The sequence below is a fragment of the Sarcophilus harrisii genome, chromosome 4, assembly GCF_902635505.1.
Source record: "Sarcophilus harrisii chromosome 4, mSarHar1.11, whole genome shotgun sequence".
NCBI lineage: Eukaryota > Metazoa > Chordata > Mammalia > Dasyuromorphia > Dasyuridae > Sarcophilus > Sarcophilus harrisii.
The window spans coordinates 281,419,054-281,484,255 of NC_045429.1; the positions used below are offsets into that span (position 1 = coordinate 281,419,054).

The following is a 65,202-nucleotide window of genomic DNA, read 5'->3' on the forward strand; positions in this document are numbered from 1 at the left end:
GAGACAGTGAGGCAGGCGGCAGGCCTAGGACTCAGGGAAGTCCAGAGAGCCGAGTTCGAATACAGCTTCGGACACTCAGGAGCGTGTGGCTGTGGGCAAGTCACAACCTCTGTTTCCTCATCTGTAAGATGAGGATAACAACAGCCTCTGCCTCCCAGGGATGCTGTGAGCATCCAATGAGATAATTGTACACGCACTTAGCAAAGTGCCATTATTATTGCCGAACTTCCCTGCCTCTCAAATTTTCCCCCTATGGAATTATCGTGCCTATCTCCCAAGGTCATGGTGAGGATAAAATGAGATAATATTTGTAAAACGCCTTGCAAACCTTAGAAGCACTAATTAGATGCTGGCTATCATTATTAGTGTTTTCATTGGCTGAAGGGACTGAGCAGTCACAGAGCCCTGAAGCTGGGCTGGCCTGTCAGTGGAGTGTTATCAAGTTAAATCTTAAAACCACCACAGATCTGATTTAGATTAGATGTCTCCTAGCCTTAGTTCCTAGGATGACTGAATGTATTCAGGGGTTCCAAGCACCGTGACCAAGGTTAAAACAAAACTAGATGTCGGGTGTAATTCCGAGTCCATGTGACCCGGCCACAAATTGGTCAAAGAAATGTAAATTCTGCAGGGGTTGTAAATGATAGGTCCGGCGCTCTTGCTTTTTGCTTTTCTAGGAGGGTGCCTAGCGTGGAATGTGAGGAACTCCCCCACCATAGAATTTGGAAGTCCCCGAGTTTACACTTCATGCGTCTTCTTGCATTATTGTTCTCCATTAGGCCTGACAGATCTAAGGTTAATGCCCTGGCTGGAGCTGACAGGCACTAAATTGGGGCCATGCATGGGCTTGAGACACAAAACCAATCATGCTGCCCATAGGGTGGTTATTTCCTCTGACTATAGAAGTCGGAAAATTCCTGCCATTCCTGAGCATGTAACAGAGACCTAGACTCGAGGACCTTCTTTTGTTCTTGATGGGAGGGGGCTGTAGCCCCTCTGCAAGTCGAAACCTTCCAGAAGCACTGAAACTTCATCTCAGAGACACTGTTAATGGAAAGGGGGGCAGGGCCATGAGGGGGCATTGCAAATGGACTCTTTGAGCTCCCCCTTCCCCAAATGGCTGGCTACAAATTCAACCAATGTACATAAAAAGAAACTGGGGCAAAATGGAAAAGGGAAGTTCTGGGGGAAATCCTTAAGGATACTTTTTTTGATTCATTTCAAATAAATTAATTCTCCTCATTCTGATCAATGAACAAGGGTTCTAATGCATACTCTTATCACTTTTTAACTTTGTGACATTGGGCAGATTGTGCAACTCCTCTGGACTTCATTTTTTTCACTGAGGGACTAGGAAGGACTGGGCAACCTCTAAGGTCTGATTTCAACCCTCAAACTCTAAATAAATTTTGAATCTAATCTATTATGTAGATAATAGATTTAGAATGTAATCTATAATAGAGAATAGATCTATCTAGATACAATATCTAATCAGTGAAAATATAATAATGATAGCTAGCATTTAATTTGTGCTTTTAAAGTTTGCAAGACATTTTACAAATAGTATCTCCTTTTATTCTCACTATAAACTTGGGAGGTAGGCATGATAATTTCATAACTGAGGAACGTGAGAGGCAGAGAGAGGTCTCATGCTCCAGCCACTGAGCAACTTAGCTACTTCAGAACCTAAAATATTTTTAGAGAAATATGAATCTAACCTATTATTAGAAATATTGAGAGCCTGATATAGGTTAGTGAATTATAATAGCTTTGGCCAAAAGACTACCTGTTAAATCCTCTGAAGACCCTTCCAGGAGTCATGAATAAGAGCTAAGTAGTTGGGTAAAAAGGTGATCAAACTAGTTTATTTCTAAAAAGTTTGGGTCATTTGAGTGATTGGGGAAAAAAGAATTATATTAAATACTGATTATCTGCTAAGCATTGGGGTTACAAATAGAAAACCTATGTTTTTCTGTTCTTGAGGAGTTCATTTTCTCAAAAAGGCAGACAACATAAGCAGGAAGTTTCAGATGTAAGGGACAGATCTTTCCATATTATATTAGGGAACAGGGGCAAAGCAGATGATAATGATTCTTCTCCAACATTATTTCCACTTTATCTCACAATCATGTCAGTATAGGGAAATCCTAGTAGAGTTTGAAGAAGTTTTGATCCTCCCTGAAGTGAGGAAGAAATCTTTTGGACAAAATTCAAGGAAACCACATGTATGAATTTACATAGGATCTCAGCTTTAAAGCTAAAAGAGACATAGCAATCTTCTCATTTTACAACTGAGGAAGATAGAGAGTAAAGTGACTTGATGAGGGCCTGCAAGTGGAAGAGCTGGAGTTTGAATATAGGCTCTTTTGAGTTCAGACCCAGTGTTGTTCTCCCCTCCTCTCTCTAGAATGCAAAGCAGATAAAATTGGCAAAATGATTATTTCAAAAGATGATGGACTTAAAATGCAGAATGAAACATATATATTTGGGCATGGTCAATCAGGGAATCTATTATGCTTGACTTTATATGTATGTGTATCTGTATATACATATATGTATATATGTATATGTACACACATATATACATATTTTATTTAAAGAGGTTTTTATTGACTTTTCTTTTGTCTTTTTTTTAATAGGAAGAGAAAAATAACTTTTTTTCATTTAAAAAACAAAATTTTAGAAAGGAAATAATTATTTCACAGAATCAAATTTGAAAGGACCTCAGTGGTTTTCTAATCCAACTCATACCAGAAAAAGAATCCTTGCTACAGCATATCCAAAAAATCATCACCCTATCACCAGGGCTTTATTCAGCATGGTACTTGACATATAATACTTAATAAATGTTTTTTCATTTAAAAAAAAGTCTCACCTAGCTTTACAAAATAATTTTCTTTACAAACCATTGCTTTAACAAAAGAAACAAAAATTTCTTTTAAATAGGTTGACATTACCCTTGAGCCCACTCCACCTTTAGTAATGTGATTCAATTTGTTTAAAAATTATTTATACCCATCCTCTTGAGAACACACCCATTGCACAAAAGAAGGAGCCCCATTTATTGTAATTCCATAGGACCCAAGATGGGAATAGCTAGGCATTGTGACAAGTTTGCCATTTTTGGCCAAAGTCACACAAAGAGGGAGGAAGCGGAACTTCTTCATCCTTAACCTCGAGGCTTCTGGGGGGCCCGGTCTATGGGAGAGTGTCTGATTTTTCTTGATCCTGGCGGAACCCTAGAGTCTGTGCTGTGCCTGCCCAGTTAGACAAGGGGCCCTTGCCAAACCGCCAGGGTAGCCTTCCATTACCTGCTGTCATTCTGAGGACCTTCCAAATTGAGCTTCGCTTGTTCCTGGACAAGGACAATTAACAGTGCTGACCAGAAAGGAGATTCTTTTGTGCTGAAAGGTGATATTTGCTTATGTCTGTATAGGTATATTCTAGGATCCACAAAGGTTTAATTGTCCCTCTAACCCGTTTTTAAAATATACCCACAGCAGGGCTGCCAACTTTCCCCAAAGCTGAAAAGCAACTGGATGTAGTTTTGTGGAAACTGTTTTAAGAGTGCAGCCTGCTCTCTGTCCCTGGGCACAAAGCACGATTGTTTGGGTGACTAAGGATGAAACTCTTAGGAGGACTTTTAAAAATCGGCTTCTGTGGGTTTGGGCTCATGCTGCGTTTGACCCCATATTGCTCTGGGAGTGCTGCCTCCCTCTCTCCCCTCCATCCCTGCGGCCACTTCAGCAGGAGTGGAGGGTGAACGGCTGCTGCCCTCTGCTGCTGCCAGCCACTCATTTCCCCGAGAAATCACATCATCGCAGGAGGGTGACAGAGCCAGGAGGGAACGAGCCCCAGAACTCATCTAGCCCGACCAAGTGCACCCAAGCCCTCACTCCTCAGTGAAACATTAAAAGTTTTTTTGTTTGTTTTGCTTTTGTGCATTTGAAGTAAAGGGTAATTACATTGAATTCCCAATCCCTATATTCATCCCCACCTGCATTTTGGATTTCCTTCACAAGCTAATTGTACAATATTTCAGAGTCTGATTCTTTTTGTACAGCAAAATAACGGTTTGGTCATGTATACTTATTGTGTATCTAATTTATATTTTAATATATTTAACATCTACTGGTCATCCTGCCATCTAGGGGAGGGGGTGGGGGGGGGGTAAGAGGTGAAAAATTGGAACAAGAGGTTTGGCAATTGTTAATGCTGTAAAGTTACCCATGCATATATCCTGTAAATAAAAGGCTATTAAATTTTAAAAAAAATGAAATAAAGGGTAAAAAGAGAGGCAGAGATAGGAAATTTTTGAAGGAAATAGAATCACGAGGAACTGGCACAAAACACAATTTGCTCTTCTTTTCTCATTTGGGGGAGATAATATATATAAATATATATAGCATATATTGCATGGAATAATAAATATCCACCCAAATACACGTGCCTTTTTTGGAGACCGTGGCAGTTAAGGGACTGTCGTGTCCAGGATCACACAGCTAGTAAGGGATGAGGCTAGATCGGCCTCTTGGCTCTAGAGCCAGTGCTCTGTCCCTGGCCTCCCTCCCTGGCTGGAAGGTAGGGTCCTGTGACAATGATGGGAGCACTGCACTCTAGCCGCAGCCAGTATGAGAGACGAGGGGCGGGGAGGGTAACAGGCCGACTCAGGCAGCTCAGGACGGGCAGTAATGTCCACAGGCGAGGGCCCAGCCGCGGACGGGCTGTTTAGGGATTTAAAAACTAAAGACAATCGTTTCCACCTTCTCCTGGAGGATAAAACAGAAAGCCACTGAAGTCAAATGGTTAGCGCTGTGAGGAAGGGAAATGGCTGCGGCCACGGGAGAGTGGGGTGGCTTGGACTGGGGGAGAGCACCATCGAGAGGCCAAGGCAGTGATCTAATCAAGGGCCAGGAAGGTCTGAGCTCACCTGGCTCAGTTATAATGATGAGGAAATCAATACCAGGAGAAGAAACGGCTTCACCAAAGTCACAAATAAAACAAATGATTGGAGAGACAGATTAAAACTTAATCACTTGGCCTAGGCTTACTTGACTGCTGCTCTCCCGCCATTCCAGGCCGTATATTATGGCGGCTTCCTAGCAAACACAGGCCCACATTCTATGTAGCCAGCATCTTCTTCAGGCTTCCTTTGGTTGTCTCAGGTGACATCTCTTTCCCCCTCCTCATCTTCCTCAGTCAGATGGAATTCTCCCAGCCCTTCTCCCCAGCCTCTGCCGCCTGCAATTCCACCTGAGCCGGAAAATCCTGGTATAGAGACTCCACCAACCTCAGGGAGGTGCCTCGGGGCACTTGGATGACTTACCTAGTCCTGTGACTAGATATGGTTGGTCATAGATCATGGATTCCATGTCGGGGGCAGCTAGCACATGTCTGAGGTAAGACTTGAACTCAAGTCTTTCTGATTTTCTTCAAGGCCAGCTGTCTATCCACTGTGCCTTAATGCCTCTTGGTTTTTCCTTGAATTAAATAGAGATAAACTGCTGCTGATGCTCACTATCCTTAGGCTCAAATCCAAAGAACAATTTTCCAGTCCCCAACACAACTTTTGTTGTTGTCATCTGTTCAGTCTTGTCTGACTCTGTGACCCCGTGGGGTTTTCTTGGCAAAGATACTGGAGAATTTCTTTCCCTGGTGTCTCCTCCTTAACTGACTTGCCCAAATCCACACAGTAAGTGTCTGAGGCTGCATTTGAATGTAGGTCTTCTTTACTTTCTGCCCAGAATTCTGTCCACTAAGCCACCCTGCTGTCCCTCACCAATAAATACTGCTACGGGAGTGAAATTGCGGAAGAGTCAGTGGCAATCAGGAGGCCTTTATTTTAGTTCCAATCATGCTACTAGCTAGTAGGCAAGTCACTTAAATTTCAATAAGACTCAGTTTCCTTTCTTTTAAATGATGGGAATCTGGGAAGCAAATTAATACAGGGAAGGTAACAGAGTACTGGACTTCGAATCAAGACCTGAATTTCAATCATCTCTCAGTCACTAACTAGCTGTGTAACTTTGGGCAAGTACTTTAACTCCTCTCAGTCTCAGTTTTTTCATCTGTAAAATAGGGTTCTCCTTAAAAATCAAATGAGATAATATATGTTAAGTACTTTGCAAACATTAAAGTGTTTAATATAATATAATATTATTATATTACATATAATATAATAAGTAAAGTATTATATATATACTATCTATTGTTATTATTGTTACCATTATTGCTTGCTATTTGCTAAGACAACTGGGGTTAAGTGACTTGCCCAGGGGCACACAGCTAGGAAGTATTAAGTGTCTAAGATCAGATTTGAACTCGGGTCCTTCAGGACTTCAGGACTGGTGCGCTATACACTGCACCACCTAACTGCCCCCTATTGTTATTATTATTAACAACCACATACTGTGGACCACCCTCTACTAGTTGCTTTGAGGAATACAAAGGAGAGGAAGCCGTCTTTCATCTTGGAAAGACCAACATAAGAGAGATGACATCTACAAAAATGACCATAAGAGAAAATATTTACTAAGCACTTAGTAGGCAATAAAAGAAATATAAACTACTATGGTAATTCAGAGGAGGAAGCTATTATTTTTATTTTTATTTTTTTTTTAGATTTTTTTTTTATTTAATAGCCTTTTATTTACAGGATATATACATGGGTAACTTTACAGCATTAACAATTGCCAAACCTCTTGTTCCAATTTTTCACCTCTTACCCCCCCACCCCCTCCCCTAAATGGCAGGATGACCAGTAGATGTTAAATATGGAAGCTATTATTTTAAAGACTGGAGGAGATGGAATTTGAGCTTGATCTTTTGGTAGAAATTGAACAAGTGGAGGTAGGAAGGGATTGGGAGGGAAAACAATTCAGGCAGAGGAGGATTTCCTCTGTGTTGGATTATGAAAGAGCTGACAGATGACTCTCACTTGGTCCTTTTTTCTAGATCTCAGTGGCAGGAGTAGGGAAGAGAGCATTTTTCTTCAAGAATCAACTAGTAATGACCACTTTTTGGTAGAAATCAGAAACAAATAGTGAATGAAAGGTGAGATATGTGCATCCTCCCAGCTGACATTACGTCCTAGATTTTAAATTCCCTACCTTACTAAGAGGTGGGTAGGTGATGTAGTGGATAGAGTTCTGGGTCTGTAGTCAGGAATGCCTGCCTCAGGTACCTACTAGTTGTGTGACCCTGGGCAAGTCGCATAAGTACTCTGTGTCTCAGTTTCTCCTATGTTGCACCTTCGTACACAGTTCTAAACACCAAATTAGTTAAAATAGATAAATAGGCAGCACTTTGAAAACCTTACAATACCATATAAATGCTAGCTACTTGTAGAATAAAGGGATTTCTTGAGTAGTTTAGCACTTGGATAAAGAAGAGGATGATGCATGAACTACTTCCTCCTCCCCCACTTCCCACAGTTGGAGGAGATCTTTAAATTCATATAATCTGGGAACATAAAAAAGGATTAAGGTCTCCCACCGCATCTAGCACCATCTCCAGTCATCCTGATCTATATCTGGCCACTGGACTCAAATGACTCCAAAAGAGAAAACAAGGTAGGTGACCTTGCCCAACCCTCCCTCACTTAAGTCCAATTCACTTGCAGTCATGGCATCACCTCCCTGATGTCATGGTCCTGTTTAAGAACAAAAGACAACAACAACAACAATATGGGAGCAAAAATTCTATACTTTGGGACATCTGGGTGGCAAGTAGATAGAGAGAGCACGGACCTGCAGTCAGGTGGACCTGAGTCAAGTTTCGACACTTGAAACTTACTGGCTGTGCTAGTCACTTAACCCTGATTGCCTCACAAAACAAACAAATTATACTTTGCTCCCTAAAATGGAAAGTTATCTTTTCAACAACACCAAATGTGCTTTCTAGGGGTAGTCCAAATCATAGGGTGGTCCCTAAGTCTGAAAGAGATTTGTCTAGGACCTATAGGAAAGAAGGCTTTCTCGAGATTATTAAGGTATTGTCCCATTTACAACTCTAAATTAAATTCCTTTCTGAGGGAAACTGTGAATACATTACATATTTTTTCCTATCTGATCACAGGTTCCATCGAATTCTTTGAATCCTTTACATTTTCTGTGTGGGTGAGATAAAAAGCTATCCTCTATTCCTTACACATTCGTCACCTTAAGTGCTTCAGCAGAAAATGGAACCACTTTACACACATTTGTGAAAACCTATGCATGAGCTAAACATGAGCTACATTCAGAATTTCTCAGAGTGAGATATTGGGTAAGGAGGTAGGGAGAAAAGATTCACTCAGTGAATTTGATGTCCATCCTTGGCAGTATTTTAGAGTGTATTCTGAGTCACATGATTTGTGAACATTTGGAAAGAGAACGATCATCATTGTGAGCCAAAGTGCATTCACTGAGAATGAGTCATGCCAGACTCACCCAATTTCCTTCTTAGATAGTCTTTAGTAGCTTGGGCTATTAGATCATAGATATGTCTGATGAGATTTCATCAAGAAATGTGATAGTCTCTTACAGTATCCTAGTGAATACAATAGAGAGATGTACACTGGATGGCAGTGGATCAATAACTGGTCGAACAACCAGATCCAAAATCATGATTCTTTCAGCAAACTGAATCCCCTAGATATTTATTAACTATAGTCAGCCTCGTAGCAATGGATTGGAGTCAGAGGTCCTGGGTTTGAATCTCTCCTCTGACATTTAATTCCTATATCTATATGACCTCATATGAATCACTTAACCTCTTTATGACTCAGTTTTTTCATCTGAAAAATTGGGGAGTTGAATAATATGACCCATAAGGTACTTTCTAAGTCTAAATCTATAACCTTTTAAGTACCTTCTGTGAGCAGAGCACTGTCCTAGGTCCTGAGGAAACTATAAAATGCCTGTCCTAGAGTTTATAACCTGGCAGGGAATATATACTTTGATAATAATAACGCAAAACAATAATGAGTGCATTATGGAAAAGGAAAAAAAATGCTATGTAAAGTCTTGGGGGAAAAAGTTGTCAACAACTAGGAATACTGGGGAAGGATTCATGGAGAAGATGGAATGGGGGTTGGCCTTTAAGAACAGGCTGGAGAAACTTTTTTTTCATATTGATGGGAGTTCTCTAGAAGCTATATGTGGCATTTTCAAGTTTATAGATTATATGATGTTAAAAATGAATGACAAGAATCATAGAACCTCACAGTTGAGGTTTCAGAGGCAAAATCCTTCTGGCCACCTCCAAATCATGACACTTGCACCTGTACTCAATCTTGCACCTATACTCAGTAATCAATAATCGGAATGTACTAAGTACCTCTTATGTGCCAGGCAACATGCCTTTAAACTTTAAGGATACAAAAAATAGAACTTGCTCTTAAGAAACTTACAATCTAAATAAAAAGAAGAAAATTAAGAAACTTACAGTCTAATAGGGGAAAGTCTAAAAAAAGTGTAAAGGAAAAGTGTAAAATTGGGGGGAAGGGAATGGGAGATGGTAAAGAAATCAGGAAAGTTCCCGAGTAATGCAGTCAGGACTCCTAATAGGGGCTCTCTCCCTCCTCCCAACAGAACTGACTCTTGGACCAGGACCTCTGAAAGAGGAGCATTCACTTTTTCTTTTGCAGAATCAGGTGACTCAATTACATTACAGCCAGTTCCAAAACATGTGGCTACTTTGTATAGTGGCAAAAACTGAGTGGATGCCCATCAGTTGGGGAATTGCTGAGTAAGTAAGGGTATATGAATGTTATGGAATATATTGCTCTATAAGAAACGACCAGCAGAATGATTTCAGAGAGGTCTGGAGGGACTTACATGAACTTATGCTAAGTGAAGTCTGCAGAACCAGGAAATAACTGTACATGGCAACAGCAAGATTATATGATGATCAATTCTGATGGACGTGACTCCTTTCAACAATGAGATGATTCAGACCAGTTCCAATGGTCTTGTGAGGAAGAGAGCCATCTGCACCCTGAGAGAGAATTGTGGGAACTGAGTGTGGATCACAACATAGCATTTCACTCTTTTTGTTGTTTTTTGCTTGCATTTTGTTTTTCTTTTATTCCCTTTTTGATCTGATTTTTCTTGTGCAGCATGATAATTGTGGAAATATGTATAGAAGAATTGCAAGTGTTTAACATACATTGGATTATTTGTCTCTAGGGGAGGGTTAGGGGGAAGATAGGGAAAAATTTTGAAACACAAAGTTTTGCAAGAATGAATGCTGAAAATTATCTATGCATATGTTTTGAAAATAAAAAGTTTTAGTTAAAAAAATGTAGCTGTCTGCTTATCTTCAGCCTTTGTCCCTCTCTCCACTCTGGTTTCATATACACATACATATAGATACACACACATATATACATATTGTGTACATACAAAAATACATACATACATTATATACATACATATATACATATACACATGTGGGCACATCTTTTCCCTATTAAAATTAAATGATTTGCTTCTATGTATATATTCAGCACATCTCCATATCAGGCCACCTGCCTTTGACATCTTGGCTCCTGAGACTTCCTAGGGTGCCTTGTGTCAGTTCTAGATCTGTATCTCCTAGCCTGTCTTCAGCCCAGGACCTTCTATGGTCCTAGGATCAGACCATCTCAAATAATCAGTTCCTGACTTCTATCCAGGCTCCACAAAGCTGCATTTTTGCTTGCTTCTGCCAGCCAGGAAATGGAACACCTGGACATAACAGAACACATTACCATCTTCCACAAGTTTGGGCCTTGACAGAATATCTTGATAAAAGGCCTTGAGTAATCTAATTATGTGTCTACCTCACCAGACTTCCCTCCAGCTTGGACTCATTCATTCCTCAATGGTTTCCATACTTCTAACCCCTCACCTTCTTCCTTCATCAGTGATTCCTGAATCCCAATTATTAGTGTACAAACTCCATTTCTCATCTCCTACTCCCAATCCCTTATTCCCATTTCCTAGCAAACTTATTCCCTTGTATTGTGCTCTCTTATAAAATCTGTTGGATTGAAATGGGGAGAGATCTGAGGCAGTAGACCTCTTAGAAGGCTAGTTTAATAATCCAGGAGAGAGATGATGAGGTATTATTCTGAGCTGTGTCCTGCCTTCTAGAGCCCCCAAGTTGGGATGACAAAATGTACTGTTTCTTTCTAGAGCCCCCACACCAGAGTGATTAAGAAATAGCTTCCTAGTGGAAGAGTGATGATGCAGGATTCCTAAGGATGGTGGAAAAATGGAGTCCGTTTATTTCAAGGGCTTTCCCCTTTTTATAATGTAACAAAAACAACAATCCTCACGTGGGAACACATAAACAACTTGCTATTGTACATAGTTTGCCACCTGGTATCATCACTCTGCTTCAATCACAACATAGATTGTCACTGCCCCCTGACTTCTCAGGAAGGCTGAGAGCCCTTAGGGGAGATGGAGAGCTGAACCAGACATTGTCAGCAGGTTCCCTCTGGGCTGAGGGGTCTTATATCTCACCCAGAGTTTCCCCACTGTCTGTGACTCTCTACAATCCTGGGGTTAGTGGCTGTATGAATAAAGAGACATATAAACGTACAAGAAATGTTGAGAAGGTTGAAACTACAAGAGTTGGCAATTAATTGGATGTGTGGGGCGATAGGTAGTTCAAGATAATAGTTAGTGATGCCTTCAATAATAACAGGTAAGTTGGGAATGGGAGAACTCTGGGGTCGAGGGGAAGAAAATTATTTTGGAAGTGTTGAATTTGAGATACTTACATGATATCCAGTTTAAAATGTATAATAAAGAGAGGACTATAATTTAAGAGATCCAAACCTGGATATAGTATTGAGAATCATCTGAAGAGATGATTCTTGAACCATGAGTGCCTAAGAAAATCACTAAGTGAGGTAGCTAAGAGGAGATAAAGGCCCATCTTAGCCTTGGAGTGATTCATTACTAATGGGAATCACATGGATGAAGATTAGCAAAGGAGACTGAGTAGGAACAGTCATATAACAGGGAAACCAACCATTCTGGAGAGCAATATGGAACTATGTCCAAAGGGTTATCAAACTGTGCATACCCTTTGATCCAGCAGTGTCTCTACTGGGTCTGTATCCTAAAGAGATAGTAAAAAAGGGGGAAAGAGCCACATGTGCAAAAATGTTTGTAGCAGCTCTTTTTGTAGTGGCAAGGAACTGGAATTGAGTGGATGCCCCTCAGATGGGGAATGCTGAATAAGTTATGGTATATTAAAGTAGTGGAATATTTATTATTCTGTAAGAAATGACCAGCAGGATGATTTCAGAAATGCCTGGAAAGACTTACATGAACTGATGATGGGTGAAGTGAGCAGAACCAAAAGAACATTGTACACAGTAACAACAAGATTATCTGATGATCAACTGTGATGGATCTTTTCAACGAGGTGATTTAAGTCAATTTCAATTAACTTGTGATGGAAAGTGCTAGCCAAATCCAGAGAGAGAAAACTATGGAGACTGAGTGTGCATTAAGGAATGGTATTTTCATTTTTTTGTTGTTCTTGCTATTTATTTGCTTGTTTTTTCCTTTGTTTTTTTTTCTCCTTTTGATTTGATTTTTCTTGTGCAGCATGATGAATATGGAAATATTTATTAGAAAAACTCAGATTGCTTGCTGTTTTGGGGAGGAAAGAGGGAGTAGAAGAGGGAGAAAATTTGGAACACAAGGTTTTGCAAAGGTGAATGTTGAAAACTAACTTTGCATGTATTTGGAAATTTTAAAAAAGAAGTGTCATGAAAAGCTAAAAAAAAAGAAAGAGAGATTATTATCTATGTGAAGAACATGATCAGCATAGTCAGCATCTGCAGAGAGGTCAAGAAGGATGAGGACTGACAAAGGGCTATTAGGATCGGTATTTGAAAGATCACGGACAACTTTAGAGAGAGAGGTTCCAATAGAATGATGAGGTGAGAAGCAAAATTGCAGATGGTTAAGGAAAGGGGGGAAAGTAGAAATATCTAGTGGCTTCCTTAAAGAGCTAAGTCAAGGGAAGCAGTGATATTAGCAGGATGGTAGAGTCCTGGTGAGTAAAGTGTTGTTATTGTTGTTTTAATGGTTTGGAAAACAATGAGGGTCGAGGCAGCAAAGAAGGAGATTGAGAAAGACTGGTTAGACAAGCCGGAAGAGAATTAGAAGAGAGCAGTGTTATGAAAACTCAAGGAGAAAAAGGAATCTGGAAAAAAGAGGATTGTCAACATTGCAAATATGTCAAGAAAAATGAGAACTGAAAGAAGATCATTGGATTTAGCAATTAGGTAATTGAGAACCTTAGAACAGCTTCAGTTAATGGTGGGTACAGAAGTAAGATGATACAAAATTGAGAGGAAAGGAAAGAAAGGGAGGGGAGAAAGAAAAAAAAAAGAAATTTACAAGATAACTATTTTACATTTAAAAGGAATAGCAGTTATACATAATAGATTTTCAGTTTAATATCCAATCATATTTTATTTATACTGTTATAAAAATTTTTGTTTTATTCCATAATTTAAAAATAAAATTAAGTGGAATTTTTCTTTAAAAGTACAGACAAGTGTAGATGATATTTCTATCAGTTTGGCTGTAAAAGAGAGAAGAAGATGGTCATTTGAAGAGATGGCAGGGTCAAAAAAAGATTTCTTAAATATGGAAGAGGTAGGAAGTCTAATATAAGGGATGTCTGAATTAAAAATAGCATTTATTGAGCATTTATTATGTGCCAAACACTGCATTAAGTAAATACAAAAGCAAGCATTCCCTTTCCTCAGCAAACTTGCATTCTTTTAGGAGGAAACAAGACACATAAGGGCACCCCATTTATGTCTAGAAAGAAAAATGTTAATTTGGAAAGTTACAAGATAATAAATGGAATAATACACAATAGATTAACACATTCTTTCCAGAAGCAATGACAGAGTTGGTTTGATTATGATTCAAAAGTTAAGTTGGAAGATGTAAAGGGATGCAAGGGTACTCAAAGTGCAAAGCAAAAGGAAGCCTGGCTAGGCCAGTGGGTAACAGAGGAAATCACTAATTAGGAAAGTGGAGCCAAAAGGTAAATTTTTCCCAACATGAAAGGATTAAATACTTTCTGAGCGTGGCTTCTGGTACTTGTGGGTAAGACTTCTGGGAAGGAGTCAGTGAATAGGGAAAATTGAAGATAATGGGAGGGGATAATTCAAGAAACATTGACACAAATAGAGAAGCTGGCTTTGGCAAGGAGAAGTTCTTTTTCTTTATTTGAGACTGGAACAAGGTAAGAAAGAATAAAGGATAATATTGAGGATATTTGAGGTACAGAATTAGGGAACAAGGGGCCAAAATTTCCAGAGAAGAGAATAACCCTGACTTGAAGCCTGTTACATTTGCATATGACTCTCTCCTCATTGAGAGGGCAACTACATGGTATTGAAGAGAGAAAATTTTAAACAGATTAATATAGAAAGTCAATTAAGCTTTGGGATAAGAATTCACTATTTGACAAAAATTGGAAATTAGTATGGCAGAAACTAGGCATTGACCCACACTTAACATTGTACACCAAGACAAGGTAAAAATGGGTCCGTGATCTAGGTATAAAGAATGAGATTATAAATAAATTAGAAGAACATAGGATAGTTTATCTCTCAGACCTGTGGAAGAGGAAGGAATTTGTGACCAAAGAAGAACTAGAAATCATTATTGATCACAAAATAGAAAATTTTGATTATATCAAATTAAAAAGGTTTTATACAAACAAAACTAATGCAGACAAGAATAGAATGGAAGCAATAAGCTGGGAAAACATTTTTATAGTTAAAGGTTCTGATAAAGGCCTCATTTCCAAAATATATAGAGAATTGACTCTAATTTATAAGAAATCAAGCCATTCTCCAATCGATAAATGGTCAAAGGATATGAACAGACAATTTTCAGGTGAAGAAATTGAAACTATTTTTAGCCATATGAAAAGGTGCTCCAAATCATTATTCATCAGAGAAATGTGAATTAAGACAACTACCACTACACACCTCTCAGATTGGCCAATGACAAATGTTGGAGGGGATGTGGGAAAACTGGGACACTGATACATTGTTGGTGGAACTGTGAATGGATCCAATCATTCTGGAGAGCAATTTGGAACTATGCTCAAAAAGTTAGTGTTACTACTAGGCTTATACCCCAAGAGATCTTAATAAAGGGAAAGGGACCTGTATTTACAAAAATATTTGTGGCAGCCCTGTTTGTAGTGGCTAGAAACTGGAAATTGAATGGATGCCCGTCAATTGGAGAATAGCTGAGTAAATTGTGGTATATGAATATTATGGAATATTATTGTTTGTTAGAATCCTTACAAAGTGATAAGTCAGTTGCCTAATTTAGCACGGTACTTAGCAAATTCTCTAGCTCACTAATGTATTTAAGTATTCATTGGAGTTCACACTTTTGGGAGATTCACAAGTCAGAAACCCACAATCCCACTCTCTCAGAGGAGGAGTCAACCTTTTACACCCAGCATACAAAGAGCTTCAGTGAATCAGTCAGAGTCAGTTCAGAAGAAGCCCACTCTCGGAGGGGGAACCAGATTCATTCATCCCATCTCACACCACCATGGTGGCAGGCTCTCCTCCTTTGCTTCTCCACTGAAAGATAGGCCTCTAAGAAAGCTACTTGGGCCCAGGGAAAGAGACAAGACTTGGAAGGAGAAAATAAACGTTTGGATTTTATCAGCTGGCTGCATTTGAGGTGATTATTACTCTGAATTGAAACTAAGGCTGCCTCCAGAAAACCTCCCCAAGAAATCTGATCCCAGAGAACCATCATTTATATTATAAAAAAAGAAGAAAACACTACAATTGTTTGGTAAGAAATGACCAGCAGGATGATCTCAGAAAGGCCTGGAGAGACTTACATGAACTGATGATGAGTGAAATGAGCAGGACCAGGAGATCATTATATACTTCAACAACAATACTATATGATGATCAAATCTGATGGACGTGGCCATCCTCAGCAATGAGATCAACCAAATCAGTTCCAATTGTTAAGTAAGGAAGAGAACCAGCTACACCCAGCGAAAGAACAATGGGAAATGAGTGTGAACCACAACATAGCTTTTCCACTCTATCTGTTATTGTCTGCTTGAATTTTTATTTTCCTTCTCAGGTTATTTTTACATTCTTTCTAAATCCATTTTTTCTTGTGCAGCAAGATATTTAGCATATATTCAACTGCCTGCTATCTAGAGGAGGAGGTGGGGAGAAGGAGGGGAAAAGTTGAAACAGAAGGTTTCGCAAAGGTCAGTGATGAAAAATTGCCCATGCATATGTTTTATAAATAAAAAGATATAAAATTTAAAAAAACTAAAAAGAAGAAAAAGAAAAAATAAAGAGTGGGGCTCCCATTAAGTAGAGTTATGTCCTTGAATTTGCTCTGATTATATATATATCTTATGTGTGCTTTGTATTTGTGTCTATATGTATGCATACACACATATATATAATAGCTGTAGTAGTTTTTTCCCTGATAGATATTAAAATTTTAAACTTAAAAAAAAGGAAGTCAATTAAGCTTGAAGAATTACCTGCTCAAATGAGATTATTGTTTTTCAAGTAATTTCAAACTTTTTGTGACCTCATTTTGGATTTTCTTGGCAAAGGTATTGAAGTAGTTTGCCATTTCCTTCTCTAGCTCATTTTACAGATGAGGAACTGAGGCAAACGATATTAAGTGACTTGCTCAGGGTCATACAGCATAGTATCTGAGACCAGATTCTCAGGAAGATGAGTTTTTCTGATTCCAAGTCCAATGCTCTATCCACTACACTACCTAGGCACCCTCCCCATTGAGATTAGACATTAAAAATTTGTGGTAAACTAAGTCACTATCAAGTTGTGACTTCCTCAGTTTTCAGCAGCATTCCAATTGTCTCTGTGAAGAACTTTGGAAGGTGCTGTGTTTTATGAGCAAAGCAGAATTGCAGTAGCTCAAAAGAAACACGGGGTACACGAATATAGAAACATCTCTACCCAAATGTTCATATGGAATATTTGTACCCAACCTGTGGCAGAGCATTCCAAGCTTGTATTGGTCTGATCAGCCACAGTCAAATACACTGTAACTTGTCTCTAACGTAGTGACATCATTTTGGTCTCCTTTGAAAATTAAGGACAACAACTAGCCAGAAAGAACAGAAATGGGTAATTCAGACTGGGATTTGGAAAGAGATGAATGATAAGACAAGGGGACAATGAATTTGATAGTTAAAGACAGTATTAAGTTAAACTAACTAAATATTATTTTTAAAAATTTGGAGGGGGCAATAAGGGTCATACAGATAGTAAGGGGTCTGAGGTCAGATTTGAACTCAGATCTTTTTTGACTCCAAAACCAGTGCTCTATTCAATGTACCATCTGGCCACCATAATATCATCAATATTTCAAAGGAAGATAAGGAAGGTCAGAGCTGGGTGATGGACTAGGAAAGCATTGCTGGAGTGGGATGGTTAAAACTTACAATAAGCAGAAAGAATAGTTTTAGGAGATGAGAGCACAGTGATAGATGGAAGCAAAGATTTTGGTCAGATAAAATATTATCAGAATTCTCAATTATAAAGGTGGAAATTTGTAGATGATGATGCAGGGTATGATTTTCCTATGGCTAAGGCAAAATGAAAGTTCAGTGCATGAAAGTTGGGAAAGCTTATGAACTAGAAAGTCAGGGTGTTGGAGCATCAACATATAATATTGGAATCCCCATATACAAGGGTTTGGGTGGGAATAGAAAGGGAGACTGTGAGCCAGGTATTTAACTCATTGAGAAAGGAAGGGAAATGACCTTGGGAGTCAATAGATACCTGGCTTTGAGATCTCTGGGAGGTGATATATCTGGGAAGAGTGAACCTGGAAGAAGAGGATGCTGAATGGAGGAAGTAGAGGATGTAGAAGAAATAGCAGAAGGGTCTGGAAGTTGCAGGTTGCCTACTTCTCCTCTTCATCTAATGTGAATGTTAGGGATAATTGAGAGATGGGGAGGAAAGAAGACATATCATAATAAGGAGAAGGTGACCAGGGATTTGATATCTTCTTGGGAGGGAGGTAGCATGCTATGACTGCAAGATATGGAACAAGGAGTATGAGAGGAAAAGGTCTAAAATGAAAAAAAGAATTCAGTTCCCAACAGCTTACTTGAAGGGAAGAGCACAGTAAGAAAAGGTCACAGATGGATGGAGATAAGAGAGCAAGAAGTCAAAGTAGAAAAGAGATTTTGCCTAGATAAACAGGGCCCAAAGGAAGTATACTAAATATACTCAGTAACTTTAATCCTAGTGACTTTTACACAGTTCTGGCTCATAGTAAGTGCTTAATAAATGTTTGTTGACTTCACCTGAAATCATAGCATAAAAGATTACCATACTCTTTCCAGTATGAAGAGGAGCTGTGTCCAAGACTCCAGTCTGGATGCCTATTTTCCCACCTGAAGACTAGAAGTGGGAAGGGAAGAGTGGCCTGAGTTGGTCCAGGGTGGAAAGGAAGTGTGATAGTGAGAAGTCTTGATGATTTTTGAGAAATTGATTTACTTGCCCTTTGTCATCAGAAAGGGCAAGATTTAATGTGTGGTTTATGTTTGAGTTGGCACTAGTGATGGACATAGGTCATTTGAATTATTATTTAGTCATTTCAGTCGACAGACTCTTTGTAGTTTCATTTGGGGTTTTCTTGGCAAAGATAGTCGAGTGGTTGGCCTTTTTCTCCAGCTCACTCAATAGATGAGAAAACTAAAGTAAACAAGGTAAAGTGACTTGCCCAGGGTCACAACAGTTATAGTTTAAGACCAGATTTGAACTCAGTAAGATGAAACTTCCTGACTGATGTTCTATTCACTGAAGCACCAGATACTCACTCAATTTTCAACAGGACTTTTCAGAGGAGGAATCCCAAGAGAGACAGTTAAGAGAAGCAAGTGGGAGTTTTTGAATAGAAGACCGGAAATCTCATTTAGAGAGAGAAGAAACCCCCAAACATGTCACTTAATTTCTAGCACCTGTAATCCTCAAGACTTCGAAAAGCAGATTCTCCCCTGAGATTGGAAAGCTGATTAGTCATTCCTTCTCTTCTTCATTGAGATCTTAACTCATTCCCAAAAAACTTTTTAACTCTTGTGTATTCTTTGTTCTGTTCTAATCTGTATCAGTTTTCCTATTTCTCTTTAATGCTTATTTTAATAAAGATATTTACTAGTTATTTGTAACTATTTTTTTGTGTAACCAAAGGTATAGTACTGAGAATAAGGAGAATTCTTAGTAATACTTCTTTAGCAATTACTAAGTGTTACGAGACTAATATTAAAGAGAAGATAGCTAAAAGGAATTAAAAGAAACATTAATCAATGGGATGGGGGTAGGGGGTGGAGGGAAAGAATGGATATTTTGTCTAAATGTTTGTTTTATATTTTTAAGGAAAATGAGAGAGAATAATTATTTTGATGGAAGCACATAACTTTAGATCTAGAAGGAACTCTAAAAATCATCCAAGGTCACATTTCCCCTCTTGTTACTGTTCTTATTTGCTTCGGTTTCTTCATCTGTAAAATGTGTTGGACAAGGAAATGGCAAAAGACTCCAGCATCTTTGTCAAAAAACAAAAAACAAAAACAAACAAACAAAAAAAAACCTTTCAAAATCAGACCATGAAGAGTCATAAACAACTGAACAACAATCTGGGGCATGATTTGAACCCAAATCCTCCTGACTTCATTCCAGCTCTATTACACTGCCTCTCAAGATCAAATATTTGCCAAAAAGCAAAAGAAAATTATTTTGATGTGTGTGACTCTTTGCTTTAAGAGAGCCGGTCCTAGACTTTAATGAAGTCAATCTCAGTTTATATGACTCCTGATGGTTCTATTTAAATGTCCTATCTTGTATTTACAAGTTCCTGTCAGTTTAGTTAGCAATTTGTCTTCTGGAACTCACCAGAATGTTTAACTTAGTCACTTATTTTTTCTACTCCAAATTCTAACATTCTAGTGTATTTTTTTCCTCTTGTTCAGAAAATGTAAATATTTATTTATAGTATTAACTTTTATTCTTGCCATGGTTCTGGGTTTCATGGTGACCTTTTTAGAGCAGTTGGCAGTTTGCAAAGCATTGCCCTCCCAGTGACTGAGAAGTAGATAGCACCAGGACTCTGTGTTCTTCTGTTTTTGTTTATTAACATTGCCTCAGGTGGTTCCCAGGAGGCAGCACTAGAGTCAAGAAGTCCACCTCTGCCTTTTTTAAAAATTTAAACCAGGTGACCTTATAGAAATCATTCAAATTTGGGGGGGGGCTACATTTCTTCCTTTGTAAAATGATGATTTGGGGTTATATGATCTCCAACTTCTCTATCATCTCTATCATTTTACAATTCTGTGACTATCTCTGAATAGCTTGCCTTATAGACATTTGACTATGGTCATAATACTCTTTTGGTAGCTAAGTAGTATAGTGAATAGAGTGCCAGATCTGGAGTTAGGAAGATCTGAGTTTAAATCCAGTCTCAAATATTTACTTGCTATGTGACTCTGGGCAAGTCACTTAACCCTGTTTGTCTCAGTTTCCTCATCTGTAAAATGAGCTGAAGGAAATGGCAAAACACTCCAGTGTCTTTGCTAAGAAAGTCCTCAAACACAAATGAAAAACTAGTCAATAACAACAAATATCACCCTTTGAACCTCATTTTCCTCATCACTAAGATGGAGTCTTATAAGAGAATGTTCACCATCTAACTAACTAAAGGGCAAGGCTTTCTCTGCAGCACTTCTGGTCCCCTACTCTTTGGGTTTTGGGGACATTGCTCTCTATTAATTCTCTTTCTACCTGACTGACAAGAAGAATGACACATTCCCCTTCAGTTTCCTCTGCTGGATCATTAAGTGTGCCCCAAGACTCTATCCTGGTCCCTTTTCTCTCTCCTCAATCTTCCACTTGACCTCATGAGTTAAATTATTCCAGATGTGTATCTCTAGGGATGGCAGCTTCTATTGCCTCCCAAGCACCAGTTGTTAAATTTTCAGTGTGAGCATTTACACTTCAGAAACCACCAAATTTTACAAATCAGCACTTGATTTATTATCTTGTTGCTTGTCTAGACTTAAGAGTATGAAGGAACCAGTGTCAATAATGCAGATTAAATGAGGGTGTTGTGAATTTTCAGAGAGATGGTTGATAAAAATTGCATGCTGCTATTTGTATCCAACCATCCTTTCATTTTAAGAATTAACATTAACATTGTCAAATGTTTATTAGGCATTTCTAACAGGATGTTCATAGACATCTCAAATTCAATCTCAAAAATGTCTATAGAGATCTGTCCCACACATATAGCATGGGGCCATCATTGTTTGACTCAAAGGAAGGCAGAATAGATATCTGTAGTTTTTTTATTCCTTACCTTTTTCCAAGAGAGAAATTTAATTCCTAACATGAAAGGAAGCAAGAAGTTGAAGTAAATTTTGGCCAATCTACTCTTTTCAGAGAACTAGGAGCACTAGGGCTCCTGTAAATAATATTAGTCTAGGGGTTGTAGTTTTTAGGTTTTTTCCCTTTATTTAATATTTTATTTTCCCCTAGTTACATGTGAAATATTTTTTAACATTTGTTTTTAAAACTTTGAGGTCCAGATTTTCTCTCTTCCTCTCTCCCCATTCCCTGCCCCCAGTGAGAAGGCATATGTGAAGTTATGTAAAACAAATCATAAAAGTCCTGTTGCAAAAGAAAGCATAGGTTTATTCTCCCAGAAAAATCCTCAAGAAAAATAAAGTTTTCAAAAAAGTATGCTTCAATCTGCATTTAAACATAATCAGTTCTTTTTCTGGGCATGTATAGCATTTTTTTTATCATAAGTTCTTCAAGAGTAGTCTTGGATCATTGTATGGCTGAGAATAGCAAAGTGATTCACAGCTGATCATCTTATAACATTGCTATTACTTTGTACACAGTACATTTCATTTTGCATGAGCTCATAGAGGACTTTCCAAGTTTTTCTAGGAGCATTCTGCTCATCATTTCTTATAGGACAACAGTATTCTATTATAAACACATAGCACAATGTATTTAACCATTCCCCAATTGATTGACATCCATTCAATTTCCAATTCTTTGCCCTGAAAAAAAAAAAGTCACTGTAAATATTTTTGTACACATAGGTCTTTTTCCTTAAAAAAAAAACAAACAAAAAAACAAACCCTCTTTTGGGATACATGCTTAGTAGTGGTATGGTTAGGTTAAAGGATATGCATGATTTTATAGCCCTTTGGGCATAGTTCCAAATTGCTAGTTCAAAATTCCATCAAAAATGCATTAATGTCTCATTTTCCCTACGTTTCTTTCAAACTTTATCATTTTTCTTTTCTGGTCCATTAGCCAATCTAATAGATACGAAGTAGTACCTCAGAATTGCTTTAATTTGTATTTCTCTAATCAATAATAAGCTAGAGTATTTTTAATATGGCTATAAATAGCTCAATTAATTCATATCTCTTGATCATTTATCAATTGGAGAATGACTCTTAATTTTTTATAAATTTGACTCAGTTTGATTATATGTTTGAGAAATGAGACCTTCATTAGGAAAACTTGCTTCAAAATTCTTCTCACAATTAATCTTGTTAATTGTATTTCCGTTTATTCTTTAGTCTCTCCTGTCCCTCTATCCCTCCTCAAAAGTGTTTTGCTTCTGACCACTCTCTCCCCCATGTGTTCTCCCTTGAACACCTTTCCCCTTTGCATATATCCTCTTCCCCTCCTACTTTCCTGTAGGGTAAGATAAATTTCTATACCCACATTGAGTATGTATGTTATGCTTTTGAGCCAATTCTGATGAGAATAGGGTTCACTCACTCCCCCTCCTTTCCCTCTTCCCTTTCACTATAAAAGCTTTTTTCATGCATCTTTTATGGCAAATAATTCATGCCATTCCACCTCTCCCTTTCTCTTTCTCCCAATCTATTCCATTCACACACATTAAATTTTATTTTTTAGCTATTGCCTCTTCATATTCAACTCACATCTGTGATCTCTGTCCATAAATAATCCTTCTAACTGCCCAAAATGAGAAAGTTTTTATGAGTTACTAAGTATCATCCTCCTATGTAGGAATGTAAACAGATAAACCTTATTAAGTTTCTTGTGATAATCCTTTCTTGATTACTTCCTTATGTGTGGTGGGTTTTTCCTTGGAGGCAGCCTTAGTCTCAGTTGAAATAAATAATTGCTCCTTTATAGCAGCCAGCTGGTAAAAATGCAAACGTTTATTTCTCCTTCAAAATTAGCCCGGTTAGTTGAGGCCTCTCTGTCTGGCTCTTGCAGCTTTGTCCTTGGCTTCTGCCTCTGCTTTCTTCAGCCTCCAGCCAGCTCCGACTAGTGGCTTCTCAATCTCCAGTCTGTCCCACCAGAAGAAGTAAGTTCAAGCTTCAAAAGGTCCCTATATTTATGTGATCTCCCAAAGGTTAACTCCACCTTCTAGAGGGAGAGGGATTCTGGGTTATCACCCAGAGTGCTCTCTGGTCCTAAGAATTTCAAGGGAGGTGTGAATTCAGACTAAGCCAGCCCTGAGTTCTCTTGTGAACGCCATTGAGTACTTAGATACTTGAGCTCTCTAAAGGTGTGAACACAAGCATTGTTCAATCAGTTCCACTTAGTACCTACTTTCAAGTTCTGGCCCAAAATAACTCTAAGATTAAATTAACTCCAATGTCTTTAACACTTTGTAAAGAAATGCCTTGACACTTTAGTAAAGATTCCAACACTTATGCTTCTCTTGAGTCCTGTAATTGAAAATCAAATTTTCTATTTAGCGCTGGTCTTTTCATTATGAGTGCTTGAAATTCCTCTATTTCATTTAACATCCATCTTTTCCCCTGAAGGATTATACTCAGTTTTGATGAGTAGATGATTCTTAGCTATAACCCTAGTTCCATTGCTCTGTGGAATAACATACTCCAAGCCCTCCAATCCTTTGATGTAAAGCTGCTAAATTCAAGCTAAATTTCTAATCACTGTTTATTTAATGGGGAAGGGAGGACCTCAAGCTTCTTTCCCTTCCAAACACATACCAATCTGACAGTGAACACATGTGTGTGCAATTATCCAAACCAAATCAATAGCAAAACAGAAATCAGAGAAGGTATATATAAGAGAACACATACCAGATAATACAGATTGAAGGATCTCTCCCACTAGGAATGAGATTACTACGTTCCACCAAGATCTCATCCAAGAGGAAATTTTTCTGAGTCTCTAGTGGAGCAAAGCTGGGGATAGGGAGGGGAGATTTTCCAGCTCCTCTCATTTCATCATCTTCCCACAGATTTTTTTCTTAAGCAACCTGAGGCTGGATGGCATATGGTCTATCTTTTCTCAAAGCCAGAGGCCCCCAGAGAGACTGCAGAGACTCAAAGACAAACTCGAAGAGCCTGGCCTTCTCTTCCACTTCTACTCTTATCCTCCACCAACTCTTTACCCCATGGTTGCCATGCAGGCATGGGACGTTGATCTTCACCAGCAAGGACTGAGATTCATTCCAGTGGGTTTGGGGATTACAGATCCAAAACAGAACTCACTACTTTTACACAAAACTCTTCTACATTTCCAAATTTGGAATTCCAGTGCCAGCTTTGGATTTTGATTATTTGATATCCACTTTGATACATCCAGAAAGAAGTTTGGAGATTCCAGTCTGGAGAGTAGAAGACATTGCTTGCCTTCTCAAGGAGAGGAGGACCTGAGCAATTTGTAACTCAAAATTTGGAGGGGGAAAAGGGGAGGCTTGTTAATTTTACATGAAAATGGAAAATATTTAACTAACTAAATAAAATATTTTAAAAATAATTATTTAAAAAAAACTTTATTGGGAAAGATAAACTATTTACAGGATAAATAGGATATAATTAACAGAGGAAAGGCAGTGCAATTAAAAAGGGTCAAGTAGGTGGATTTTAATTAGGACTTAAAGGAAAGTAGAGAGGTCAGTAGTAAGAACAAAGGAACTAGAATGCCTGGGGCCCAGAGATGGAGTGTCTTTAGGGAACAGCTAGGTGGCGCGTATAAAAGAGTAAGTGTGGGAGTAAAGTGTAAAGAGACGAGGAAGGTAGGAGGAGCTACCTAACGAAGGGCTTTACATGCCGAACGGAGAATTCTGGATTTTGTCTGATGGGGAGCCCCGGGAGTTTTCTGAGTGTGGTGTGGGGAGGGCTTTAGGGAGACCACTGGTGACCGAGCATTGGAGAGATGGGGTGAGAAGTGATTTGAGGCGGCCAGGCCCAGCGTTGGGGCTTCGGGTAACGAAGGCCGCACCAGAGGAGGAAAGGCGGGGAGTGCAGGAGGCGTTGTTCCCATGAAACGCACAGGCCTTGGCCACAGCTTGGATAGGAGGTTGTTCCCTAGGTTGGGCACCTGAAGGCCTGGGAGGATGGAATTACCCCCACAGTGATATGGAAGGGGTTTAGATGGAAAGATGATAAACATATTGAGTTTTGGATCTGTCTGTCTGTCTCAGCATCTCTGTCTGTCTGTCTGTCCTTCCTGCAACGGCTTCCTGGCCGCCCAATGGAACAGTCTGTCGCCTCCCATCTTCTCCCGCTCCAATGGAATAGTCTGCGCCCCCCCATTTTCTCCCAGTGGAACAGTCTGTCTCCTCCCATCTTCTCCCGCCCAATGGAACAGTCTGTCTCCTCCCATCTTCTCCCAGTGGAACAGTCTGTGTCCTCCCATCTTCTCCCGGTGGAACAGTCTGTCTCCTCCCATCTTCTCCCGCCCAATGGAACAGTCTGTCGCCTCCCATCTTCTCCCGCCCCCAGTGGAACAGTCTGCGCCCCCCCCTCTTCTCCCAGTGGAACAGTCTGTCTCCTCCCATCTTCTCCCGCCCAATGGAACAGTCTGTCTCCTCCCATCTTCTCCCAGTGGAACAGTCTGTGTCCTCCCATCTTCTCCCAGTGGAACAGTCTGTCTCCTCCCATCTTCTCCCGCCCAATGGAACAGTCTGTCTCCTCCCATCTTCTCCCGCTCCAATGGAACAGTCTGCGCCCCCCCCATCTTCTCCCAGTGGAACAGTCTGTCTCCTCCCATCTTCTCCCGCTCCAATGGAACAGTCTGTCTCCTCCCATCTTCTCCCGCCCAATGGAACAGTCTGTCTCCTCCCATCTTCTCCCGGTGGAACAGTCTGTCTCCTCCCATCTTCTCCCGCCCAATGGAACAGTCTGTCTCCTCCCATCTTCTCCCGCCCAATGGAACAGTCTGTCTCCTCCCATCTTCTCCCGGTGGAACAGTCTGTCTCCTCCCATCTTCTCCCGCCCAATGGAACAGTCTGTCGCCTCCCATCTTCTCCCGCCCCCAGTGGAACAGTCTGCGCCCCCCCATCTTCTCCCAGTGGAACAGTCTGTCTCCTCCCATCTTCTCCCGCCCAATGGAACAGTCTGTCTCCTCCCATCTTCTCCCGCCCCAGTGGAACAGTCCCGTCGCGCCCGGCTGGTCGGGTCCTCTCGGCCACGTGATCACCAGCCCGTTGCCCCGAGCGACGAGCGGCGGTTTGTTTTCAAACTCCGGACTCTCCCATTTGGCCCCGGGGCCCGGAGCAGGGGCGTGGGCCTGGCAGCCCCGCCTCCCCGCCCGCCGCCGGCCGGCTTTCCCACCCCCGCCCCCCCTCTGACGGCGGGCCGGGGGAGCGGTGGTGCGGTCCGACCTCCCGCCTGGCGCGCGAGGCTGCTTGGGCCGCAGAAGCAGCTTCAGCGAGCAGCAGGGCAGGTTGTCCAAGTGGGGAGAGAGGTGAGGGCTGGCGGTCCAGGGGACGGGAGGAGTCAGAAGTCACGAGAGTAAATATTTCCTAAAGAAGGAAACCGAGGCCCAGAGAGGGCGAACGACGTGTTCAGAATCACACAGTGAGCCAGAGAGGACACCTGCAGCCACGTAGGGTAGTGGAGGGAGGGCAGTATCCTCAAGACTCTTCCGTAAGCAGCAAAGTAAGAGCAATGAAACAACCCAGCCCTGGACCCCCGACTCATCCCTTTGAGGACTTACGAAGACTGACTCATCGTCTTTCCGTAGTGCAGAGCGCGCCCGGTTTGGGGTCTCTGCCCCGTTAATACTTTAGTGACCTTGGGGAAGTCACTTAAAACCCTTCCGGGTCTCGGTTTCCTCATCTGTTTAAAAAAAAAAAGGGGGGGGGGGGTTGGACTAGGTGACGGCTCAGTCCTTTCCACCTCTGTGATGGATTTCCTCAGTTTCTCAGTGCCCACCGTTGGGGGGAAGGGAGGATGAAGGGTGGGAGGGCCGAGGGGTGCAGGATGGCCTGGGTTGGGACTTGGAGAAAGGAGCCCCTCTGTGGCTATCTGAAAACAGCCTCCCTCCCCTCTTGTCTCCATCCCCAGATAACACCATTAGGATGCCAGACGTCCAGAAAAATTCGCAGAGTGATATCACAGGAGCCCAGGGTGGGGCCTGTAACACTGCAGTACCAGCCCCCAAACGGGAAAAGAGCAGCGTCTGCCCAGATCAGCCTGCTTGTATGTCTAGGATTTCTGTCCATCACCAGAGGTTTCTTGGTCAAAGCACTGACCCAGTGCTTCAAGTGATTCCTATAATGAGATAAGGAGGGAAGGTTGCCTTTCCGAGGGGCACCTGTGCCAGTGACCACTTAAACCCGTCCGGTTTCTTTCTTCTTAACCTTGATGTGCATTTTCCGTTTTTTCCTCTTGCTTTCTTTTTATCTAGCTTGAGTATTACAATGCTCATTGATGAGAACAGGTGTGAAAAGTTTTGATCTTCTTTTCTAGAGAAAAAAAAGTTAACCTATAATTTATTTGAGGTTGAAAGCCCAATACAGGTGATTCAGAGCTTAGAAAATATTCCTTTCTTTCCAAAACTAACTAAATCTTTTGTTACTGTGGTAGCTTTGTTTTGACAGGTTAAACTTCAGGCTTCTCCAAATGAAAACAGAACATCTTCCTTTTTAGTGTGTGATGGTTTACTAGGTGGTTCCTTCCAACTTTCACATTCATTGACTCTAGGATCTGCCTGTCAGGTTTGCCAACCGAATCACATATCTGAACCTGAGCTAAAAATGTAAAAGCTTGAGAAAAGCAAACTTGAATCCAGGAAATAGTAAAAGTATTATCTCCCCAGACAAGTTGAATTATGCTTCCATTTCTTTGGTGGCCACTTGGTGTCACTAGGAGATCATAGAAAACAACTAAAGCAGTATTTATTGGGTTGTGTTGCTCTTGAATTATAGTAGTGGTTTTCTGAAAATGTCTCGAAAATTACTTTCTAAATGAACTCGCTAGGAGAAGTCTTTTTTTTTTTCTTTTTAATCTTTAACTGAATTTATTTATTTATTTTTTTAAATTTAATAGCCTTTTATTTACAGGATATATACATGGGTAACTTTACAGCATTAACAACTGCCAAACCCCTTGTTCCAATTTTTCACCTCTTACCCTCCACCCCCTCCCCCAGATGGCAGGATGACCAGTAGATGTTAAATATATTAAAATATAAATTAGATACACAATAAGTATACATGACCAAAACATTATTTTGCTGTACAAAAAGAATCAGACTCTGAAATATTGTACAATTAGCTTGTGAAGGAAATCAAAAATGCAGGTGGGCATAAATATAGGGATTGGGAATTCAATGTAATGGTTTTTAGTCATCACTAGGAGAAGTCTTTAGTGAGCATATAATTTCATAATTTTCATAAATTTCCTTAAACTCACTAGGCCTTTTAAAAAATTAAATCCAAATGTGTATAATTTGGATTTGCTTAAATCAAAATACACCAATATCTGACCTTAATGGACAAGCATTTTCATATTCTAGGATAATAAATGATTAAGAATGAAGAGTAGCATTGTCACATTAGAGACATTAGAGGGAACCTTTTTTTAATTAGTTGCTTTTGCCCCCATAAAGATTATACTATTGCATGAATGGAAATTAGTAACCTACAGGACTTCAAAATGTCCATCAGACTATTTGTGATGTAGAAGACTTGGAGGGCATGTGCATAGTGAAAATACAATTCACAAGGCAAGGACTCTCCAGAGAGCAAAAATGTAAAGAAAAAATTCTAGACCTTTGAATACTTTGGCTCTAAAATGCTTTCAGTTTCAGTGAGTCTAGTGTGATGTTACCAATATTATTATTGTACTTGGATTATCTAGGCATAGTATTTGATAGATAACATTTCAAGCTTCAAATTAGGGTTAATTTCTATACCAGCTCTAGTGGCTGATTACATAGCCAGTTTCTGGTCTGCAGCTAAAGTCAAAGTGTTAAAAAGTATAACTACAACTGAGAGCAGTTGTGGAACATAAATGTACTTCTATTGTGGCAAGTATAGGTCCAACCCTGAATTTTTAGATTTTTCCATCTCCAAATGAATATTCTATGCACTTGTGACTTAAATATGAAGGTTAATTTTTTATGTACTTAAAAAATATGTTTATCATTAGTTCTTCTTTACCCCATTTTATATATATATATATATATATATATATATATATATATATATATGTGTGTGTGTATATGTGTATATATATGCATACATAGACACACACACATATATACAATTATATGTGTGTGTTTGTTTGCATGTATATACAAACTTCTTTTGGTCTGCTGGACCTAGATTTCATCATTATAGGAAACATAGAAATTTTCTTCACTGATGCAAACTGGCAATTCATTTTCAGTTTGTGGTCTTAGGGAGTTAATTGCTCGGAGCTCAGTGAGTTCATGTTATTTGTCAAGAGTCACATAGTCAGTATGCTTAAAGAGAGGTCCTGAATCCAGGTCTTCCTAAAACCAGCCTTCTATTCACTACACCATGTTGCCCTTCTTTGTATACTATTAAATCCCTATAAAAATCCTATTAAAAAAAGGAAATTAGGGACATATATAAAGAGGTGCTTCAAATTTAGACCTCTGTGGTAAGGGAGTGCTCTTATCTATAACATAGCTTGATGTATTTATTGATAGTTTTTTTTTTATTATGTTCTTGTCATAATGGTAGGCATCATTTCATTGCTTAAATTATTTATAATGTGTATATTTGATCTTGCCACATTATGGTACTAATTTCCATTTAATCACCACTTTATCTTGTATTTGGAGAATTACTTTTTGGGATTACTGAGTTCTGATGTATTTCATAGAATCTCAAGTTAAAAGGGAGGATCACCAGAAGTCATCTCATCCAATCCTTTCTTATATACAATACACACACACACACACACACACACACACATACATACATGTATATTCCCAATTACATATAAAATAATTTTTAACATTTGTTTTTTAAAAAATTTGAATCCTCTCCTTTTTCCTCACTCTTCCCTGCTCCTTGAAAAGATAAACAATTTAATGTAGACTATACTTGTGCAGTCACAACCAACACATTTCCATATTAGCCATGTTGCACAGGAAAAATACAGACTCTCCCAAAAAAAACCATCCCAAGAAAAATAAAATATGCTTCAATCTGCATTCAGATTCCATCAATTCTTTGTCAGGAGAGGAATATCATTTTTCATCATAAGTCTTTCAGAATTGCCTTGGATCATTGTATTGCTGAGTATAGCTAAATCATTCATAGTTGATTATCATACTATAGGGATCTTTATATACTCTTTTCCTACTTATGGTCACTTCATTTTGCATGAGATTTTTTTTGGAAAGCATTCTGATCATTTCTTATTCAATAGTGTTCCATCACAATCATATATCAGAGCTTGTTCAGCTCCCCCTAATTGATGGACATCCCCTGAATTTCCAATTCTGTGCTACCATAGCAAGAGTTGCTATAAATATTTTTGTACATAAAGATCCTTTTCCTTTTTTCTTTGATTTCTTTGAGATACAGAAAATGTAAATGATAATGGTAAGTGTTAAAGGGTATGCACAATTTTATAGCTTTTTGGGCTTAGTGCTGATTTATTCTCCAGAATGATTGGATCAGTTCATCTCAATTTTTCTGCTTATCTCTCTCCCCACCCCCCATATCATTTTTTTCTATCATTTTAGCCAATCTGATAAGTGTGAAATAGTACCTCAGAATTGTTTTAATTTGCATTTCTCTATGAAAGTGATTTAAAGCATTTTTTTTTCATATGACTAGAGGTATCTTTGGTTTCTTTTCCTGAAAACTGCCTGTTTATATCCTTTGACCACTTATCATTTGAAGAATGACTCATTCTTACCAACTCAATTCTCTATATATTTGAGAAATGAGGCCTTTTTCAGAGAAACTTGCTATAAAATTCATTTCCTTCCTTAGTTTTCTGTTTTTCTAATCTTGGCTGCATTGGATTTGTTTGTGCAAAAAATTATAATTTAATGTAATTGAAGTTATTGATCTTACATCCCATAATGCTCTTTTCTCTTGCTTTGTCACAAATTCTTCTCTTCTCTATAGAACTGAGAAAATATTCCATGATCCCCTAATTTGTTTACAATATCACCCTCTACGTCTAAAATGAGTACCTATTTTGACTTATCTTAGTATATAATATGAGATGTTAGTCTGTGGCTGGTTTTGCCAAATTGCATTGCAGTTTTTCCAGCAGTTTGTGTCAGATTGAGTTCTTGCCCCCAAAAGTTTGTTTAGATCTCTTTATTTTTCTGAAAATTTTGTAATTATGTTTGTATAAGTATTCTATATTTTCTGTCATTATTTTAAATGCAATTTCTATTTCTTACTGCTGAGTTTTGTTGGTAGGATGTAGAAATGCTGATAAATTAAGTGGGTTTATTTTATATTCTGCAACTTTGCCGAAGTTGATTGTTTCATCTAATTTTTTAGTTGGTTCTCTGAGATTCACTAAATATACCATTGTATCATCAGCAGAGTTATAGTTGTACTTTGTTATTGCCTGTTTATATTCCTTTAATTTCTTTCTCTTGTCTTAATGTTATAACTAGCATTTCTAGTACAATATTGAATATTAGTGATAATGGACATCCTTGCCTCGCCACTTATCTTATTGAAAAGGCTTATAATTAATCTCTGTTATAAATAATGCTTGCTCTTGGTTTTTAGATAAATACTACCTATTTTAAAGAGAAGTCCATTCATTCCTATGTTTTCCAATGTTTTTAATAGAAATTGGTATTGTAGTTTGTCCAAAACTTTTTCTTTATCTCTTGAGATAATCATGTGATTTTTGTTATTGGTGTGGTCAATTGAAGTTTTTCTAATGTTGTACTATCCCTGCATTCTTGGTATAACTCCCATCTGGTTATAGTGTGTGATCTTAATGACAGATTTCTATAAGTTTCTTGCTAGTATTTTATTTAAAATTTTTGCATCATCCTGAGAGAGAACCAAGGAAGCTGAATGTGGATCAAAGCAAACTATTTTCACCTTTTTTGTTTATTTGTCTTCTTTTTTTCATGGCTTCTCTTTTTATTAATTTTCTTTCACAAAATGACTAATATGGGTGGTTAGATGGCGCAATGGACAGAGCACCTGTGTTCAAATCAGACCACTAAAACTTTTAACACTTCTTAATTGTGTGACCTTGGCCAAGTTACTTAAACGAGAGAGAGGAAGGGAGAAAGACAGAGACAGAGACACAGAGAGAGACAGAGAGAGATGGAGGGAAAGACACTAATATGGAAATGTTTAAAATGACAACTATAATTGCACTTATATTGGATTGCAGTCTTGGGGAGGAGGGAGAGAGGGAGAAAAAAAATTGGAACAAAGATGAATGTTGAAATCTATTTGTAATTGGAAAAATAAAATACTACTGAATTAAAAAAAGTTTTGCATCAATATTCATTAGAGAAATTGGTCTGTAGTTTTCTTTCTGTGTTTTTATCTTATCTGGTATGAGTATTATTAGCATTATATTTGTGTTGTAAAAGAAATTTGGTAGGACGCCTTCTTTGTATATTTTTCCAAATAGTATATATATTTTTGGAACTAATTAATTGTTCTTCAACTGTTTGGTAAAATTCATGAATCTTAACTGATCATAGAGATTTATTTATTAGGAAGCTCATCCATGGCTTGTTCAATTTCTTTTTTCTAAAATAGGATTATTTAAGTATTTTATATCCTCCTAATCTGGGCTGTTTATATTTTTGTAAACATGCATCCGTTTCACTTAGATTCTTATATTAATTGGCATATGATTGGGCAAAATAAATATAATTGCTTTAATTTCCTCTTCATTGGTGGTGAATTCATCCTTTTTATTTTTGATACTGGTAATTGGGTTTTCTGCTTTCTTTTTAAAAAAAATCAAATTAACCAATGCTTTACCAGTTTGATTGTTTTATGACAACTCCCCCCCTTAAATCAGCTCCTCTTTTTTTTTTTTAATTAGTTCAATTTTTTTAAAATGTCAATTTTATTGATCTCTCTCTTGATTTTCATGATTTCCAATTTGGTGTTTGATTGGGAATTTTTACTTTTTACTTTTTCTGGGTTTTAAAATGCATATCCAATTCATTATATGCTCTTTCTCTAATTTTATTGATTTAAACATTTAGAGAGAAAAAATTTCCCCTAAGTGAAATTAATGCAGCTTTGGCTAAACGTTGGTATATTGTCTCATTGTTCTCTTTAATGAAGTTGATTGTTTCTATCATTTGTTTTTTGACCTGCTCATTCTTTAGAATTATATTTAGTTTCCATTAATATATAAAATTTATATTTATATAAATATATAAAATAATAAAAATATTATATAGATTAACATATTAATATATACACAGCCCTTTGTTGAACATAAATTTTAATTGCATTTTAATCTGAAAAGGATGCATTTAATATTTCTGCTTTTCTGCATTTGATTATGGTGTGGTGGTGGTGGTTGGTGTGTGTGTGTGTGTGTGTGTGTGTGTGTGTGTGTGTTTGTATGTGTGTTTAGTTGCCATGTACTACTGAGAAGTATTTTCCTTTCCTTACCCATTGAATTTTCTCCAGAGGACTTTCTAACTTTTCTAAAATACTATTCATCTTCTTAAAAAGTTTATTTTTTGGTTAGATTTAGCTAATTCTGAGAGGGAAAGGTTCATTACTAATGTAGCTTTTTACTGTCCATTTCATCCTGAAACTTTTTCTTTAAGAATCTGGATGCTATGCCATTTCATGCCTATATATTTAGTATTGATATATTTCATTGTCTGTAGTACCAATGTACTTTTTTTTTTTTAAAGCAAAATTTCGTTTCCCTGGTTATCTCTCTTAATTAAATCTTTTTGCTTTTGCTTTATCTGAAACCATCACTGGGCTCCGCCCCCCCTCCCCCCCTTTAATAACAGCTGAAGAATACTAAGTTCCGTTCCATCCCCTTACCTGTACTCTTTCAAGAGTGTTTCTTGTAAACAATATATTGTAGGATTCGGTTTTTTTAGTAGTTTATTTTATTTTATCAAATACATGGAAAGATTTCAATATCCACCTTTGCAAAACTTTGTGTTCCAAAATTTTCTCCCTTCCCCACCTCACTTTTCCCCAAGAATAATAATAAGTGCTGTTAAGTGCAAAAATGTGCAATTGTTCTAAACATATTTCCATATTACTTATATACCATACAAGAAAAATCAGATCAAAAAGGAAAAATCAACAAGAAAGAAAAAAAATACAAGCAAGCAAGCAAACAACAACAAAAGGTAAAAATACTATTCTTTGATTGACACTCAGTCTCCATAGTTCTCTCTGTGAATAGCAGTTTCTATCCCAAGTCTATTGGAATGGCCTTGAGGATTCTGGTTTTTAAATCATACTGTTTTATGGGTGAGTTCATTCCATTCACATTCTGTCCATTATTCCTAGTTCTTCTCTTCATGGCTCAGCAGAACAAGGCTAATCAGCTTTTAGATAATAATTGTATACAAACTTGAAGGTAACTCAAGTTTTCTCTTCTAAAGAGGAGGCTAATCTTCCTTAGTCCCTTCAACGGATCCTGGTCAAATTCTTTTGCTAAGTATAGCACCCAGAAAAGACTATAATATTGCCACTATAAGTACAGCAGGACTCTCACCTACCTTTGGATCAATGAAACCTATGATTGGAGGTGTTTCTTGGTAGCCATAAAATGCTATTGACTTTAATTGAATTTGCAGGATACGAATCACTCTTAATCTTTTTGAAACTTACTATTCCCTCATGCTCACTCTCATCTTACATTGATGAAATTAATTTCCTTTTATCCAATGTAGGATGTTATGTTTGTCCTTATTAGATTCAAATTCAATTCATCAGACATTTAATGCCTACTACATGCAAAACAAATATGAAATAATGCCTGCCTCAAGGAATTTACATTCTAATGGGGTAGGGAATAATACAGTACACAATTATAAACATATATATATGTATTTGGAAATGCAAAGTAATATCAGGAGAAAGGGAGCCCTAAAAACCATAGAAGTGATGAAAACAGACTTTCAGATAGCAGAGCCTTGCAGGAAGTGAAGGATTCAAAGGGAGAGGTAAGGACTGAATATATTCCAAGGATTGGGGAAGGAGGGACATCATATGCAAAGGCATAGAAAGAAGCAATGGAATGTCAATATTGGGGAGTAGCTAAATTTGGAATATAGAATTCATGAAGACAAAGTAATAAGAAATAAGTCTGGAAAGATACACAGGGGCCAGACTGTAATGGGCTTTAAATGCTGGGATGGGAGTGGATATTTTATTCTAAAGACAAAGAGGCACTGAAGATTTTTGAAAAAGAGAGTAAGATAAGTTACATTTGTGGTGCTATAGCAATATTAATTTGGCTGTTGTATGAAGTTGGATTGGAGAGGGAATTAGATTAGGAGCCAGGAGGACCATTTAGAAGGCTATTGTAGTCTATGCTAGAAGTGATTAGGACGAATACTGAGGCTTGTGGCGCTGTGTGTAGAGAGGAGACTGATGTCAGAGAGGTTATAAAGGAAAAAATGTATGGAGAAATAATAGGTTTGGGAACAAATTTGAATTCTTATATGGCAGCGGAACAAGCAGTGAATTTGAAACCTGAGAACCTAGGTTCAAACCTTTCTACAGTAAGTATCTGTGTGATTGGGAACAGGTCATTTTTAAATGACTCCCTGTGGCTCACTTCCTCATCTATAAAGTATTCTATAAGATCTTTCCTAAACTCTAAAATTGTGTAATCCTTTATTTTGAATTTGAGATGCTGACAGAACTAGGACATTCAAGTCGAGGTATCTAGCAAATGTACAACTGAAATTAAGTGGAAAGATTATGACTGACTAAATCAATAAATAAATGCATGTATGTGCACACACATTGTACATATTATATTCACATATATGTTTTATATACATATATAGGATTTGCATTGGAATTATATGCATATTTGATTGGTTGATTATGAGTTTATTATATTTTTGAGGGAGAAAGTTCTGGGAGAAAAGGATCAAGACATTACCTCAAAATAACATTCACATTTAATGGACAGGACATGGATGATGATCCAGAAGGAGACTGAGAAAAAGGGGTAAGATGAGTAAGTAAACCAGGGCAAAGGAGTGTTCTAGATTCTAAAGTGAGAGAGTATGCAAGAGATAAGACTGTTCTTTAGTATCAGAAGCCATTGGGGGGGGGGGGGCAGTTAAGAATAAGGGCTGAAATTAGATTAAGATTTAGGGTTTAGATTAGATTTAATGGTTCAGATTGTTAGGAGCAGGCAGATTTCAGAAAAACCTAGAAACACTTACATGAACACTGAATGAAGTGAGCCAGAACCAAGAGAACATAACAGAAATACTATGCAGTGATAAACTGTGAATAGCTTAGCTTTTTTCAGGCAATACAATGATCCAAAACAAATCCAAAGGACCCATGGTAGAAAATGCTATTCTCATCCAGAAAAAGAACTGATGGAGGTTGAATGAAGATTGAAGAATACTATTTTCACTTTATTTTTTTCGTGTTTTTTCTTTTGTTTTTTCTTTTATGACATGATTAATATGGAAATGTGTTTTACATGATTGAACAAATATAACCTAAATCAAATTGCTTACTGTTTGATGGGGCAAGGAGAAAATTTGGAATTCAAAATTTATTAAAAATTAATGTTAAAAAAAAAGATTGTCAGTCTTGGAGAGCAATTTTGGTCAAGTGTTAGATAGGGTCTGAGAAATTGAAAATGAGAAAAAGAAAGGAGGAAACAATGCTAAAGGAAAGAAAATACGCGTGTATGCACATACCTACATTACATATACACATGTATCTATATAAGTGAATATTTGTGTGTATATTTATATGTACTTACATATATGTACATAATACATAGAGAATATCCCTCTTTTAAATAGAAAGCCATCTCTTACAGCAAAGAATTTTAAAAGAAAAATAGCAAGTAAAGCTTGAAACAATCATGTGGAAAGGGCATGCCTGTGCAACTTTAGACAAGATACTTGACTTCTCTGGGTCTCTTGTTTCCTCATCTATAAAGTTGAGGGTGGGATGGAGATTAGACAACTTCTAAGGTTCTTTACAGCTCTCTCTGTTAAGCCACTGAAGAAACAAATCAGCCAAGTCTGACAGCATATACAGTGTTCCACATCCAGGGTGCTTTTCTGCAGAGAAAGGGCAGCTATAAATAATATTTTTTTAAATCTCTTCATCAAGGCCTGGCTTAGACATTACTACTACACAGTGTTCAACTTTTTTGTTTTTATCAGTAGATAGATGTCCATCTATGGATAGAGAGCTGATTTTGGAGTCAGGAAGACCATCCTTACAGTGTTAACCAGGCAGTCACAACCTTTGAAGATTCTAGGCCAGGGATTCTTAAAATTTTTTCCTACTTGTGACTCTTTTCTACCTGAGAAGACACACACACACACACACACACGCGTAAGATATACTAATGGATATACAAATATATATGTATAATAGGTATGCAAATCAGACATTTACTGATAATAAAAAATAATTTCATGGCCCCCCCTCATTCAGTTATGAGATCCCATATGGTGCTGCAATTGACAATTTAAGAAGCTGCTCTCTATATTGGGGTACTTGCTGTCTAGGGGAGAGGAGGGAGAAAAATTTGGAACATAAAAGTTTTGCAAGGGTGAATGTTTAAAACTATCTTTGTATGTATTTTGAAAAATTAAAAGCTAGGCTCTAGGCAACGGTAACTATGAAGTTGGCAGAGAAGGAGCCGATCTGCATTGATGGAAGTCTAGTTCCTATTAATCTCTCTGTTCCTTATCATTTACATTGTTGTTATGGTCATATGTATAGTTTTCCCAGTGCTGTCTTCCTTACTTTGTATCAATTCAAATATTTCTTCATTATTATTTCTTTCCATTATATTCATGTACCATTTTTTAGCCATTTCCTAGGTGATGGGCACCTAAAGTTTCAAGTCCAGCGAGGGAACATGACCTGCAAAGACAACTAGTGGAAAACAATACATGATATTGACAGGGGATAATGAAGTTTTAGATGAGGTCCTAAGAAAAATTACCATTGGGAGAATCAGGAAAAACTTAATAGATGAAATCACATTTAATTTGGGCTTTAAAGGAGTAGAAGTGAAGAAGAAGAGGACATTTCAGTCATCTCTACTCATACCTTTCCTAATATGTCAGTTTTGGAAGTGAACAGAATACTTCAAATATGGCTTGAACAAAGCAAAGTAGAGCAAACTTTGTTATTTAGTTGTCTAACTGTGACTCCATTTAGTGTTTTCTTGGCAAAGATACTGAAGTGGTTTGCCATTTCCTAATCCATTTCATTCTGTTGTTCATTTATTATTTTCATAAAACACCAGTGATATCATAAATGAGTGATTTTCTACTTACATATGAATTTGGTTTAAGTGGAGTAGCACAAAACACCAGCCTCTCTTTCTTACAGAATCATTGAAGTTTAGTGGCAAAACAAGGCAGGACACCTGGCAGAGGCCTCAGACACAGTGGATGATCTTAGCATCTTGGATGTTTTACCAAGCTCTAAGTGCTTCCCAGTGTCTGCTTTAGTTACTTTCATGGCCTTTGGAACAAAGTGTTCTCATCCAGCCATTCCACTGGGAGAAGTCTTATCTGCTTGGGTAAGGCCTCCTCCTAACTCACTAAAGTGTTTAAAAAGTCTTGACTACCTTCAACCTGGTTTTTAGCCTAGCTGCTAGATAGTTTACTTTGTGGCCTTTGCTCATGTTACATATATAGAGCCATAGATGAGGAAACTGAGGCAGACAGGGTTAAGGGACGTGCTCAGGGCCACACAGTATTGAGTATCTGGTGTCAAGTTTGAACTCAGAAAGGCACGCTTCTCACGTAACCCAGGAGGACAAGTTTGGTTGGTTACCAAAATTTACTGCCTGGATTGTTGAACCACATCTCTCCCATCCTCTTATTTCCCAACTTCTTAAAACTCTGGTTTTTAAACTCTCACAGCCCTATGTGAAGTCTCATAACTGAATGTGGGGGTCACAAAATTTTGATTATCAGTAAATGTTTGATTTGTATACCTCTATATCTATACAGCAGGGGTCATGTCAAAATTTCTTGATTGAAAAGGGGTTGAGTGGGAACAATTTAAGAAGTCCTGCTCTATTAGAACCTTAACTCCTGATTTCTCTACTTCTTCAGTGTCAGAGACTCAGAATTGTCTTTAACTCTGTACCCTCCCTCAGCCTCTTTACCTTGCCCAACTTCCCTTTTGTCTGTACTCCATTCTCACACCGCTTTAATTCAGGCCTCCTCAGTATCATGTAGATTATTCAATGTTGTCTTCATGGAGTCTTCCTACCTGCATCCTCTGCCCCCTCAAATTCTTCACACCACTGAGGAGGATATTCCTTGGAAATAGCTGTAGTTATTAAGTGGTTCCTCTGCTTAAAAACTTCACTTGGAAGCCGTTATCAGTGATCTCTGAAAGACTGAAAAATGGGAGAGGTGTATTATATGATTGGAGAAGAGGTGAAATAATAGAGTCTGTGGAATTTAGACCAGTGAGTTTGCCCTTCAATTCTGGGCAAAATTCTTAAATGTCTTAAATATGATTGGGGAGATTTAGTAAATATTTAGAAAAGGAAACAGTGACCACAGAGAACTAGCACAGAATTACATAGAACAGATCATGCCAGACTAATTTCATTTCCTCCTTTTGATAAAATTACTAGGCTATTAGCTCAGGGGAATACTGTTGATGTAATTGACTTAGATGTTAGCAAACCTTCCAAGTCCTCTTTCTCCTTAGCCCTGCAGCCACCATCCAGGGGAGCAGGGAATCTACCATCACCAGCTGCTACCATCTGAGCCGGCAAGCCAGCCTTAGCTGAAACAGCGAGACATCCTGTGGGAAGTGGCCTGTGCCAAGTGGGTTAAGCCATCTTCGCCACATCCTCTTTGATTGTGGTGGAGACAGTTCAGGATTCAGAGTTCAGGAGCCCCAGAAATAGAGGTATCCACTTTTTTCCCTCCACCAGACCTCAATCACCATTTGTAGTCTGGTCCCCTAGCCATTACAGACAGGAGGAACCTTCATGGCTATGTGCTGCGGCCTGTGCCCACCTCTGGAGCGCTAGCCTCACTACCAAAGCCCTTGGCATCGTTGGGGTCCAACACCAGAAATACATATAGCTTTATAAATGGAATTGACTAAGCAAGGGGCATTCTCATTTACTTTGCTGCTGTATCCTAAGATTCTCTAGCAGCTGAGGCTTCCACGTGTTGTTTCTACTTTTTAGAGCCCAAACTCCTTGAGAATAGAGACTTTTGATCTTTGCACATAGTAAATGCTTTTTCACTCAAACATTTGTGAAATCTATCATCAGATAGAAAAGAAGGTTGTGGGCATAGACATCAATACTTTTAAATTTACTCAAAGCTAGTTAAGTGGCCAGACGCTAAGAGTACTCACTAAACTCTGATCACACAGAGTGATCTCCAGGGGAGTACCTTGAGGACCTGTTGTTGGCCCTTTGCTGTTTGGCATTATGATCATGACTCAGCACTGATGACATACTTAATCCAATTTTCTGATGACATATAGCTGGAGAGATAGCTGACACATTGGATAACTGATTCAGGATCCAGAAAGATCCTGACATTATAATAAGGTGTCAGGTTTAATAAAATGTAATGCAATGGGAATAAATAGAAAGTCTTTATGTTTGGATTTAAAAAAACACAAACCTTTATAAGTACAGGATGCAACCAAGGGGCATTTTAGTGGTCAACAAACTCAAATGTCAGTTAATGACATGTGGCAGCCAAAAAAATGAGATTTTTTTTGCTTGCATTAAGAAAGGAACAAAACTAGTAATAGTCCCAGTGTTGATTCATTTTTTAGTTATATTCAATTCTTTATGGCATCATTTGGGGTTTTCTTAGCAAAGGTACTGGAGTGATTTGTCATTTCCTTCTCCAAATAAGGAAACTGAGGCTTTTCCACAGTTATGCAGCTAGTATATGAAGCCAGATTTGAACTCATGAATATGAGTCTTCCTGACTCTAGGCCCAGCATTCTATCCGTGGTGCTACCTCACTGCCTTAACACTATGCTCTCAGACATCTGGAATGTTATTTTCAGTTCTAGGAACTATATTTGGGAAGGATATTGTTGGAGAACATTCAGAGATGGGCACTTAAGATGATAAAAGTAGTGATGCAAGTTCTTCCTATATTAAGGGAATTGTAGAGATTTAGTGCAGAGAAGACCTGTATTCCAAATATTTATGATATTTAGAGGTCTGGAAAAAGGCAAATGACTTGATCAGTTTAGTGCTGGCCAGGAGGCAGAACTAAGAATAAGGGAAAAGAGCAATTAAGTTTGATGTAAGGAAAACTTCCTAACAATCAGTGCTATCCAAAAGCAGAATGAGCAGCAATTAAGCAATCAACACACATCTATTAAGTACTTACTATGTGCTTGAAACTGCTAAGCTTTGGGCATCTAAAGAAGACTAAAGCCAGAACCCCTGCTCTTAGGAGCATACCTACTAAAGGAGAGTTAGGAATAAATAGGTACATAAAAGATGTAAATAGAGGGACATGATGGAGACTGGGGAGGAGTAAGAAGGCTCCTTTAAAAAGTGGCATCTAAGCTATTGAGAAAGGTGATGAGCAGGGTGGTTGTGGGAGTGGAGAAAGGGGAAGATAGTAAGGTAAAAACAAGATTTGTCAATGAATTGGATATGGGAATAGAGAGATGAGTCAAGGGTGTAAAACTGGGAGAGACTGTGAGGATAAACAATATTCTCAGCATCATAGGGAGAGTTTGGTATTTGAGGAAAGAATGTTGTGGACATGCAGAATTTGAAACATCTATGGACATAGTTCTCGTGTCCAGTAGGCAGCTGGAGATATGGAACTAAAAATAAAAAGTCAGAAGGGGAGAGGGCCCTTTTGTGGTTGTTCAGTCATTTCAATTGTATCTAACTCTTTGTGACCCACTTTGGGAGTTTCTTGACAAAGATAATTGCTATAGTTTGCTATTTCCTTTCTCAGAGAACCTAACACAATTAGAAAGTAAAAGTAGAAAGATCCAGCAAAGAACATGGAGAAGGGAGTGGTTAGACAGTTGGAAGAAGAATTGAGAGAGCAGTGCTATTCAAACCCGGGAAAAAGAGTATCCAAAAGAAGAAAGAAAGAAAGAGTCACAGATCACTTTTTAATGGAAATATTGGATGAACAAGTCTGGTATGACAGATCAAAAAAGCAAGAAAAAGTTTTAAAAAAATTTTTTTTCAATTTGAAACAGATTCTATCAATTCTTTTTTTGGAAGTGGATAGCATTTTTCATCACAAGTCTTTCAGGATAATTGCATTTTTGAGAATAGCTAAGTCACTCACAGTTGATTGATCATACAATATTAATGTTACTGAGTATAGTTTTCTGAATCTGCTCACTTCACTTTGTATCGAGTTCATATAAGTCCAGGTTTTTCTGAAAGCTCATTTCTTCTAGCATAATAGTATTCCATCACAATCATATATTTAAACTAGTTCAGTCATTCCCCTGTTGATGGAGGATGATCCCCTAAATTTTCATTTCTTTGCTATGACAAAAAGAAATGCTATATTTTTGTACATAAAGGTCCTTTTCCCTTTTTCTTTTATCTCTGGGGTACAGACCTAGTAGTGGTATTGCTGGGTCAAAGGATATGTTTTATAGCCCTTCAGATGTAATTTCAAATGCTTTCTAGAATGATTGGACTCATTCACAATTCTACCAATAGTGCCCAATTTTCCCACACTCCTCCAGCATTTGTCATTTTTCTTTTCTGTCATATTAGTTAGCATGATAAGTGTGAAGTGCTCAGAGTTGTTTTGATTTGTATATCTGTAGTCAATATTGATTCAGAGCATTTTAAAAAATGACTATAAATAGCTTTGATTTCTTCTTTTGAAAGTTGCCTGTTCATTTTCTTTGACCATCTATCAATTGGAGAATTATTTGTATTCTTGTAAATTTGACTAAATTCTCTCTATTTTTGAGAAATGAGGCCTTTATCAGAGAAGTCTGCTGTAATTTTTTGCAATTATGATTATGTATTTCTCTTCTATTTCCCCCATATCGTTCTCCTCTTATCCTTTTATTCTATCTTTCCTCAAAAATGTTTTGCTTCTGACTATGGCCTCCCCCAATCTGCCCTCTCTTCTATCAGTTTCCTCCCCTTATCTCCTTTCCTTCTTACTTCCTCCTAGAGTGACACAAATTTCTATACTCAACTGAGTCTGCATGTTCAACTGAGCCAATTCCAATGAGAACAAACATTGTCTACCCCCCATCTTCTCTTCCATTGTGAAAGTTCTTTTGCACCTCTTTTATTTGAGATAATTTATCTCATTCTATCTTTCCCTTCCTTTTTTTCTCAGTGCATCCCTCTTTCATACTTCTTAATTTTAATTTTAGTTTTTTAGATCCTTAATCATAGTCAGCTTATACAGATGCTGTCTATGTAGGTATATTCCTTTTAATTGCCCTAATAATGATAAAGTTCTTGGGAGTTACAAGTATCATCTTGAATACCGTATGATTTCTCTTTCCTGTTTATCTTTTTATGCTTCTTTGTCTGTTTTTGAAAAAAATCATATTTTTATTTAGTTCTGGCGTTTTTATCAAAAATGTTTGAAAACCCTCTATTTCATTAAATAACCATTTTTCCCTCTGAAGAATCAATTATATTCAGTTTTTCAGAGTAAGTGATTCTTGGTTGTAATCCTAGCTCTTTTGTCCCCTGGAATATCATTTCTAAGATCTCTCCTCCTTTACTGTATATGCTGCTAAATCTTATGTTATCCTGACTCTGTCTCCACAATATTTGAATTTTTGTTTATTTTTCTGGCTGCTTGCAATATATTCTCTGATCTGGGTGCTCTAGAATTTGGCTGTAATATTTCTGGGAGTTTTTTATTTTGGAATCACTTTTGGTGGTGGTTGATGTATTCTTTTTCAATCTTTAGTTTAAGCCTTTGGTCCTAAGATATCAGGACAGGGTTTTTTTTTTTTTTTTTTTTTTTTGACAGTTTCTTGAAATATTCTTGAAAAATGACATGCTCGAAAAATAACTATGGATATGTATACATATGTTGTATTTAACATATACTTTAACACATTTAACATGTATTTGTCTACCTGCCATCTGGGGGAGGAAGTAGGGGTAAGGAGGGAAAAAGTTGGAACAGAAGCTTTTACAAGGATCAATGATGAAAAATTACCCATGCATATATCTTATAAATAAAAAGCTATAATAAAATATATATAGGCATAAAATTTAACTGAATCTTAAAATTTGAACCTAATTAGGTTCAACTAAAAGGTTTTTAAAAGGTTTGATTGGTTTTTGTCTCGTTTAGAATGATGATTTCTTGGGGGGAAAAAAACAAACAAAAGAAAGGAAAGAAAAATGACATGGCTTTTAGATAGTACAGTAATTCTTAGATTTATCTTTTTTGGGTCTGTGTTAAAATATTTCTCCTTGTTTTTCCAATAATACATTTCATATTTTCTTCTGTTTTTTTTCATTCTTTTGACTTTTGTTTTATAAATTCTTGATGTCTCATGGAATCATTAGCTTCTACTTTTCCACTTCTGATTTGAAGGAATCTCTTGTACCCACCTTCTTTTCCATTTAGTCACTTCTACTTTTTAAGGAGTTCTTAAGTGAATTTTTGTATCTCTTTTTAAATATGGCCAATTCTGATATTTTTTAGGACGTTTTCTTCAGTGAATTTTGGTGTTGCCTTTACCAAGCTGTTGATTCTTAGGAGTTCTTAAGTGAATTTTTGTATCTCTTTAAATATGGCCAATTCTGATATTTTTTAGGACGTTTTCTTCAGTGAATTTTGGTGTTGCCTTTACCAAGCTGTTGATTCTTCTTTTTCATTTTCCTAATTTTTCCTCTACTTTTCTTGGTTGATTTTTAAAATCTTTTTTGCGCTTTTCTAACAATTCTTTTGGGGTCTGGGGCCAATTCACATTTTTCTAGAAGTTTTGCTTATAGCTGGTTTCTTATTATCACTATAGAAACATTCTATGATCAGGTTGCTTTTGCTTGCTAATTTATTAGGCTGTTCCTAACTTTTAATTTTGTTAAGGTTCAATTTTGCTGCCAGACTGTCTGAAAGCTTCAGATTTTTTGTTTTCACATAAAGTTCTGGGGGGAGGGGGTCTATAAGTTTTCAGTTCTTTCAAGATAATAGGGTCTAAGGTAAGTTGTGATCATTGCTCTCCTGACCTATGCTTTGGTCTTTCAAAGACTACAAACTTTTTTCTGCTCTGGAACTACATGGTGTCCATCTGCTTGAGTGTATTAGTCTTCTTCCTCACACTGTAACTGTGACCCAGGGTCAATACAACTGCATACAGTACTAGCCAAAGGGTACCCTGTAATCACCTGCTGACCAATTGTGTGACTTTTTTTTTTTTTTTTTTTTTTTTTTTTTACCATCTGTGGGCTGAACAGAAGCTTTTTTCAATTCAGTTGTCCCTAAGGCCTGCTGCTGGGTTTCTGGGCCCAGCCTGTGTTATATTGAGCTAACCTAGTTGTCTTGGACTGGAATTTTTTTTTTTTTTTTTTACTCTTAAACAGAATGCTATACATTTTTATGTATAAACCATAACAATTTGTTTCTGTTGAGTTCATTGACTTAAATCTTTGAGATTGGCTCTTATATGTTAAATTTTCTATTAAATTCTGATTTAATTGAGACAAAGCCTTGAAAATTTGCACGTTCATTGAATGTCCATTTTTATTAAATATTATACATAATTTTGCTGGAAATGATATTTTTGGCTACAACATAGTTATTTTGAGTACTGGTATATATTATTCCAGGACCTGCAGTCTTTTATTGTGGCTGCTTCTAAGTCCTGTACATTTCTTAATTATAGCTCCAGCATATTTGAATTTTTTTTTATTTCTTGCAAAATTTTCTCTTTGATCTGGGGGTTTCAAAATTTGTCAATAATATTCCTATGTGTTTACCACAAAGGATCTCTTTGAGGTGGTGATCGGTAGAAATTCTCTATTTCTACTTTCCTCTTTCTCCTGTTCCATTACTTAGGACAATTTTCTTTGATTATTTCTTACATTATTGTGCCAAGATTCTTTTTTTTGGTCAGAGCTTTTAGGTAGTCCAATTATTCTTACTTTTTCTCTTCTTGATCTGTTCTCCAGATCTGTTACTTTTCTTATTAGATGATTCACATTCTGTTATTCTTTTCATTCTTTATATTATGTTTTGTTAGTTCTTGGTCTATTGAGCTTCACTGGTTTCCCCTTACTCAATTATAATTTTCAAATAATTAATTTTCTTCTTTAAGACTTTATCTCCTTTTTTAGTTGGTTAACTTTTTTTTTTCACAATCTTGTTTTTCTTGGATTAGTCTTTTAGTTTTTCTTCTCTCATTTTTGTGAAGTTTTTGAAGTATTTTTTTTTTTAGTTCTATAAATTCTCTTTGAGCAGGGAGTGATTTAACATAATTACTCTTTGGGGTAAAAGAGGTATTTTTACTTCACTGTTTTACTCTGAAGATGAACCCTGGTTGAAATTTTCTGACTTACTCTGCCATCTTCTCAGCATCTTTTCCTACTAATCAACTATTATTGGAGAGGTGAACAATTTAACCATTCTGTTGAAAAATTTGGAACTAGGCCCAAAGGCTATAAAACTCTGCACACCCTTTGACCCAGTGATACCACTGCTAGGTATGTATTTCAAATCAAAAAAGAAAAAGAAAAGGAAAGGACCCATATCTACAAAAATATTTATAGCAGTCCTTTTTATGGTGGTGAAGAACTGCAAATTGAGGGGAAGCTCATCTATGAGGTATTAAGTTGTGGTGTATGATTAAAAAAATGATGAGGGAAATGGTTTCAGAAGAAACATGGGAAGACCTAATATGAACTGGTACAAAATGAAATGAGAAGAACTAAGAGATCATTGTGCACAGTGATAGCAATGTTGTAATGATGATCAACTGTGAAAGATGTGACTATTGAAAAATTAAAAAGGGGAAAAAAACAAGAAAAAAGAAAAAGCTAACAAATAACAAAAAATGAAAATACTGTGTTTCGATCCACATTTAGTTTCCATAGTTTTCTCTCTGGATGCAGATATTTTCCATCCCAACTCTATTGGAATTGCCTTGAATCACCACATTGGTGAAAAGAGCCAAGTCCATCACAGTTGATTTCTGATGATCTTTTAATAAGTATTTTAAAAAGAAATTGTTCTCAAGGTTTTCTACTACATTATAAGCTTTGTGTTTTATACACAGCAGGAATTTTATACATATTTATTGATTGCCTTAATCAGGTACCCTGTCCTTACTGTTGCATTTTGCACTGGTATTACTTAGAACTCCTTTGGCTGATGCCTTCTCTGGTTACTTTGTCCCCCACTCTTTTTCAGGCAATGTGATTTTGCCTTCTCCATGAGGAGAGCTGCAGCAGAGGGCTTCTACTCCTCTTCCTATCAATGCATAGATCACAAGGTAGCCTTTTCTTTTTCCAACCTGGGCTAAGCTAATGTGGCCTTCATCTGAGCTCAGATCTTAAGACTGTACTTTGAAACAGTTTCTGCTACCTCCTTAGATATTGGGATGAATCTAGTACCCAAATGCTAATGCCCTGTTCCAGCCCTAAAGTTGCCCAATGCAAACTGACAGATGTTCTTTTCCTCTCCCCCCCCCCCCCAACCTAATTTATCAATCATCACTGGATGTATCTCTATAGTCTAATTCGTTGCCACCACAAAAAACACTGCTATAAATATTTTTTGCAAAAATAGGTCATTTTCCTAATATGAAAATATGTTTAGAAGAATTGCACATGTTTAATCTATGTTGGATTGCTTATTATCTATTGGAGAGAGGGGTGGAGGAAGGGAGGGAGAAAAACTTGGAGCACAAGATTTTGCAAAGATGAACGTTGGGAACTATCTTTGCATGTCTTAGGAAAAATAGTTATAAAAAATGCTTGATCTAAAAAAACCCCAACCCAAATAGGTCCTTTTCCTTTTTCTTTGATCTCTTTGGGATACAGGTCTAATAGTTGTGTATTGAGGGGTCAGAGATTTTATAGCCATTTGGGCACTGTTCCAAATTATTCTCCAGAATAGGTGAGATCAGTTCACTGTTTCACCAATAGTACATCAGCGTCCCAATTTTTCCACATCCCCTGCAACATTTCTCATTTCCTTTATCTGTCATAGATGTGCTAATATATTTTACTTTAATTTACATTTCTCTAATTTAGTGATTTAGAGCATTTTTTAATGTAAATGTTGATAGCTTTGATTTCTTCCTCTGAAAACTGCCTGTTGAAATGACTCTTTATAAAGTTACCAGCTAAATCCTTTTGCTAAATCCATTACCTTTTCCTCTACTTGGAATTCCTTTAGCATTTACCTTTGCTGATTACCTCCTCTTTCTTCCTCCCCAGTTTTTTGTGCCACTGCTCTCTTCTGATACTTCCTGCCTGTCTGACTCTTCACTCACTTTTGCAAGATACTCATCCGTGTCCAATTCTTCATGTGCAAGATGTGCCTAAGTGTTGTCCTGCTTTCTTTTCTCTTCTATTATATTCTTCCTTGCCAGTCTCATCAGTTCCTATGAATTTAACTCTCAATTCTATGAAGATGACTTCCAAATCTAAATATGCAATCCACATTTCCTGATCTTCCTTTAAATGTTCTGCCCATCTGCTTGTACTTAAATGTCCCATAGGCATCTGAAATTTGCTCTAGTATCATTTTCAAAACGAAATTTCTTTCCAAATCAGGTAGTCTCCAAATTTCCCTCTTTCAGTCAAGTATATGATCATTGTTCTGTTTGCCTCATTGCTTCTTAGAGCACAGATCTGACCAGCTTGAAGCCATAAGAGTAACATGCAATTAAAAGTCACTGCCTGGCTTCAGTACATCTTTCAAAGTTGATTACACATTTCTTTTCTTCACTCTGTTCTGGCCTGATTGGTTTACTTTTTGCTTCTCCTATATAATCTTTCCTCTCCCTTTTTAGCATATCTGCCCTTGGGCCTGGGTTAGTTCTTAGTCCTGGAATGCTGTCTTTTCTTACCTTTACTTCTGACTCCCTTTTAGGTCCAGCTTACAGGCAAAATATCCTTTGAGATATTTTCTGATTCCCCTTCCTCCAAATTTATTTTGAATTTGAATTTATTTTGTGTGTATTTACTTATTTGTGCAGGTTTCCTTCCTCCCCTTTTAAATAAGATTGTTAAGGGCAGGACTGTCTTTGTTTCGATTTTGCATTTAGTGCCTATGCTTTTGAATGCCTGATTATTATTCTCTTGCTATTTATCTTGGTTATCAATTATTACTATCCGGTATCTATTAGCTATTTGTATTCTCCACAAATTAAACGTTATTCTCTTTGCAGAGAAAAACAAAATAAATTTTGTAAATCATTACCATGTTATCATTTCCCTGTCCAATCTAAGTTTCCCTTTTAGCCTCCTCTTTTCCTTGTTACAACAAAAAAGGAGCTCATTTATCTGAATCTCAATTTCTTTATTTATAAAATAGAGATAATAACACCCTGCACAATTCTTAGGGTGGTGATAGGATCAAATGGTTTTAAAATTGTATTTTTTTCTATGATAAATGAGATCACATATATATTCTTTTTCAGTGATATATAAATACTGGGTATTTTGAAAGAAAGGAAACCTTGTAAACATTTGTTGTGTGTCAGATTCTATGCTAAGTGCTCTGTGAATATTATTTGATTTGGTTTGCTTTTGCACTTGAGAAATTTGAAGCAGCCAGAGGCTAACTTGTCCAGAATCACACAGCATGTAAGTATCTTGAGATTGATTTTAAACTTAGGTCTTCCTGACTCCATGCTTTCCACTCTTTCCACTGTACTACTTAGCTGCCAGTGAAAAGATCATTTGGATTGATTCCATTAATTTTCAATGCAAAGGCTTATAAGAGAATTAATTGTACATAGTGAATGACAAAGGCAGAATAATCCTAATTCTTAGCAAATTTATGAAATTTTAATACATCATTCAATATATGTTTTTTGGCTTTGCACTCAACTTTTCAAGGTTTCATCATCTGTATATAAAGAAGTTAAGCTTTGATGATATCCAATGCCAGTTGTCCCTACTGCAAAAAACAAACAAACCAAAAAATCACTATGTAGCATCAGATTTAGGAAGAAGTGAGTAGATAATAATAGCTAAGATTTTTAGAGGACTTTAAATTTTGCAAAGTATTTTATTTTTTTGTCCCATTTGATCTTGGGAGATAAGTGCTATTATCTTCATTTTACAGAAGAAGAAATTGAGTGTAGGACAGGTGAAGTGTTATCTTGGACAGATCTGCCTGATGTCACATTCAGCACCCAATTCCTCCATGCAGCACCTGGCTGTCAGTTGGTGAATGGTGATAATAATTTTTTCTGGTGGAATCATGCTTAACTTTATTGTGGTGTAGGATATCAGAAAGAAGCAGAAAACTATTCTAGATGTGGTCAGAACACAGCTGTGGCGGTATAGTCAGGTTTGGGCACTGCATTTTAGCAAGGCATTGATAAAGTTGAAGGATTTTCTAGAGGAGACTCACCCGGGCAGTATGAAAGACCATTGTCCTCTGAGAAGTGGTTGGAGGAATCAGGGATGTATAGCCTGGAGAAGAGAATGTTCTGGGGGTTGGAAGGGGGAGAACATACTAGCTGTCTTCAAGAGTTTGAAAAGCTGTCATATCATTGTGGAGGTTTTAAACTTGTTATTGGTGAAAGGAAAACCTTTTTAATAATTAATACTATCCCAAGTAGAATGCCTTTGAAGGTAGTTTTTTTTTTCCTCTCAGAACCTGTTAGTTTTGGATCATTGTTTAGCAGCTATGCTATTGTAGAGATTCATTTTCCGATATGGGATAGACCTCTCGGGTCCCTTTGATTCTGTCTTCAGAGACTGAACGTTAGTTAGCATCATTCTCCACTTGACAACTTGAAGTTGTCAACATTGACAGAGCATTAGAGTTGAGAAAGGTCTCAATTTTTATGGAATTTTTAATACAGTATTTTCATTTAGTTAGCTTGTGGAAGATCCCTTTTCTCAATCTAAATTTGGGACCTTAAAGGACTGAGTGGTTCTATGAATAATATTTTAATGTTGTGTAAAATCCACTGTGGATTGCTACTGCTCCTTTTTCCAGGTAGCCCTCCACAAGGTCTTTCTGTCACAGAGCTGATGGAGACAGTTAATGGAGTTTCCAAGATGAGCATTGCACATGAAATTGTGGTGAACCAGGATTTCCATATGGAAGAGATGGCCTTATCTCCAGATAGGTAGATGCTTCTCAAAGTTCATTCATTTCTCTCCCTGGCACAGATACATCCAGAGAACAGGCTTTGACCGAATTCAAAGTTTCTTTATTTCATAGCATGAACTTTTAAATTTTATTCAAACAAGAAAAGATATCCTTAATGCTTATGTGTAATTATTGGTATTGAAGTGTTGAAGAAATATTAACCAAGATCAAATTGATGTTATTATTGTGGAAGTTTGCATTTTGGAATTTCAGTTATTAGTTAATAGAATATGTAGGCTTCAGATCTTCTCAGACAGACCCTGAGGAAGTAGCCCCTAGCAGTTTCACATTTCCTTTTTTAATTTACTATAGATCAAACAAGCACCTATTGAAAGATTATTTTTTTCAACAGTGGTGTTGCCAACTCTACTTGTGTTCTGAGAAACACTTTCATAAATTACCCTAAATAATGATCTTGTAAATCAGAATTTTGATAATAAATAATGGCCATATATCGCCAGAAGAAGGGTTCTTCTTTTAGTTAACACTCTAATGCAAATAAGAGTCAAAGAGCATCGACTTTTGACACATTTTCACATTTTTTAAAAAAGCATTTTTCATTTTCCCCGTTTGATATCGAAATATTAGCAAATTTGTAGATCTCTTCATTTTGCCTCCGTGTTGGCCCTTTTTAGGTCTTTGCAAGAAAGTGAATGACTGAATTGCCCAGATTAATGTAGGTCACACTGGACATGTGTGAGAGAAGTATGCCAAACTTGATTCCCCTGGAGCACTAAGTAAGGCTTTATTGAAGTAGCCATTTTGGCACCTTCAGTTCCTCTGTACCCTCGGCCTCCCCTCTTTCACTGTCCCTGGAGTTCCAAGTCAATCCTAGAACCTGGTAGCTGCCATTCACTAGTCAGCCAAGAGTCAAACTGAGGAAGTGAGCAGCCAGAAGAAAGGGCGGCTCTGACTTGAGATCCTAGAGAGTTATGTTTGAGGATTGTGGTGAGATTGCAGGGGCTAGAGGTAAGTCAGAACAAAACGGTGACACCAGGTTTTCTTTTGCTAACCCCTCAACCACAGTGTTAATGATGTAAAGGTTGAGTAAGAAAAAAGTTAAAAATTGCCAATTCATTGGATGATTCTGATGACAGTTGTGGTTTTGTAAAAAGAGGACAAAGGCCAATTCAAAAAAGAACCATTTCAGTTGTCTTCACTTGAAATATGTGCATACTTTTGAAGGTGTTCATAAGAATCATGGTTGTGCCCTTTCTCTCTGAGGGACTTTCCTTCACAGGTCGGCCATCCTCGAGGGGCTGTCTTAAGTGTAAAACTAATTTGTAGAATGTGGGCCCATGCCTATCCCCAGATCTAAATATAATGCCAAATACAGACCCTCTCCTTTTCCTGTTGCTTTTACTCCCCTAAACAAAAATGTGGACATCGTAGCCCTTTAACCACTGTGTAAGTCAGGACAGAGAGCTAGCTCCTTGAGGGCAGAGGCTATTTTGTGTTTTACTTTTGGTACCACAGCAGGGCCTATTAACCTTTTGTGATTGTGGTTCAATCATGTCTGACTCTCAATGACCCTGTAGACCATACAGTCCCTGGGGTTTTCTTGGCAAAGACACTGAAGTGGTGTACTACTGAATTAGGCAAACAAAGGTTAAGTGACAGTCACCCAGTAAGAGTATTGAAGATTGGCTTTGACTTGAGGTCATCCTGACTGGAGGAGCAGCACTCTACCCACTGAACCATCCACCTGCCTCAGACTATGTGCATGGCACATAGTTGTGCCTAATAAGTTGTTGCCTACTTACTGAATGATGAAAAAGTCTGAATTATTCATTTATCCTTTTCTAGTCTGGAAAGCAAGATTAAGGAGACAATGCACAATGCTTTCTGGGACCATCTTCGAGAACAGCTGTCAGCTGTTCCTCCGGATTATACTTATGCTCTACAGCTTCTAAAAGAAATCAAAGAGGTGAGCCCCTCTAACGATGGTGCTGGGTCATTGTTTGCTTCAGCTCAAGTATTTGGGGATGAAGTTCTTAGTCTAGTGGAATCTCAGTTGATATTTATGCAACCAGTATATTTTCTGTTAAAAAATGAACAAATATTTATTGATGGCCTATAAAGTACAAAGGTTCTTTGAATGTAAACAAGATGAGACTCTTGACTTCATAATTCTGTAGTTAATATAAGTCAAGTGTGCCATTGTCCACAGCACGACCACAAATTCCAAGAGACTTCCAGCGGGATTTCAGAGGAGACAGAAAAAGCCAACCAATTAGAAGAATCAGGAAAAGCCTTTAAGAAAGAGGTGGCATTTGATTACCTACAGAGCGGTCTCATCAGACTGGCCTATATAGTTACAGGAGAGTTGATATCTAATGGTGTAACTAAAAGGACATTGGTCTAGAATCAGGAGCCTGGGATATCCATTCTTCTGGCACCAACTAGCTATGTAACCTTGGACAAGGTACTCCACTCGTCAGTAGAATTTAAATAGAAATCTAAGGTGAGTATATTGTAAGTGGAACAGTAGCTTCAAAAGCACAAAGGTGGGAAGAGGATATGTCTGGGTTGGAGGGAGAATAATTCAGTCTGTCAGGGCCAGATTGCGAAGACCTTTGAAAGCCATTTTGAAAAATTGGGACTTTAAGCAATGATTGCTGAGAGGACAAGCAATGGGCTTAGGGTTTTCTTTAGTCCACATCTGAAACAGATGCTTTCTTAATTTTTCTATTTCCTAGGAAAGAATAGAATATTTGTTAGGACAATGTTTATTATTTATTTATATATCAATTTATATTCATTTTATTTATTATAACAATAAAAAGTTCAGTAGACTATTTTGAGTGAATAACCAGGAATCCTCATTTACCTATTTGAATGTTATTTCTGTCAGTTGGCATCTCAAAAAAAAATCCTCTTTAATAAGGACAATACACCATGGGGCATGTTCTGAATTTGCCATACTCTTCTCCTGTAGCCTGTATAGGAGATAGTGGGTATGAACACACCATTGCTGTAGCAGGAATAAGCACCTCCCAACTCTCTTGGCTACATAACACCCCGACACCCCACCTTGGCAGGAGGTCTTTCCTGTTCTGCCTAGTTGCTAGTAGTGCCTTCTTCTCTGAAATTCTATTAATTAGATTATTCTATCTATTCAGTAGGTATCTTGTATGTATATAGCTTTTCACATAGAGCATCAAAGGATGCTAAGTTACTAAGAAGAAGTTAGTTACTAGGAAAAAAAAATGTTTAACCTTTGTATCTACAGCACCTGGCCCATACCAAGTTTTGCTAAATACTTGCTAACTACTGACAGGAACATCTTTATTAGGCCTTAACCTGTGGTCTCCAAATATGTTTAAAAGATTTTTTTGATAACTATTTCAGTGTAATTGGTTTCTTTTGTAATCCTGCATATTTTGGTTTATGAATTTAAAATTTGCATAAAGCCTTCAAATGCTTTGCCAGGCTATCTGAGGGATTCCTTGGCACAAAAGAAGTAATGCTCTAAATAGAATGTTACAGAGAAGGCCAGGAAGTCCAGAGCCTAAGTTTCCCAAGTATTCATTAGACCCAGGATTTAGCTAAAGATTGATGGTTCTTTGGAGAAGTATTATTCTGCTAAGCAATAATGCAGGCAATGGATTTTCTTTCCTGGGCAGATTTTGTTATCGCTGCTCCTTCCTCGCCAGAACCGCCTAAAAAGTCAGATTGAAGAAGTGATGGATATGGAGCTACTTAAGCAGGAAGCTGATCATGGAGCATTGGATGTGTCTCATCTGTCCACCTACATCCTGAGCATGATGACAATGCTTTGTGCACCAGTTCGAGATGAAGAGGTTCAGAAACTTGAGAGCATATCAGATCCTGTGCAGTTACTGAGGTGAGAAATGAGAGCCACTGGCCTCAGAAACTGGCTTGTTTTCTGTGCCAGGAAAATTTTCTGAGGTCATACTAATTATATTCTCTAGCTCTGCCAGACCCGATTAAAATGTATTTCTCTTTGCCTAAATAGAAAGAACCCCAAAGTTCCTAACATAAAATAGTAATGAAATGCTTACACCAGCACTGTTATCTCAAAAACAAAATGAAACATTTAAAGGAACAGTTTGTTCCTTCTAATGTCTGCTGGCTTTTTCCCCCCTAAGTATAATAGGGTTAATCTTCTGTTCTTTTCTCACCCTTAGTTTGATAGCTCTTCCACTCAAATCCTCTGCCTTGTAGGAAAAGTGACCCTTGCTATGGCAGCTCAAGGCAGGTCCTAAAATATTTTCAAGTTATGGGCACACTGATGGACCCATAGGTCACTAAGATTTTTGAGGACCAGTCCAGATAAATTGAGAGAGACTTACCTATAGATTGATAAGAGTAATTAATTTTTCACCTGTAACACTTCTCATCCATTAAGACATCCAGGGACTATGATCTATGTTGATAGAGTACCTGTATGGACAAAAGCATTGATTCCTGAAAGTCAATTCAGCTCTCTCTATATGTATAATTTGTGATTATAATGGAACCCATTAATGTCTTTCTAACAGATAGTCATTTTTTATTCACAACCTACTTTATGCAAACACAAATCCTATGACTAGATAGGAATAGCAATTATCCCTACTTTATGTATGGAAAAAACAAGGTCTCCTACAAGTGACAAATTTAAAAGTTCTTATTTCCAGTACATCCAGAAGAGAATCTAATGATGGGGCAGCTAGGTGGTCCAGTGGCTCGAGGCCCATCTTCCTGAGTTCACATCTGGCCTCAGACACTAGCTGTGTGACCTGGACATGTCACTTAATCCTATTTGCTTCAGTTTCCTTATTTGTAAATTGAGCTGAAGAAAATGGCCAACTACTACTCCAGTATCTTTGCCAAGAAAACCTAACTACGGCATGAAGAGTTAGACATGATTAAAAAAGAGCTGAATAACAGCCAACCAACCAACCAACCAACAACCAACAATCCAAATAGAAACATGACTTTCTGAGAAGTAGTTATGATGTAATGTAAAGCTCTTCTTAAGAAGTACTTTGCTTTGCTTAATTCATTTGGTTCCAAGTTGCTTGGGATCGGTTTGTGGTTTTTATTTGTAATTATTAAGTTATATACATTTGAACATTTACTGTGTGACTCAAGAAGAGACAATTCACCTCACTTCTTTGGGCCTTAGTTTCCCCACCTGTAAATTGAAAATTTAGGACAGGATGATTTTTAAAGTTGCTTTTTAAGTTCTAAAATTTCCTGACACCTAGCACCAGGGCTTCAGTCTTCCATGCTTTTTCTCAGTGTTTAATTTTTTATTTCCTCCTCTGGCAGGGAAATATTCCATGTTCTAGGCCTGATGAAAATGGACATGGTGAACTTCACCATCCAGAGCATACGACCACATCTGCAGGAGCACTCAATCCAATATGAACGGGCCAAATTCCAGGAGCTTCTCCAGAGGATGCCTAGTATGTACAGGAATGGGGATAAGATAGGAGCACTAGCAAATGACTGCTGGTGTTTTTTTTTATGCTTGTGGTGGGGAAGGGACTATGACTATCATTTTTACAACAGTAAAAAAAAAAAGCTTCTCGCTGCCCTACGGGGCAGCAGAGTAGATGGCAGTCACTTACTTGAGCACTTAAAGCAAAAAGTTTCACAAATCATTTCTTTATTGATGATATATCTGGAGTGTACAGAATGTGAGGTCCTATAAATCTCCTTTTTTTCCTTATAGACTTCCTGGATCACACCACAAAGTGGCTAAGCCAAGCAGCTACTGAAGTTATGACACCCCCTCCACCCCCCTATGACCCTCCCGAGCAAATCACTTCTTCACCTGCAGATGAGACAATGAAAGACAATCCTATAAGCCCCTCAATGGTGTTAAATCAGGGTTACATGAATCTTCTTCACTGGGATCCTGACAATGAGGAATTTCCCGAGGTATGGCTGCTGGTGGGGACATTTCTTCTGGTGTCAGGGTCTGCAGGTGGAGTCCTTTCCATGCTGACTACGGGCTATTTTTTCATCTTAGACTGTGATGATGGACAGAACCCGGCTGCAGGAGATTCAGTGCCAGTTAAATCAGCTGACCATTTTGGCCTCCGTATTGCTAGTAGCCAACAGTTACTGTGGCCCTAAGTTACTGGGTTCACCTCAATTTGTAGACAGACTGAAACAAATAATCAAAGTCCTCTTGGAGGGAAATCAGTCAAGGTGAGTAATATCAATCTTGATCTTTTCTGGAGTCCGGGATGTATCTGGAAAGCAGGAACTTGACAAATAGTTCTTTCATCATATAAATATTTTTGGTATTTGAAATTACCATTGATTTTTTTTAAACATCTTTTTTGACATCTTTGAGTATCAAGGTATAAAGGATTCATCTTCTGTTCAGTGAATAGTGTTGGGCCAGTCTTGACAGAGCTGATTACTCAGAGTGTGGGTTGTCAGTAAGGTAATAGTACTTATTACCTATGCCTCCCCTCTATGTAGAGACCACTCAAGAACATTCTGAAAAGGAAACCTAGAAACAAGATTTGTGGAACTAGTTAGAAGAGTTGATGAGCATTCCTATAGCAGTTACTGATGTAGTTAGAAGTAAATGTTGCTAGTATTTTTTTTTAGGAGAAATGCAACAAAGTATCATGTGCAATAATTATTGGATCCATCACTGACCAGGTGCATTACCTGAGATACATCACTTAAACTCTCTGTACTAACTTCTTCGTTTATAAAGGGCGGGCACTGGACAAAGGTCCCTGCCAGCTCTTTCCAAATTGTCCACATCGATGAAGCAGTTATCTTGATTGCAACCTTGAAATTCCTGCATTATACTTATTTGTCAGTATCTGCTGGTCTTTAGATGGGAGGGATTGGTATGGTTTTTTTCATTAGGTTCCTCCTCCTACATAAGATGCCTTACTTACACAATGCACAGAATTAGAAATTGTTGGCTTTTTGTTTCCTGTGATTCAGGCTCAATGAGGCCTTGCTGAGTATAAGTGACCAAGTGCTTCAGGAAATACAGCAGGCCCTTGTGGACCTGAATCTTCCTGCTTTAAGCAAAGAAAATGCGGCTTCCCTGTCAGGCCAGATCCACAGTGTGGCCAAGGAGGACAACTGCGTCCGCAGCATCATTGGTGAGACACTTGTGGGCAAAGGCAGATAGTCTATCTGTAGCAAACAGATGCAGAATTATTTAAAGTTTCTAAGACTCAGTGTTCTTGGAAGTACTGCTTTGACCAAATCATCAGATTCAAAGCTGAGGCTGCCCACAGAAGATATATTCTCTGTGGACATCAAGACTTTTCAATTAATATGTTGCTCACTACAAGTGAGATACTTTTGTCTTATTCTTTGGATTGCTTTTGATCTTCCCAGCTCTAGACTACTCACTAGTGTGGGAATTGTTTATTAGCTCCAGTTCTTTATGGAAGGTGAGAGTCTGGTTGTTGCAATCTTTTAAAAACATTTTTATTGTACTTCAGGGACCCAACCATTAAAGTGATTTGGGGCCATTTATTTCAACTTACAAGCCCATCCTTTCTGTAAACTCCATCACTCATCTCTGGTACAAATCTAGTGTTATTTTGCTGAAGGATTTGTTCTCCTGGTGGATACCTCCCCAAGTCTAGCAGTGAATTCCTTCAGATTTTTTTCTAACTTCAATTGCACCTCAGCTTATGTGCTTTAGCCCTAAACGAAGTATAATTATAACATGCCATATAGTAGAAAAAGTACTAGATATGAGTGAGGCCAGTCAAAGGCCATCTCCTGACTTCCTACAAGGCTCTGCTCAAACTATGTTAAGCCTTTCCTGTCCCCTATGCCCCACCCTATACCTTCCCTTTTCAGATTACATTCATAAACACATAGCCTTCATATGTATTCAGTATATATCCAGTTGCTTATGTTATTTCCCTCACTCTTGTTAAGGAGAGGGAATAAGTCCTCATTTTTGGCCTTTGTATCTCCAGTGCTTTAGCACATTGTTAAATAATAACATAAGTAATAAATGTTAGATGGACTCACTAGCAGCAGAGAGATCTTGTCATTACACCAGTGTTCATTTGGTGTCCATAATTTCCTTCCTTGAACTCTGCTACTGTCTGTCAATATTCGCAGATCAACGGATCCGTTTGTTTCTCAAATGCTGCCTGATCCGGGGAGTGCAGCCTTCTCTGAGGGATCTCCCTGGAGGCATTACTCCTATTGAAGAGGAGCTGGCAGAAATGGGCCAAAGGTTTTCCTGCCTGATACATCACAACCAACAAGTGTTTGGGCCCTACTATGCTGGCATCTTAAAAAAAGTGCTCTACTCTCCACAAGAGTCGGAAGCAAGCGTGGATTCTATCTGACATCTCGAGGGGAACGCCCTGATGTGGGGCGGGGAAGAGAAGAGAGCTCTTTGTCCGTTGCCTGTGGCTGGCATGACAGCCACATCTCCTCTTCCCCCCACTGCAGCCAGAACACCAAGGCTGCATGTGAACACCAAGCTGCCTGAGCCCTTTTTACCAATAAATTTCTGAGCTGCAAGAATCATTTGCTCCTGTGCTGGAGCTTTAGGCTTAGCTGCTGGGCTCCACTCCACCTATTGGTTGGTTAGTTGAGAAGCTAAAGGGTCTGGACAGCTTTCCATAGCAACTTGGGAAATCTGATATTGCTATTTTGTTAACTTCTGGTAGTCAGTGTAATGTTCTCTGGTTCGGTTTCCTTGGGGTCTCTGGGAGCAGCCTTTGTTTCAGTTCAGAGTAATCACCATAAGAACAGCCAGGTGTTAAAAGTCCAAATCCTTTATTGTCGCCTTCAAAGTCCTATCTCCTTCACTTGGGGCTCAGCTAGCTTTCTGGAGGCCTTCCGGAGTCTTGGTTTCAGTGGAGAAGCAAAGGAGGAGAGCCTGACACCAAGGGTGGTGTAAGGTAAAATGAACGAATCTCTGAGTCCAAAGGTTTGTGCTTCAGCCTCCAGCCACCACAGAGGTGGATAATGGAATGAATCTGTCTCGGCCTCTAGAGAGCTTCTAGTGCATTTCTCCTCCATGGCTCTCAATCCCTGCTTATATGCTCTACACTGAGTATAAACCAATCATTATATCACTAGGAAACCATTTGTTGTAAGATTAAATCAATCATACTAAACCATGCTAAACTAGATAACCATTGTCTCTATCAATTCCAGTGACTTAGCACCTTGTAAGAATCCTTTGTTTCAAGTTCAGAGTTCTGGCCCAGAACATTTCCCGCTTTCTTTTGTTTTAGAACATAGGTGATCATGCTTCTCAAGGTGAGAACCCCCAAAAAGGAGGTGATCACGCCTTCCCTGATTCCTCAAAAAAGGGGTGAAAACACCATCAAAGGAGGTGATCACACCCTCCCTGATGTCTCAGGAAGGGAGGTGAAAACACCAAAGCAAATGGGGAATCTAACCAGATTAGTGGGTTTCTGAAGGGTCTCACTTAAAACAGGTATACATAAATCCATCAACATGGGAGGTATTACACATGATTACATAAATTACACAAGCACATAATACAGGCTAGTAGTGATATAACAAATAACATGAATCAACATTATATACATGACCATAAGTCCTAGAAATAGTCCAAAAGGAATCTATTGTCCATTACTTCGGGAATGCTATGATTTCTGCAAATTTTGAAGTCCTATATCAGTCTTATGTCTCAGAGAATCCAATAATTCCTTCTAGTTTTGAAGTTCTGCACAGTCTTATCAACAATTTGTCATCTCAGAAAATCTAACGATTCTTGCTGGTTTTAAAATTCTGTAATAGTCTCATCAGCCATGCTCTTTCAATGTCAGATGTTTCTTAGGTCTTCTTTGTTTAGAGGTTTTTCTTTTTTTCTGTCTCCGATGGACAAGACAAATATGGCTCGTTGGCACCCATCTGATTCCTTCTCCATCTGTAGAAATACAAGCAAACGCTTTCTCCCAAGCAGTTAACCTATCTGGTCCCTTCTATTCACCACTTTCTAAATCTGTCCTCATCACTTGGTAATTATATTGGAGCTGCTCGCACTGGACACTGCCCTTCTGTTGGGTTAAAAGCCTGTATTCTCCCCAATTGTAATCCTTTTCTTCTATCAGACTGCTTCTCTGCTGATCATATCAGAATCCTGAACTTCTAAAGACTCTTTGGGTGTAATACCAGCTGCCATATCATACTCCACCTGTTTTTTGTTTGAGGTCTTGGAGCTGGGCCCTGCCTCTCATTTCTCTGGGTCAATTACATTCTGAGGTCCAGTGGAAGCCTTGGTTGCATTTTGGACATGGGGTTTTAGGTCTTCTCTCACCCTGTCCTCTCACTCTATATACCTACACTGGGCTTTCAATGCCCTATTTTTCCACACTTAAAGAAAGCATCGTTAAGAAGTTTCTCTAGAAGTCCCTTGCCAAGAGGGACCCTGTCTTCCCATGTTCATCATTGTCTGGGTATGGTATGCATTTGTGCCCACTGTGGCACAGCGTCTTATGATCATCTCTAAAGGAGCATCTTTGTGTAGTCCCCATATAATTCTTCTGCAAACCTCATTAGCAGCCAGTTGTCTTATAATTCCTGTATCTGCATTTTCTTCAATGGTTCTTGTGACAGCTGTTTGCAAATATCCCACAAAATCAGCAAAGGGTTCACTGGGATCTTGCTCTATTTTTTGTGAAGGCTTTACCTCCATTTTTCCCTGAGAGGGAGCCCCATGCTTTGATAGCAGGAGCAGCAATTTGCTCATATGCTATCAAACAATCAATCTGTGCTAAAGCATCTGTATACTGACCTTTTACCTTTTAGTTGGTCAAAGGTAATTTTTGTATATTAACTCTGGTTTGAAGGATAAGCATAGTTCACTATACTATAAAAGCCACAAGTTTTGTCCAGGTTCTAAACATGTCCTTGCTATAGATTTCCAATCACTACGGGTTAAAATTTCATAAACCAAATTCTCATAAATTCAAATACCATCTTAACATAAGACGATGTAGCCCCATAAAGAGTGCAACCCTTTTTCAAATCCTTAATTTTTTCCAGATCAAAAGGAGTATATCTTCTCCTTTGTTGACCTGAAGAATCAAATTCTTCAATCACAGGGTATGCTTCTATTAAATCAGATATATCCTGTCCTTTTTTTGCTTTAACTAGTGCCTTTTGTAATCTTGTCATGGGGGCAGACAAAGCTCCTACATGGGTGGTGTTGATTGTATTATTGTCTTCTCCCTTCCCCCCCCCATGAAGGGTTAATTGAAGAGAGTAGGTCAGGGGACGGGGAATGCCTTAATGGCTCCTGTTGTAAAGCACCATCCACACTCCTTAATTTCATCAGAATTGTACTTAATCTCCATTCTTGTCTAATTCTTCATGCTTTTCACCTAGTTTGTATGGATCCTCCACCTCCTGCTCTTTTTCTTTTCTATAACTTATATTTCCTAAAGCTGATTGTATTAAGTTACATGTATAAAATGTTTCTTTAGAAATTGAATCAGGGCCATTATCATTGTAGTATTCACATAGTTGCTCTCCTATGAATTTCCACTCATCTGGATCTAATTCTTTTTCCTTAGAGAACCAAGGAGATGTGTATTCTCAAAGTTCAATGATCTGCTCCCAAGTTACAATCAAACCTTGGCTTTTAATGAGTTTAACCATGCTTTCTACACATTTTCCTTGACGTGGAAAAGGCTCCTTTCTTAAACATCTGTCCCATTTCAACTGAAGCACTAGTTTAGCCCTTTAAAAAGTTTCCTTCTTGTACTCACCTTAATTTCTGGGTCATAGATGAAGGTTCTTGGTCCCACGTTCAGGCACCAAAATGTAATGTTCTCTTGTTCGGTTTTCCTGGGGGTCTCTGGGAGCAGCCTTCGTAATCACCAGAAGAGTAGCCAGGTGTTAGTCAATCCTTTATTATCTCTCTGCCTGATGCTGGGCAGCTATTCTGGAGAGCCTTTCAGTCTGGCCTTTGTCTTAGTGGGGGAAGTACAGGAGCCCAGGCCAGCCACCACCAGGAAGATTGAAGATTGAATTGAATTTCTCCCCTTGGTTCTGAAAGCTTAAGCTCCTTCCTCTAGTCCTTGTCTTCTCTGCCTCTGAGAGCTTCTTGTGCATTTCTCCTCTGTGGCTCTCAATCCCTACTTATTTGCTCCACACCAAGTATAAACCGATCATTATATCACCAGGAAACCTTTAGTAGTTGTAAGATTAAATCAACCATACTGAACCTAATCATACTAAATTAGATAATCTCTTATCAATTCCACTGACTTGGCACCTTGTAAGAATCCTTTGTTTAAATTTAGAGTTCTGGCTCATAACAGCCAGGACACCAAGATTCTGTTCCTAAGTGTCATCCTAGATGACAGGGTGGTCTATCCTAAGGGGAAAAGTATAAAACTGGTGCTGGTGAAGGGCCCTCAGGCTAGTATCCTTAGAGTGTATCATCATGGGCCCACTTGATGACAAAACCACCTCTAACCATATCTATAACTGGATAACATCAAGGAGTTCAAATGGGGCATCTTTTTGAAATGGGCAACCTCTAGAGAATGGAAATTATTCAGTCTTGGTCAGTCAGGGGAAAGAAAGGGAGTATAGAAAAGGGAAACAAGTTATCCCAGGAAAGCGATTCTTGTGAGGAGTATGATTGGTGAGGAGTGAAATGAAAATTCTGCCATTTATAATTAAAACCTGGAATGAATAATTTGAGTTTTTGAGTTGATCCTCTTATGTGTCCATATGGATGGATGAGGGAAGATCATAGAGCAGTAAGGGACCTTGCAGATCATTGAGTGTAACCTCTTTATTTCACAGAGGAAGAACTGAGTTCATATAATTATGGCAAATCCTGGACTGATGGGGGAAGGGGGAGCATCATGACTTCTTGTCCATGTTTTAATACTAAAATAGAAATGGATTCCCTGCAGGCTAAAGACTTTATTTTATTAAGGTAATTATTCATCATTTTGCTTAAAACATTTCCTGGTAACAATTTAAGTTTGACCACCTACTTTAAAAACACATAAGAACTTCATACACTCCAAAATAGTACGTTAGCTAGGGTTGTCAGGTTAAATTCCGAATATTTTTTAAAAATCAGGCCTCAAAAGTTCATCACAAGATAAAAATAATAAACAAAATCCCTTACAACTGCAGGGACTACTGAATTAACATTATTGCTCTCCATAGCTTTTTAAGAATTGTATTTCATGCAGATGGGAGCCATGGAATTACATGGAGCTTTAGAGGTTATTAATTTTAATTTTTATGCATCCTCCCTGTTGAATTAATAGCCTGATCACTCTTTTGAGGCCCCTTCAGCCTATCATTACAAGTGAATGTTTGTTTCAGGCCTGTCTGTTTCACTACTGTCATTGATAGAGGACAATCTGCAGAATTAGGCTGGGGCTCCAAGGCACTCTTAATCTTAAGCTTTAAACCAAAAATCACAGAGA

The 65,202-nt window shown here is 38.0% G+C and overlaps 1 protein-coding gene across 5 annotated transcripts; it reads left to right on the top strand.

Annotated features, from left to right (window-relative positions):
• Nucleotides 1-26,688: 26,688 nt before the first annotated feature.
• On the top strand, nt 26,689-60,292 carry TCP11 (t-complex 11). 5 transcript variants are annotated; one of them, XM_031965014.1, is made up of 9 exons: nt 26,714-26,973; nt 51,641-51,773; nt 53,603-53,723; nt 55,423-55,643; nt 57,077-57,213; nt 57,483-57,691; nt 57,783-57,964; nt 58,727-58,890; nt 59,876-60,292. In XM_031965014.1, the coding sequence occupies exons 2-9, from the start codon at nt 51,676-51,678 to the stop codon at nt 60,106-60,108; spliced, it is 1,365 nt and encodes a 454-aa protein (XP_031820874.1). In that variant the 5' UTR covers nt 26,714-26,973; nt 51,641-51,675; the 3' UTR covers nt 60,109-60,292. The 5 variants fall into 5 exon arrangements, with proteins under 5 accessions (XP_012404444.1, XP_031820874.1, XP_012404443.1 ...); XM_012548990.2 differs by lacking the exon at nt 51,641-51,773 and having other exon boundaries at nt 26,689-26,779; XM_012548989.2 differs by lacking the exon at nt 51,641-51,773.
• The last annotated feature ends 4,910 nt before the right edge of the window (nt 60,293-65,202 follow it).

What these genes read in the sequence shown, in the direction of transcription:
- TCP11 (XM_031965014.1), top strand. Translation starts at nt 51,676, where the DNA reads ATGGAGACAGTTAATGGAGTTTCCAAGATGAGCATTGCACATGAAATT. An exon ending in ATGGCCTTATCTCCAGATAG is followed by an intron (nt 51,774 to 53,602) that starts GTAGATGCTTCT and finishes ATCCTTTTCTAG; the next exon opens with TCTGGAAAGCAAGATTAAGG. An exon ending in GCTTCTCCAGAGGATGCCTA is followed by an intron (nt 57,214 to 57,482) that starts GTATGTACAGGA and finishes TTTTCCTTATAG; the next exon opens with ACTTCCTGGATCACACCACA.